Here is a 72,089-nt window from a genome sequence, read left to right as displayed (position 1 = left end):
TTGCTGCAAAGCTACAACGATGAAAAAACATTGGATAATATGCTCGTTATAATTTTTATAATAACCGTGTGCTTTATCGGATGTGTTAGTAACGCCGCTAGTTTCCGGTTTTATTGGCAGTCGAAAGTGTCATCAACGTCAAATTTCTTAATGACGCCAATTTCATTAATTGACTGTATCACGTGTGTGTGTTTTTCATTGAATACAGTGATACTAATTAAATCAGCAACATTTACAAACATGACATTTTGTCAATTCATAGTCTATTCAAGAGTAACACTTGCCACTTGCTCATTCTGTATAGTTCTTCTTATTGGCATCGACCGATTCCTTACAATGTATGCAAGTTCGTCGTCGCCGAAGCTTTCGATGAAAGAGGCCAAAATATTCACTGTAGGATTTATCGTATTTTCCTTTGGTTTCGCCGTTCCTGACCTTTATGTAACCGGTATTGTTGAATACAAAGTTGAGATTGCAACGAACGTCATCCTCAAAGGACATTATTGCACGGATTTGGATGATTACAAAAATGTCAGACAGAACCATAGTATCGTTAAGGCAGCAACCATCCTGATCATATCAGCTGCCCTTGTCGTCATGTATGCTTTGATTGCCAGGAAGATAGGAACATCTGTCCAAGGGAAAGACCGAACAAATGTAGCGTCCCCTATAAGAAAAGAATGTCAAACGGAGGTAACAGATAGCGAAACCGTCAACCAGCAAAATCCCTTTATCGACAATACTGTAGAAACTTATACTACCGATACTTCTAACTCGCAAAAGGACACGTATGATTGTTCGAACCGCCGAAACATAACACGTGTATACAAATTAAACAGGCAGACTTTGGTGCAAAGAATAACTGTACAGGCGTTTCTAATGACACTTGTTTCAATTGGAAGCGTGATTCCGCTTAGTGTGATCAAGCTTGCATCGCCTTTGAAGAAATATGAGTATCCTCTATGGATGAGCTTCTTGTACCATACTTATTTGTTGAGAAGCTGTGCGAATCCATTTATTATCGGCTTTTGTAACAGGAAATTTCGACAATACTGTAAAGAAATTCTATGTCATTTTTGTTTCAAACTGCGGTTACATAATTAATGCGTGTGTGAATGAAACAGACCTAGAAACATTTTTACATTTCTCAAATTATGACGAATATATTCGTAAATATTTTTTAACAGTAAAAATCGATTAAATCTCAATAAGTATTAATGAAGAATATCTTCAGAAAATCTGAGAAATATCAATAACATGTATGTCAAACCAAGAATGTCTTTATTATTCGGCGCAAAAAATGCACATTACAAAGTAATGCATCTGATATGACTGTAATGAGCACGTACTTCTTTTTGTGATACCAGTTTTTTTTATATATCTAAGCATTTTTTTTCTGACCATTCCCCTGCAAGCGTGGTCAGATGATTCTTCGTTGAATTGAATTAATGCCAGCTTATATGGCAATTAAATAATAATATGTTGAAACTCAGTTGAAACACCTGAAACTCTTCATGCATATCAAAATCAGTCAAGCGAAATATTACCTTACCTTAGGTTACCTTTGGTGGTTTACCACCGCAGGTCTTTGGAACCTATGTAGTGGCCTCTTCTTCGTCCTCACTATTTAGTAGTCTCAGTTTTTTGCTTCCGGTTATTATTGTATTATAGTCACATTTATAGTCGTACATCATCGGGTGGTTGATCCAATGTTTATCCAGGCGCCTTTTTAATGTATCCTTTTTTTTGACTGTGTTGTCCTATATTATATTATAACTTACATTTGAAATGCAACAACATATATTGTTAATATGTGCCATATTTTATATTCCCTTTACAAAAACGGGAAGTATTATGGAAACAAATGTCGCGGGCGGCTGGCGGCGTATGAGTATAATGTTCGCTAAATAACTCAAATATTTCAAATCGGATCATCATGAAACTCGATGATCATGTTTATGTGCATAATATATCGACCAATTTCGATAACAAGCACTTCTGAGTTTAAAAAAGGTAAAATTTACAGTGTCTTCCATCTTACTTAAGCAGTTTTAAGCGAATCATCATGGAATGTGCTATTGCTCCGTTTATAAGGCCGCTTTTTAAATGAAATGATGTTTATCTTTTTAATCCTTAAACTTGATCAGTGTAACCCCAAACTGTTATGGGCGCATTTTGGCAAGTTTAAATGCTTGTTCTGAAAGACATTACTCTACTTGGAAAGGGACGGACCAGCATTGTTTGTAGAGTGTCCCGTCTTCTACGCTACACAAGTTGTGGGCTGAGAATTAGTTATCAAATCGGACTTGCAATTCATTTAAGAAAACAGTATTTGGCACTATTATTTGTTAAAATCACGTGTTTATTGTCTAAAACTAGGTACGTTGAGAAGATTATTTTGTGTTCTTTATCAGAATAAAAAATATAAAGCAGAATAAACTTTGCATATAAAAGACACAGGCTTACCTAGATGCGTGGAAACATTATTGTCTATTTTGGTATAACGTTGGAATAGCAGAGAACATGGATTTCTTGTGAGGTCATTGTTTTCATTTATTTGTTCACAGTTGTATACTTATTTTAATGTTAACTTAATTACTTGATAATAATTTGTTTACTGTGTTACAGCTCTGCATTTACCGTTTTTATGTTACACATATAATTACCTTTGTATTAAATTATTTTATATTGTGTTTGTAATAACATTTATAGCAAATATTTTGCATTAATAATATTCTACAAAGAATAACTGTTCTGCTGCTTTTTACGGACAAGGACTAAAAAAGCAGAACATCTTGAAATCTTATAGCAATGACTCAGTTGCTGCTCGGGAAAATATTAGCACTTAGTGTATTATTGAAATTTCATTATATGCGTATTTTTACCATCTGCCAATAGATGCATTTTGGTAAATGCATTTTTCAGTCAGACTGTAAAAGTTTCGGTAACTAGTGCATGTCTTGTGTGCATATATAATGTGCAAACTGTTGTATAGCTAATATTCATCCTGTATGTAACTGTTTCTGTGCCATATGCAGTTATTAGTCAGCCACAAACATTCATTTATTATTATATATTACTAATTATAAAGCAGTTACACACGCATGATGTAAGGATTTCTTACTAAAACGTTGTTTAAATGGAAACGCGTTGTTGTAAGTTCCAAGATTATCATGGAATTATATTATAAATGTTCACATGTTCTTCATAACGACAGTAAAAGTGAGCATGTGAAATAAATTATGCAACTTAAAAAAGTAATCAGTAATTCAAGCAAAATCGCGTTACGCATCATCCTTAACCGTGTGCACGTTAAACCGAGGCACTGCTGGTGGAAAAGGAGGCTGAATTCAGAGCTATGCGGAGCACAATGGAACTGTGGATGTTCAATTGCAGAGTCACCATTGAGAAACGCCTGGAACACACATGCTCTTATACAACTTCATCGACTTTAAAAAGATTTTAACCGCATGTGGCATGATGGCCAAATGCAGGTTCTGAGAGGATTCTACATTGAGGAAGGGCTTCTGGAAGTCATCCAATAACTCTACAGGAACTCTAGCACCGCAGTTCTTCACAATGGCCAGAAGGCTGACTTCTTCAGAACATTATTGGGAGTCCGTCTGTTGCCCCCGTCCTGTTTAACCTTTCCATTAAGAAGATAATTCAGGAGACTCTCCAAGACCACATCTCCGTCTTCATCGATGGCAGACCAATCTCAAACTTGAGATTCACTGATGACGTTGGCCACCTTATTGGTGGCAAGAGAACTTCGCGACATCACCAAAAGTCTACGAAAGGGCAAGAGCCTACTGGATGGAGTTCATCAAGAAGTCGAAGATCATGTTGAGCAACATGCACAGCACCAGTGCAGACATCACCATGAACAGCGAGAAGCTGGATGAAATAACCAGCGTCAAGTACTTTGGAGCAATTCTGTGAAAGGGCGGTAGCAGTACTGCTGCAGTCAGAAAAGGAATTACCATGGTGACCGCAGCGATTGCCAGGCGGAGCAAGATGTGGATGCACAGTTCAATCAGTTTCCCCATCAAGTACAGGCTCTACAAGTCCCTCGTAGTCTCAGTCCTTCTGTACGGCTGCGAGACTTTCACGCTTCACACAGACACAGGACGCAGAATATCAACGAGTACGTACGGAACAGAAGAGCATCACATATCGGCCCACACGAGCCCTCCTTGCGACCTTCAAACGACACGACTCTTTGTGCACGACTTTGCTCCTGGAAAAGCTAGGGAGAGAGCTGGCCGTCAGAAGAAAAGCTGCGTCGAATGATTTGAAAGAATGGACGTCGTTCCCCATGGATGAGTCTAAGCAACCCACAACATACCTGACTGGCGGAAAATCTATGTGTCGTCGTTCGAAACTTCCACACATTTGCCAGACCGGTCAAGGGAATGATGATGGATTGATTTTTTTTCAGAAGCCCCTAAAAGTGGTATTTTCTCCAAGAAATGCACATGTACATGTAACTACGTAACCATCGTAATATTAAGCCCAATGCATGGATGACAAACAACTCGAATTGAACGATGCAGCTATCCTATGGGTAATGCCAATTTAGCTATTGCAGAGACTTACAAAAAGCATGTTGGGCCAATCTATTGCAGGTGCAGATTGCCTTATAGCAAAGAAAAACTTATGTAATGGGTAAGTGTAAGGAACCATCCTAAGGGTAATGTCCACTGTTAAGGCAAAAACAAGAACAAATTGAGGAATCCCTTATTATTTGTCTAATATGTTAGGGGTAAACACTGTTTTCAACTGTATTTCAGTTATATCAAGGCGGTCAGTGAACAAGCTCACACTTTTCCTAGGTGAGCTGATTCGTTGTCCGGTTCTATATCAACTAAGCTAGCCGACCCGAACCGGCATTTTCTGAATTAGTTACCTGTCGCGCTGCTTATCGCATGACAATTAACCCTATTATCAGTCTCTGTTTATTGAATCCGAGTAAAAAAATTCAGTTCGCGAATCTTTGAGACCTTTTTCATCTTTTAAATACGATAACGTAAGATCACGTATGAGGCTATGGTTTCTACCTGCTACTAAGGAGGTTTATTCTGACTTCTCACCCGTTAATCACAACCTTCTTTTTCCATAAGTATGCTCGTACTAGCGCATTGCGGTGCAAGATTTGTCTATGTACAGTTAAAGTGATGAAAATAAAATAAAAAAGAATAACACTCCTATGTATAGTGCAGGAAAAAGCGCCAATTACTGTCTATCGGAGGGTCACTGATTGCACTTCATTCTTGAAGTTGTCGATGGTTGCGCAGCTGACTACTGACTGGGAAAGGATGTTGCAGAGGCGAATGGTGACTGGGAAGAATGATCTGTGTTAGCACTGAGTTCTAGCAAATGGTACCAGAAAGTGGTGTCCATGACCTCTTGCGGAGCTGATTCCAGTGAGGTTGGATGTAGGGACTTCAACAATGCCGTTGGCGAAGCGGTATATCATGGTAATCTCGCATAGGTTCTGCGCTCTTGGAATGATGGCCACCCTAGTTGCTGGATCATAGCAGTTACACTGCTGGTCCTTCTTTGGTCTGAGAAAATCATCCTTGCGTCTCGACGTTGCACCATCACACGCTTCAAGATGTTTGCACTTGTGAATGGACCCCAGATGATGCAGGAGTATTCATCAAGTGGCCTCACCAGGGTTACAGTGTATATAACGTAGCTCTTTGGTCTTTTGGGGGCATTGCTTGATGTTTCTCTGTAGGAATGATCTGGCAATTTTGAATTTATTTTCTGTACATTTGTAAAACAAGAAAACCTGTGTAGGTTAACAAAAAAAAAACAAGTACGGGGGGGGGGGGGTCTGAGGGGTTAAATATAAATGTAGTGAAATTAAATGTCTATATTATTTGACACACGAAACATCTTGAGTTATGATTTTCATTCATTATTCTCTTCAGCTATGGTATAAACGTAAAATTCGTAAATTTACTATGACCATGTTGCAATTTACACAAACAGGACTTCTAGTATATGTTCTCAAAGTAAGCATACATAACATCTTTAATTCTTTAACATTCAGGTATTGTGGTGGACAGACCTTGAACAAGTGCAGTCACTAAAACAAAATAATTCATACGATCGCACCTACAATGTAAATAACCTACCGCGGGCCATTATAGGATCTTATTACATCAGTTATTATTAAACGTATGAACAAGAAAAACGTTACAACGAAACAGTAAACATTTCCTTGTTTCGCTATTTAAATTCCTCTTAGTATTCGGTGTTTATTTGTACACGTTCCTCGTGCATATTTAACTCCTCCTGCAATATATGCATTATTGTTTAAATAAAACAACAGACGCGCTAATGAAGTAAAATAGGAACAGTTGCGCGAGCGGATGTGCGGGCTGTAATGCTTGCGGGCGTCTGATAGTTTTTCAGGAATATAATCGTCTCATGATCCACTAACTTGGCAGAGGTGATAAGCATCCAGTTTTTTAACGAGAGCATTACATCATGTGATTGAGGATATCCTTCCTGTTTCAGTATCGGTAATTATTTACTTAGATTCGTCTGAATATTTCTCGGCTTATTTACACTAAACATTGACGATGGACTTCAATGGAATAACGTTCGTTTAAAGTAAACATTTATGAGTTGTATGTGAACTATTGGTATATTCAAAGTACAAACAAACAGCGGGTGAAGTGAAATATAATAGTGGATAGTATACAGGCAGGGTTCACACTTTCCAGTCAAGATTTAAAATGTGAAACTTTAAAATATTACTATAATTAGCAAACAGTGCTGAAAGTGTGAAAGGCAATATGGAAAATTATACCAACTACATGTATACTATATTGCTGCAAAGCTACAACGATGAAAAAACAATAGATAATATGCTCGTTATAATTTTTATAATCACCGTGTGCTTTATCGGTTGTGTTAGTAACGCCGCTAGTTTTTGGTTCTATTGGCAGTCGAAAGTGTCATCAACGTCAAATTTCTTAATGACGTCAATTACATTAATTGACTGTATCGCATGTGTGTGTTTTTCCTTGAATGCGGTTTTACTAATTAAATCAGCAACATTTACAAACATGATATTTTGTCAATTCATAGGCTTTTCAGGAAATACACTTGCCACTTGCTCATTCTGTACAGTTCTTCTTATTGGCATCGACCGATTCCTTACAATGTATGCAAGTACGTCGTCTCCGAAGCTTTCGATGAAAGAGGCCAAAATATTCACCGTATGATTTATCGTATTTTCCTTTGGTTTCGCCGTTCCTGACGTTTATGCGACTGGTATTGTTGAATACAAAGTTGAGATTGCAACGAATGTTACCCTCAAAGGACATTATTGCACGGATTCGGATGATTACAAAAATGTCAGACAGAACCATAGTATCGTAAAGGCAGCAGCCATCCTGATCATATCAGCTGCGCTTGTCGTCATGTATGCTTTGATTGCCAGGAAGATACGAACATCTGTCCATGGGAAAGGCCAACTAAACGGAGCGTCCCATATACGACAAGAATGTCGAACAAAGGCAGCAGATAATGATATCGTTAACACGAAGAATCCTTCTATCGAAGATACTATGGAAACGAATACTACCGATACTTCCGACTCTCAAAATGACGTTTCTGATTCTAAAGACCGCCGTTACATACCGCGTATACAAAAAGGAAACAGGCAGATTTTGGTGCAAAGAATAACTTTACTGGCGTTTCTCATGACAGTTGTTTCAATTGGCAGCTTGATTCCGTTTTGTGTAATCAAGTTTGCATCGCCTTTGAAGAAATACGAGCATCCTCTATGGATGAGCTTCTTGAACCATACTTATGTGTTGAGCAGCTGTGTGAATCCATTTATTATCGGCTTTTGTAACAGGAAATTTCGACAATATTGTAAATCAATTATATGTTATATTTGTTTGAAAGTGCAGTTACATTATCGCTGAGTGCTTTCAATAAAAAAATGTATTGGCCAACCATGCAGTCACAGCTTTACGTGATATTTTTCCATGTCTATTATGTCTAACATTTTAACGTAAATCTAACATTTTAAATTGGTTAAATCTCAAAGCAAGTAGTCATGCAGAACAGCTCAGAAACATATATATTAATTACAATTTCATGATTTAAGACTCGCTTTTTATATCGCATTATATTCTCTGAACAGTTCATTTTGCAGTTTTCTTCGAACCTGGTCAAATGACTCCTCGTTGAATTGTACGATTGCCAGCAGGTGTGGTCATTAAGTCAGAAAATGGTAATATCTGTGTGTATAACAAGAAACATCTCTTGCAAATCAAAATCAGTAAGGAATAAAAGTGTCCTATATGATAATTTTAATATCATAACTTAAAACAACAACGGGCTGTATTATTGGAGCACATGTAGGGGGCGGCGGGTTGTGTTAATTAAAACGATGTCCGCTCAATAGCATTTTTACTTCATCAAACATCATGAAACTCGGTATTCCTGTTTACGTGCATCTGATATCGGTAACATTCTATAACTAGCCAGATCGCTTGAAGCACTTCTAAAGTTTAGCATTTTAATTTAATAATGTACTGATTCTATGGGACGCAGATATATACCGCAAACAAAGTAAACAGGCAGATTCGGGTGCAAATAATAACAATTGGTGGCTTTTCTGATGACCATTGTTTTCTAATTTGCAGCTTAATTCAGTTTTGTGTGATCAAGTTTGCATCACCTTTGAAGAAATACTTGTATCCCCTATGGGTGAGCTTTTTGTACCATACTTATATATTTAGCTGCTAATAGTATGTGAATCCCTTAAGTATCGGCTATTGCAACAGAAAATTTCGAAAATGTTGTAAAACAATTATATGCCATATTTCTGTTAACGTGCGGTAATATAATCGATGAGTGTTTCTTATAAAAGAAACAAAAACCCCGCTGATGACACTATATATGTATTAGAAAACCATGCAGCCACACATCCAAGTGTCCTTTTTCATTTATATTATGACTTACATTTTCATGTAAATATTTTTATAACAGTTCATATGGGTTAAATCTCAAAGCCACTACTCGTGCAGAACATAATATTTAGAAAATCTCATAAATATACAATTGAATTGTGTGTCCAACCAATAATTGCTCTTTGATGTTGCGCAATAGATTAAAATACACCATTGGTTAAATATTGTTTCGTTGGATTGTATGAGCGCAAGCAGGTGTAGTCATTTAGTCAGATAATGGTCATATTTATGTGTAAAACTTAAAACTTGGCGTGCATATCAAAATCAGAAATGCAATGTATTGTCCTATATTATACCTAAACTTACATTTGAATTACAGTAACTTATAAGATATATTCACTTTATGAGCGTCCCATATTTTAAACGACCGTTCAAAAAACGAGCGTATTATGGGAGCATTATACGAGCGGCGGGCGTCGTCGATGAGAACGATGTCCGCTCAATAATTCAATAGCACTTTAAAACGGATCATGATTAAAATCAGTGTTCGTGTTTATGAAACTTGTGAATGATATTTGTGGGCTTAATTTCTCGATCAAGTTTTATAATAAGCCATATTTCGTAAAGCACTTCTACGGCCCTGGAACAAAATCATATCAACTTTGTCCGATACACTACCGGTACTCTTTTTAAATGAGATCATCATGATACTAAGAACTGATGTTAACTGATGAGTATACTATTTCGGCCAAGTGCGTTTACCAGCCAATGTGTTTGAAGATTGTTTAAAGAAAAGCTACTGCATTACAAAAAGGCAAAACAAATTTAGTCCGTATTTTAACTCAAACAGTAAAAATCGGGTCATCATGAAACTAAATTGGATAAGCATGAAACTTGTAATAATGTTTGTGGGTATCATATCGCGACCGAGGTTGATAACCAGGCGTTTCGTTTGAAGCACTTTTAAATTATTGCCCTTGAATTATGAAAAATACATTCTGTCAGCTCTAAAACTGAAACAGCTTTAATATGAAACTTGGTGATAATGTGTGTGGGCATATAATCTGGCCAAGGTCGATAATCAGCTAGGTTACACATATTAATATTGGCCCTTCAATAAAAAAAAAATGCTTCATTAGTATTATCCGCCTTTTAACATACCTTGTTTTAATCACATCCTCATCAAACATGTTCACAATGTTTGTGTGTTCAATATCTTGGCAAATTATGAGCAGCCAGCAGCCAGATCGCCTGAAGAACTTCCGAGTTATTTACTATTGCTAAATGAATATTTTCCGCCCTCTAACTTAAATAGATATATTGTTATGCTCATCAAACCGAATCATTGGTACACATGTGGCGTATTTTATGTTTGCGTTCTCGTTCTTACAAACATTACTCATTTTGGGCAGGTGCAGATCAGCTGAGTTTGTTGAATGCCCGAGTGGTTCTTGATGTTGAAATCTAGGCCAAACAAGTTGTAAGCTTGGGATAAGTTATTGAAATATACTACATGTAACGTTTTATTAGTTTCAGGGAAATTTGCCGAAAAAAAACGCACGCATACACAGCCTTGTGTATTTCATTTTTTATCTAATGGTTGCCCTCTTTTGTTATAGTGCTCGCATATGGCTGTGACACACGTTCAGTTGACAATTTAAAAGGATGATGTATTTATGGCTGGCTTGAAGTTCATAAACAAAACACCTGAAACATCATGTGCATTCTAAAGTTTATCTTTAGGTCACTTACCTTTATTTCTGTTTGTGGTGCATCTTGAAATTTCCCCTGCGTTTGTGCTGGTATGCGTGGTTGTTTCTTCTGAATTGATTTGCTCCCGGGTTCCACCTGTGCTGATTTGGGCGCTGGCCTCAAAAAGGCTTTCGTTGAGTCGGAGCGTAGCGCATGTTGACGATTTGTTTGGCTCCTTCGGTGGTTTTAATAGACTCTGGAATCTTTTCGAACAGCTTTTCTGCTGAGGAGTCCAAATTACCTAGATGTCTTTAGCGGGGTTGTAATTCCTGTTTTAGTTTTTCTCTTCTGTAATTGGTCGTCTTCTGTATCCCATTGGTTGCCAATTTGAATGCGTCCGATAACAGCTGTTTCAGTACTTTATCTTTGGATGTTTGAATCCTCTCAAGTGCCTTTATGATTGGTACCGCTACTTGTGCAAGCGTGCTGTGAGACTTTTGCAGGATAAAATCTGAATGTCTTGGAGACTGTTTTAATTGTCTCAACAAAAAATCATCAACCTTGGGGACTTGAAGGAACTCGATGTTGACTTGCCGTTAATGTCTGTTCAGAATCTCTTCTGACTGCCTCAGTTTCCGTTGTTTCAGTACAGAATTGCGTTAACTCTGTTATAAGATCGCAATCCTCCTCATCCGAGCAGCTTTCCTCATCCAAATAACCCTGCAGTTCGTCTATTTCTGCACCCATTGGGTCCGATTCCGAATCGGAACTTTCGGCAACTGTAACCGCAGATTCTTGTAACTGTTTGGACGGCCCCGACTGGCACATATCCGAGTCCGAAATTCGTGACTTTTTTGACGGCCCCGCCTCTTCTTGGATTTTGCGTTTAATTTCTGTCAAATCTTTTTGAAGATTTGCAATGGTCGATTTCATTTCACCCACTGATCGTTCAATGTCCGCAAATTGACTCATGTTTTTGTTCAGTTCTTGTAAAATTTCTTCCCCTCTTTTCTCAGGGGACCCTGGAGGGTTATGTCCTGGCTGATCGGACATTGTATGTTCTACAAAATAAATTTAAACCCCGGTATAAATGTTTGCTGCATTTCCATTTAGGTTGAACATTTGAGTATTATTACCAGCAGTTTGTGGCCAGAATAAAATAATATCCGTTCATACAATCCCTATGGTTATCCCGGATTGTTTAATGGCCATGTTTACAACCGGCCGTTGAACTATCAGTAATTGTAGAACAACCCTCAATGAGTATTCTGCGCAGCGCGTTTCAACGCCACAAAACAGGATACGTAAAACATGCGACATGCGACAATTGCAGCGATGTTCGCTGTATCTACTATGCAAGGAAGCGCATACGTAAAATCAAGCTCTATCAATAGCGTGTAACAGCGTAGTTTATATTTACCTACTTTTGCGGACAATATTGTTCGCCTAATGGCGGTAAAGCAGATATTTGTCTGCGTATATTAATATGTTCATACACAAATTTTTATATGCGCAATGTATGTCCGATTATATGAATATGTTTACGGATGAGAATGTAGGGTTCTCATTGATCTGGATTTTCCAGTATGTATTCGTCCCAGCGTCCGTTACAAATTAATTCGCCATTTTTGGACATGGAGCCGTTCAGGCATACGCAGTGTTACTGCGAGTTAATGAGAATACACATCCGTATTTTATTTATATAGCGTTTGCATTTTAACTTTGCAATGTGATTTTCACTTGCGTTGCAAATTTTTTGCACTCGCAGTATTGCAAAAATGGTAAACTAGGGACACTTATCCCTCCTGTACATCATTTCTGACTTATAGAAACTACATGATTATTGTCGACACTATTGCTGGCAAAAACCCGTATGTTTTCCGTCTTAAACATGAAAATTGGCTTGAAAGAACAACGATGAATATAATAAATATTATTATTTCAACTTACCCGTGTGTGTGCTATTTATTGTACGTGAATATTCCGAATTTACACTAATTGAAAATTGTGTCGCCTGCTCCGCTTCTGATAAGCCTCGTCTCTGATTGTCTCTGCTGCGAAAGCTGCGTCATCTCTCGTGTGGGGCTCATTAAGGGGTTATACAGTAGATGAAATGTATTGTCAACTAATGCAAGCTGTTTAAACAGATATATTTTGCATTATAGGTGCGGTTGAATTGCGTTTACAAATGTCCTTCTAATAAACAAAGTTTGGATTTTGTTTACGTTTAATTTTAAAGCCAAATGATATTTGATCCTTGAGTATAATGTTTCCCTTGTATGCGCAAGCTCATTTCTGATAATGTAAACAAAGACTAGAAGTACGTTTCTAAATTAAAAGGCATGTTATTAATAATACGCCAGCGAGTTATTGTCCATTTATAGCATGTGATTGAATTGCAATTCTAAAGTTTAACGACTACGGGAGTAACCTGTATCTGAATAGGTTCTGTTTACCTGTTCCGAAGCATGTAAGATTTGGACACTTGCCAATAAGGAGCAGCCTACTGCCAAACATACAAGTAAATTCGCAAGCATTGTATGGCTTTGCATTGTGAATTGCATTTAAAGTTTTAACTCTAAAACATATATCTTATATCGATTAAGCGTGGTAAACAGAAAAACTTCGCCGTGTTTAGCGATACGATTTAACACTATATACTTTTTACTCGATGAGATAGTTAAGAAATACATATCCTTGATCCAAGTACATTATTTAATTTAATTTAACGCCCGCAAACACATTAACAGTGTGAAAACATCGCCAAAATATTGCAATGTAACGCAACGGCTAATACAAGTAATACAAAGTACATGTTTGGAAAGCATAAAAATCGCTTCGTATAATATAATTAAAGGTCTGTGTGTAGTTTAAATTTTATTTGTTTATCACAAACATTTATAATTATATCACTAGAAGAAAATAAAACCTTGTTCCTCAAAACATTTCCAAAATACGTTTCAAGTAGGGACAACACTATAAGCCAGATTAACCCATTTATGGCTAGTGGACTCTCCCATCCTTCTAAATTGGATCAATTTATTTCCAAAATTAGGGATGTCGATTATATTTATTTTTATATTTAAAATATTTCTTACACTAATCCCTTTAAGCAAACAGCGCAGACCCTAATGAGACGCGGCATCATGCGTCGTCTTATCTGGGTCTACGCTGTTTGCCAAGGCCTTTGTTCTAGGCGCTAGGCATAAATGGATTAAAGAGAGCGAGCAGCCTAATACATCTGAATACATATGCTGTGTTTATCGCACACATATTTCATAATATTTCAACGGCACATTGTTCTTCCAGTTTTATTTGCAATTCGTAAGTACGTCAAAGGATGCAACAAGTCCGCCTTTATTTACAATAAAAACACAACATTATGTTCAGCAATTGGTCAATGTTTAAGTATGGCACAAACACATATCATTTTAGACATATAAACATGATTGCAATCGAATATGGTTTAGTCTATATGCATCCACAATCAAAATCCGTATTTAAATACAGCTATTATATCCCTAAATTGCTAATAGCAAAACAATATATCTATATCGTGTCATATGATTTGTAGAAAGCTGAGAGATCCGGGAAAGGCCGCACGTTAATATAAGGATTCGTATTGAAGTTTATCGAAAGGTAAAATCTAAATTATTATTAAGTGGCATGTAAACATAGTTTCGGTTTTCGAGACATGTTCTGTGTTTGTGCACGTACCGTAATGCTTGATTTACAGGTCTTTACAAGGTATGGATAGTAAACAGAGCACACATGAAGAGGCGTGCAATACCGGCAATACGTAGCAGGTAAACTGTTTACGAGGACGTTACCAAATTCATCAATACACTCCATACAATTTGTATGGCAGTTTGTATGGCGGCTTAACCGTGATTGCAAGGTAAAAAGAAATACAACCAAACACAACTTAAAGAAAATTACTTTAATCGTTGACAAAGCAACTGTTTTGTTGAGTTTAAGTTTCTTTGTAGAAAATATCGCCGACAGTGGCCTACACAGTTTCCGTTTGATGAGACGATCAACCCTTATCTCTCCTTCGTCTTATGCATTATAATTTAACCGACGTTACGATAGTGAATATAGGTAAACAATTATGTAATTTATTATCCCAAAGTATGCATCGGTTATTGTTGGACATTACATTGCTGTACGATAGCATTCCCTAACACTGTAATCTTATTTTATAAGGGCGACACGAATTACCTAAATCTACCCAAATCTTCCCAGATCTACCTATTATTAGGAAATTACACGTTGTCTCGTGTAAAGATGAAGCATAAAACAAAACAATAGTACCCATCACACAAACATGATGCAAGATAATTCTTTTTACAAAGACTTATGTAGATTTTGGTAGATTTGGGACGGTTTTTGTATATTTGGGTAGATTTGGGTAATTCGTGTCGCCGGCCGTAAGTGTTATTATAATTTGAGCATTATCTGCAAGTTAACAAATAAAATTATCACTTTGTTTTTGATACCATTGAGCAATTAAAAAACATATCATTCCCAATTGGAAGATTTCATGACGCGATATTTCCCAATTTCAGGATTTTTCGCACTAATTTCTCCAAATTGGTAAGGTACTTTTCCTAATTGGGGAAGACAAATCGCTGTATTGACATTTATGTATTAACTTTTAAGCCATTGTTTTTATTCAATTTATAAAGTTCATTGAGATTATCAATGTCTAATTGCATTTGATACAATTGTTTTAATATCATTTAGTGCACAGTAACTAACAATTAGAATGTTTGCTTACAATGCGTTTCACAAAATAAAGTATATTACCCTGTATCTAATTTGATTTTTATACCCCCGGATTGAATGATCGGGGGTATATTTTTTTTGCCTGTCTGTCTGTCATTCTGTCTGTCTGTCTCTCTGTCCCAAAACTTTAACCTTGGTCATAACTTTTGCGATATTGACGATAGCAACTTGATATTTTTGCATGCATGTATATCTCGAGAAGCTGCACATTTTGAGTGGTGAAAGGTCAATGTCATCCTCCGATGTCAAAGGTCAAATATATGGCTTCAAAGCGGCGCAGTAGGGGGCATTGTGTTTCACAACAACAACAATTGTTTTTTATTGTGTTGACACAATATGTTGTTATGTATCCCATATTAAAGGCAATACTTAAATTAAATTTAAATAATTTTTTGATAATATTATTGATTAGGATAAGCATCTAATCCAAGTGGATATAATACTGAAAAAAAAACGATGAACTATATCCTCAAATTAAACATAAAAAAACACAGTATAGAGTGAACATTAACATGACATTGAAATCAGAGAAAGCCCACTACTATGTATATATTTTAAGTTCTGTGTTGTCTTTTATTCAGAAATTTCTAGCTCTGTAAAAAAGGAAATGTGGTCAAATGTGGAGACTACATTTAACGCCAATAGAACAGGTCCCCACAGAAAAGGGAGTGACCTCGAGAAAAAATGGGAGAACCTCACATCTACACAAAGAGGGATCTACCAGGATCATCAGCGTATGCTGACATTGACTGGTATGAAACTTTAACTTGGGCTGTTTTCTTTTACCAAGTATAAAAGGAACAACTTTATTTATTGTAATGGAAGTTGATGTATTTGTTAAATAATTTATATAAAATTTTACTTCCGGTAGACTGTTTAAAAACCGGACTTTGAAAGTCAATGGAATACATATCGGTCTCTGTTTAGAAAGGTGATAAATTTCAAAGAAAAAACATCCTTTTGGATGGTGTTTGGTCGAAAAATGATGAAAACCACTGAAACTCGTCTGCTACGACGCCATTTTAAGGTGATTTCGTTGGACTTAAGGGAGGTGTATGTGTCCCTTAACTTTGAGGGAAAAAACGGTCAACCTAAGGCGTACGTCTAAGGTTAGGAGTTTTGTGAATATGACTTAAGGAATTTCCTCAAATTTAAGGGGAAAACATAAAACACTTAGGACAAATGAAAACCTTATGTTATTTTTCTCCCTTAGGTGGTTGGTGAATACGGGCCCAGATGATTAACCCATTTATGCCTGGCGTATAGAAAAAAGGCATTGGCAAACAGCGTAGACCCAGATGAGACGCCGCAAATTGATCCAATTAAGAAGGATAGGAGAGTCCACTAGGCACAAATGGGTTAAAAAAAGATGTGGATCCAGATATAACAGGTCTGAAGTGAGACGATACAGGCTCGACATTCACTTCGTTCAACTGCCGTTTCGGTAAATAACAAACCTACCACGTCATAGCAATATATATATATATATATATATATATATATTACGCGCTCCATTGAATTTCAAGTAAACCGTGCTTTTATGAACGTGAGATCTTCATGCATATGGCGTAAACAAAAAATGTGGCGTAAACAAAAAATGTTTGTTTCCAGTAACCCGACCGACCGTATTTGTTGTACTAATCCTTATGTTCATTTTGGTATTATAGACTGTGTTTTTGATAATTTCTGCGAGCTTCACAAAATAATAATTACATATGCGGTCATTTTTGCTTCATTTGTTTACATTCATTAAATTGACTTTAATGTTAAACTAACATTTGATAAAGAAATAATGTTTAAAGAGGTTTGGATTTTTTTCTGCATGTTATCGCGTATTCTCAATCAAATGAAAAACGTACATATTAATAAGATAAACGATATTTATCAGACCTATGTATCCTGAATTTTTGGCGGTGTTGACAGGTGGAAACAAATTACTATTATTAGGCCTAAGGTTAGATAGACTGTTACAAAATACGAAAACTTATGGTTGGTTGGCTCTATAAAGTGTGCGTATAACTGCAGTTTAATAACGATAAGACTCGGATATATATACGTAAGTTGATACTTTTTGTTTTACTGTCATGACTGTTAGGCGTTGAATGGTAGCCTTTATCAGTACTGAGTTAAAATCATACATTTTATTATTTTATGGTATGACAGGGGCGTAGCTAGCATTTTTTAGCTGTAGGCCCGGATGTGATACTTAAAAACGGGGTGCGAGGGGTCCTCCTCCTGGACAATTTTTAATCCTAGAACGCCTTTGGTGAGATTTAAAGCATATCTAGACAAATAATAAAATAAGAAAATATAAGACAGAGAAACATTTAAAAGTGTCACACCCCACATATTCACAAGTCAAACCATGGGAATTCATTCCTATTATACTGTCTGCATGTCTATAACGGCACATTTATGTTCGGCATCAAGGGACCGAACCGACCCGGATTCAGTCAATGGATCGGGATACGGGGGCAAGTGCTCCATTTTAATTTTCCGCGGTCATAAACATCATTCGAAATGTTTCTTAAAAATCCAACGATAATCGATTACAACTTACTGTAGTGTTGAAAGGGAGTCAAGTAGATCTACATGGAGAGTTATGTAAACTTGTAACAGCAAGTCACGTGAAAAGAAGCTAGCTACAATCTACGCGCAAAGAAAGAAGAAGAGTTGATAGTTGGGAGATATGTCCGTTGAACACGACCAGAATCCATTGTCTGAGGATTATGTCAATATGAAATGCAGATTTCTAACACCTCACCCCCCTAAGGATCAACATTTTAATGTGATTTTCGAAGTTGAAGCATTTTTATTTTTTCAGGTTTCAAAAAAAATTGTAGGCCCGGGCCTGCTGTGCCTAAAAGAAGCTACGTCCCTGTATGAACATAAATACGGTTCCTTTCAATGTTTTGATGACAGAAATTTGAAATTAAATCTAATTTTTGCGACAATTTCGTTTGGTAAATTGACACAATTTAATTCTATGACAATCGCTTTGTTTAATCTACATTACATGGCGATACTGTTATGAACTTACTTTCCCGTTTAAACCAAAGAAAGCAGAATTTAACTTTAAACTTGAGTTGTAAACATGTGTATAGGGGCTTCAAAATGTGTTACACGTGTTTTCGCTTTAAAACAACTAAATTAATAATACCTGCCATCAGGTATTGGTCGTTAAAGTATAATGATAATTATGAAAGAGTGAACATTTTATTTAAATTTCTGTTTCATTAGTGAAGCGAATTGTAAACACCATGTAAATTTGATTCCGGTGTTATTGAAATTATTTAACCGTCCAATACACACCATAACTTACTTATGTTTACACCACAAGTGTCACGTACAGTTCGTAATTTAACAAGTTATGTAAAAATGTACTATTGTTTGTGTAAAAATGTACTTTTATTTTATGCACCTTAATTTGAACGGGGTGTATTTTGCAGCCTGAGCGCTGTCAATCTTATAATTTTTGGCCACAGTCGTAAATGTGATGTAAAATGAAGATGTAAAAAATCTGGACCCAGCTGGATATAGTTATTAAAGTCGGATTACAATAACGGATCGCCATCTATCAAATATGCAGTTTTAGAGAAATGCAAATTTAATTCGATTTCAACGTGGGGATTTTTCTTATCAATATTTAAAATGTTTTTGTGATTTTAAAGAAGAAGCATTTGACCTTAATGATCAACACGACACACGAAGCGATACTCGATATGTTGAGCGATACACAAAGCGACGCGCGATATTTGTTCTGTTCAAATATCGCTGTAATAATATCACCTGTCGACTCTCGCGTTTAAAAAAAAATCAGGGTCTACAAAAAGGGGGATATTTTCAGGAAACAAAATCGAGAATGAAAATAATCTTTTATTAGTGTGTCGAGGGACGCCATATTGATAATAAATTGTTAAAAATTAATGTAGCACCGTGTAAAAAACGCGAGAGTCGACAGGCGATATTATTGCAGCGATATTTGAGCAGTACAATACGGAATACCGTTATGGCCATCGTGGTTACACATTAAAATCCAGAGGGCAAGAATGGAGAACGCGAGAGTACGATGACGAGAATGCGACAATACGTTGACGACAGTGCGACAATACGATGGCGATAATGCGAGAACGCGATAGTACGATGACGACAATGTGACAGTGCGACAATACGATGGGGACAGTGCGATAGTAAGATCGCGACAGTGCGATAGTCATATCGTACTGTCGCCATCGTATCATAACATTCTCGCCATCGCGTTCTCGCATTCTCGCCATCGTATTGTCGCACTGTCGCCATCGTATTGTCGCATTCTCGTCATCGTACTCTCGCGTTCTCGCATTCTCGCAATGTCGCCATCGTACTATCGCACTGTCGCCATCGTTTTGTCGCACTTTCGTCATCGCACTGTTGCATTGTCGTCATCGTACTATCGCGTTCTTGCATTCTCGCTATCGCGTTATCGCATTCTCGCCATCGTTTTGTCGCACTGTCGTCATCGTATTGACGAATTCTTGTCATCGTACTCTCGCGTTCTCGTATTCTTGCCCTCTGGATTTTAATGAGTAACCACGATGGCCCTACCGGTATTCCGTGGTACAAATATCGCGTGTCGCTTCGTGTATCGCGCAAAATATCGTGTATCGCATCGGTTGTCGTTAGTCGCGGTCTGAAATTAGACCGCGATACACGAGATTCGGATAATACGGGCGATATTTTGCCCTTTACTCAGAGCGACACACGATATTTTGCGCGACACAGGAAGCGACACACGGTGTTTTGCACAATACTTGAAGCGACACGTGATATTTACCACGATATATCCTCTTTTGGACTACCTACACCAGGGCGATGTTTCGTTGTACATTTTCGCGCGTCGCTTCGTGTATCGCGCAACAAATCGTGTGTGGATTTGAGTAACGCGCAAAATATCGTGTATCCTTTCGTGTGTCGTGTGTCGCCCTTGGTGAAAGAAGGGCGAGATTATAGATGGCACTATCCGGATGCCGTAGAGAATATATAGTTTCAGCATAAGCTATCGTTAACGCGTTTAAGCAATAACAAGCAGTCGACGGTTTACATACTAAGCGTTAAGTAAGTGCAACAAGGTGACTATATTAAGGTAAACAGTTTAAAACATAATTCTTTGGTTTTGTTTTCAACGGGTTCTGGTTATATTGAGATATTATCAACAAGTAAATAAAGGTAATTTAGTGTTGTTTTAACATTAACAGACATGTACAATAACATGTACCTAACTAGATTTACTTATTGGTTTTTAGATGTGTTCAATAGCGGATTTTGTTTGTCAACGCTTGTTTATTAAAATTATTCACACTTTAAAAACGAAATGCATACTGGTCCTGTCCATTCCGGGTTCTAAAATCGGATTAATGAAATTCGAAATAAAATAACATTTTGCGTTGTTTAGTATGGATGATTTATATAATGTGCTAGTACAGTCCACTCTCGTTATCTCGAAGTCGGCGGGAATAAGAACAAATATCGAGATAACGAGAGTTCGAGATATCCGATTAGGCGTTTTCAAAGAAAACATGAGACGAAAATTTACCTTGTTTTTAACACCGAAATACCTGCTAAGTGGTATTTATAAATTGCAATTACGGTATTTCAATCGATATGACACATATCAAACGTTATATTGATTATTATAGCTGTTCACATGCTTTGGATAAGAGCACTGCAGTAGTAGTACTTTCATTTATACATTTGTTCATAACCAATAATGCTAAATAATACCATTGAAAGTTTTTTTTTTCACCGATTGAGAAAGAGAACGTGTAAACATCCTTTACCGGTATTTACAAAGTGTATTCAGCCATTAAGACATGCAATGTTAGAACCAGCTGTAAATAAAAATTATTTATTTGTACTTATTCATCATTCCCTTATACATCAAATATATATTTAGCGCAAGTATGACAAAACTTCTTCCTTATTAGCTTACCTGAGGTGCGTCGGTTGTCGTGTGTCTTCAATTGTTAACTCGTTATCGCACTATAGGCCACATTTTTCATGTTCAATGTTAACGAATCTTGCTCAGGTCGCTTATCATGAAATATCTAGGATGAATCTGAATGTGAGTCAAATGCGTCCAAAATCTAGATCACCAGGTCAAATGTTAGACAATTTATAACTCTTGAGGCCAATTGTATGGCTCAATCTTGTTGAAACTTGGTCAGAATGAAAATCTTGACAAAATACAAACAAAGTTCGATTCTGGATCAAATCTAACACCCCCCCCCCGAATACTCATCTCGACGATGATCAGACTGAGTTCGAATAAATATCACGTGCATTCTAAAACTCTATGAAGAGATTAAGTCTAAAGTAAACCTTGTTATCACTGTAAAGGCCACATGTATGACACAATATTGATTAAACTTGGTAAGAATGTTTACATTGAAGGTAAATCGACCGGTAGAGAATCTTGGTCACGTGCGTCAAAACACAAGGTCACCAAATCAATCTACGAAACAAACGTAGCCACTTAGGAGGCCACATGTACGAATCAATCTCGATAAAGCTTGGTCAGATTTTTTTTTATGCTGACACTATTTAAGGTGAGATGATTTATTTAGGGTCACATGCTGCCAAAAACTAGATCACCTGGTCAAATCTTAAAACAAACTTCGTATTGCACTAAAAGGCGTTAATAACACAACCTTTACAAGACTTGGTCAGAATGTTAAGGTGTACACCATCTACGCCGAGTTGGAATTTCGAACACTTGCTTTCTAAAACTATGCATCAAATTAAATCGCAGAAAAACATCAGTTCTATTAAGGAGACCACATTTATGACTCAAATTTGAGTTAGATTGGTCAGAAATTTATTTTTGACATAAATAAAGTCAATTGCGTTCAAAAACTGTGTCACCATACCAAGTTTCGACCAATTTTTAACCTTGACCTTTGGTGAGCGTTTCAGGGCCATCGTGGCACTCTTATTTAACATTTAAAATTTCTAATACAGTCCTATTATACTATACGAAATGGATTTATCGTAAAGTCGTTACTCCACAGTAACATGACGATAACATGACAGTATAATTATGATTACGTGACAACATGACTCCAAGATCATGATAACGAGACAACATACAAATAACGATGACGATAGCGCGACAGTACGATGACGATGACGGTAACGTTACGATGACGAAGACACAATATGACGACAACACGAAGATGATTATGCATCATTATTTCTTATTAACACCATCGAACGTTCTCATTTTCGTCATTTTACCGTCGTGTTTTCGGGTGATCGTCATCAGGCTGTCGCATAATCGTCATCGTACTTTATCGTCTTCTCATCTTCGGAATATCGCCTTGTATGATTTTTCTCACCACGGAGGTATGTTTAGTATATATTAATGATGAGGACTGTGTCAATATATAGTGCAACGTTTAAGAATTTTTCTACTGCTTGAATTTAAGGCAGCGTAATCTCGTGAATGTCTAAACACACACCCACGAAATATTCTTGAGAAAAAGTAGATTACACGATACATTTTCTCTCAGCCGCGCCACAATTTAAAACATTTTTTTTTAAATTCCCATTTCTCAATAGAGAACTTTGTGTTTTTTTGCTCCAGATATAAAGTGTCGCTTCTGTGACCACTACAACTACTCAACAAAAATATGCCGGAAGCGAAGGCTGGTGCCCGACGGGGTGTGCTGATCTCCGCTGTGGCTGCGGTGCTCCTTTTGGGACTCCTGATAGCGCTCATAGTGGTGGTGGCGAAAAAGGAGGAAGGTATGTATAGCACGGTGTTCCGTTATGGTGTGTGTGTGTGTTTTGAAGCACCACAGTGCTAGCCGCCAGCCATTCCGAAAGGGTCACATATTTCGCATGTTTTACCTCAGAATCACAACTTTATATACACGTTGTGACGAAACGGGTGAATTATGAGCTATTCTATGCATGGAGATGTATTCCAAACTTTTTTTATTGAATAAGATTACAAGTGAAAGAACTTGAATGCACGATATGACCTGTAGAAGGACATCAAAATGCAATATCGTGAGATTACGATGCGAGATTGCGAAATGATCATCGCGATATCGAATCGTAAATATTTTTCTTCCGCATAGGGGTTTCATTCATGTAATTCCAACGTTGGAAAATGCAAGAACACGAGGCTTCAAAACAATTGCAATTCTGATAATACGTTGAGACATGACAAAGCACACTTGGAGTTCTCAATTAAGTATTCATCGTCAACAACGGCAGCAATGCTCTCGTGAATTCGATGCAGTACACTCCAGATGAAAACACGTCGAACCATCAAATTTGAGCCAAACGATTCCTTGTTTTTTCCGTCGTCTGCAACAGGTTCTAATCCCCATACGGAGAGTACTCATTCGGTCTAAACACATCGCACTTAATATAAAACACAATCCCGTGCATATATTCTTTTCGTGTTTTTATGTAAAATATTTCAAAACCTTTTCTACACAGTCACATCATTAAAATTGTAAATAGATCCTCGTTCTGGGAAAACTGGACATACTGCAAGTGCGTACAGTGTCGTCCAAGATTAGCCCGTGGAGTCCGCACAGTCTAATCAGGGACGACATTTTCCGCCTCGATTGGATGATCGTTTAGAAGAGACTTCCTTCAACGAAAAATTCCATAAAAGCGGAAAGTGGCGTCCCTGATTAGCCTATGCGGATTACACACGCTAATGTGGGACGACATTTTACGCGCATGAAATAAACTCCGTTTTCCCAGTATGCCATGTATACTGAAACTGTCCATCAAAAGATGACGTGGTCTCATTTTCAGATCCTACACCCCCGTTGCCACCCACACCTGTCGTCAAAACGGACACGGAGACGTTTATTGACGTGTCGGATGGACTGACCTTGCAATGGTACAGTGGAGATATCGCGGTCAAGGGCGACTTGACGAACATAGCTGGAAGTGAGTTACTGCGGATTAAAGTACTGAGTTACCGTCAACGTCTTATTCGATTATTTTGGTAAAGTCAATTGATCATGATATCAATGAATAGTACTAACAGATAAACGTTGATACCGTCTGCTTGTCTTTTATATCAAGCAATTGATTGGTTACCTGTGCAGTACATCACATGACAAGCAATTAAACATAAATGTTCATATTTCCTATTTCCAGACGTGTATTCTAATACGATAATGAGCGATGTTTAAGTTTAAAATTCAAAATAACTGAAGTAAATTACCTTCTTAAAACAACGCAAAAATTAGAATAAGGAAAGTAAATTTGGGTAATAATTACGATTGTAAACACATTTGACATATTTTGCTAGATTTTAACATAAATTCCCCATTATCTTTGTTATTATGCCGATAAACGACTCTTTGTCGTTCAAATGCGTGCATATTAACCGCGCTGTTTGATTAACGAAGTCCTCATGATTTGATACCGAAGTATCAAAGAACACCAAATTTATGAAACAAATAGACCAATCAACAATGAAATAAACTTAACTAATTCGTGTTCATTATGTTACTATATAGACAAATACAATGTCGCGAATCTTCCGGTCCGGAAGTCGCCCACAGGGGTCTTTCTCATCGGAAGCACATCAATTACCGTCGCTGAAGCCATGGAAACGACAAAAATGTCGAAACTCGTATTGAAGCTTAATTTGATGCCACCATCGAGCGATGACGTCACGACTGCACTGAATGCGTTCGTGAGAAGCGGTAATCCGAATGTGATCATCGTATCCGTATCGCAGCGCCGGCGACAGGATAGAGTTCCTTAAGTGAGTTTTAAACTTTATCAATATAATTTAACGGGAACAGGGTGATTGCGCAGCTCCGCGCATAGATTTCACTCGTTCCGAGTATTGTTCTTATCAAATGTTTGCCGTCATTGTAGATTACTTTAGGATAGTTAATCCATATATACGTGCTGTTTTATTAGTTAAAGATGTTTTTTTAATTTTAGATAATATTTTCTTGGTATTATATAATCAAAATAAATAGCCAAATATTTAAGAAAAATAACATTTGTTTGCACGAACAAAGAAACACTTTACAGATTAGAAATCCCTTCAGATCTGGAGGTATTGTACTTGTGAATGCTACTGCTGACCCGCAAGGGGTAAATGTTTATAAGATTTTGGTCGATGGTGGCTCGGCGCAAAATTATGCATTGCATATTGATTTAACAAAACCTTGATATAGTTTTTCTTTGGCAATTGTTATGCAATCAGCATATGTTGAGTTAGAGAGTCAACTATAAAACTTGAAAAAGGATAGAATCGGGTCTTTTCTTGTTTTTCCGTTCTTGATCAACTGTGCCCTCACAAGGATGTGTATGACACTTGCTCCAAATGTTGCAGATAGCACATGGGTGTCAAGGCAACATTGAAATGTCAAAGGCATGACGGCGGGGGGAATTAGTTTTCTTTTACTTCTCACTGCTGTCAAACTGGCATAGGACCCGGGACCCTTGACGTTGTATCTGAGCTCCATGGGCTGTTCGATGCGCCGGTAATGATCGAAATCGACGAACGCAACCTTGCTGCGTCTTGGGACACATTGCGACCTTTTGTACGACAAAACGAGATGATGACGATGATAATAACATTTGTGAGCGGAAGCGGAAATGACCAAGCAGTTTTGAACGGAGTCCTTACCGCCAGAAACGATATCGAGGCTGGTAAGTTGATGTACGACCTCGGTGCTCATGACGCAGCGTTCAGGAGGCTTGTGGTAACAGCCGGAAGTCCATTGATCTACTTTAACGCATCGCGACGAGATTCCGGGAACGTCGTTTGGAGTCACAATACAGACACATGGGAGCTGCTAAATGCGGCTACTTCAGGTAATTCTTTAACGTAAATTCGGTTATTTTATTTCCCTAACTACGTTTTGTACCCCATTACGTAGAATCTGTAAAGCGTTCGTTCGTTGAAGCATTTGTTAAGGGTCCCATAATCTTCTTAAGTGGCATAAGGTTTCTCCTACTCAACGCTTGTTTGTCGTACCTCGCCTTCATGTTCTTACCAGCCTATGCCGTGAGCAGCAGCGAACATTTACTTTGCTAGGAGATTGTCTCCTCGCTGCGGTTACTTCCCTTATAAATAACCGCTGTGAAGAGTGCAGTAGTTATCTAGCAGTTACTCGATTGCCTATCGTTTGATCTGCGTGTCTGCTTTTGTAGATCAAAACGCATGTCATATATCTTTTTTGGATTTGGATTTTTGCCGACAAAAGTGAGATGAGTACGTGTAATGTAACTTAAAGGTAAAAAGTTTGTCGTATTATAGAACGAAGCGATCTCGATACTATTCTAGGCAGAATATACTGATAACAACGATGATCATGTCTCTTGCAAGTTTGATGGGCAAAAACCATAACCAAAAGTGGATCTTCCAAACACAGCACATTGCATTTTTTACGCTTCAGGAAATGTGATGATGATTGAAGGCGACATTCGTTTCGACAACAACACCAAGGTTCCCATCATGGCTCATGGCAAGGGTGAAAACAACAACCTCACGTTCGCACAGTGGCTCGACGAGATTATCAAGGTAGACGATGCTATACATGTCAAGTTAAACCCTTTAAAGCTCAGAAAATCACGTTGACGCGTTTGCAGTCCGCTAGGAAATCAAATTAAATGTAAAACCGTTCTTACTATATTTAAATTTATAAGGATCCATTTTCATCCGTATGGTACTGATGACCAGCAAACAACAACTCTTTTCATACTGCGAGATACTCGCAGGCTGTTCTGGTTTTATGCTGATTGCATACAGCAATTTACACTGTGCTTCTTACCGGGAAAGGGTTACAAGTTTTGTCTATTATAATCTCCACTGAGAGCCGCATGGAAAAATACTCTAATAGAATATGATTGCACAACTTAGTCACACGTGCTGTTCAATAAATATCACCAACAAGTGTTGTGTTTTTCAAGTTCATTCGTTTCATAGTTAATATCGACAATGCGTTATTAAACAACAACCGTTAAACACATATGCTATTATCGCAATTACACCTCTTACACTAAAAAAACTGCATCATTCGCTAGCTCTTTCACATAGAAATAGCGTCCGTTATTACATCCGGGCATCATTCGCTAGCTCTTTCATATAGAAATAGCGTCGTTATTATATCCGGGTTTGATGTTCACATTGAAGGTGCTGGATCAGTATCATTTTCGAAACGTGTTGATAAAAAAACTATCAACGAAAAATCGACAACAACAGAATGCATCCCCACTGGCATAATTGACAAGTGTTCTTAACAATAAAAAAGGCAACGCGATATACCATTGAAGCAAATGTATTGCCAGAATGTCTGACTTTCTGCATATTTAAAATGCACGCTTTGACAATTATAATATAATATAAACTATAAATGTAACGTTCTACAACAAAACATTATGTGAATTTGTACCAACGTCCATTTATACAAGACATACCAATAGAAAATATTATTATACTCTATAGAGGTGTTCAATAATAAACGTTAGCAAAAGTGGTATTATTAACATAAAAAACGGTAGATTAAACAGCCTAGTATAACTGGTGTCTATACTTCTTTGATGTTTTGGATTATATAGAATTTAAATTGTTTCGTTTTATTTTATATTGTATCATAAGCCTTATGTTGATGTTTATGTATTTAATACCTGTGTTTTTATTTGAAATGCGTTCTGAGAAAACTAGGCTTAATGCTTGTGCGTAAAATGTCATCCCAGATTAGCCTGTGCAGTCCGCAAAGGCAAGTCAGGGACGACGCTTTCCGCCTAAACTTGATTTTCGGTATGGAGGGACTTCCTTGAAACTTAAAATAATCAGGGACGACACTTTCCGCTTTTATGGTATTTTTATTTTCAAGGAGGTCCCTCCTTACCAAAAATCAAGTTTAGGCGGAAAGTGTCGTCCCTGATTAGCCTGTGCGGACTGCACAGGCTAATCTGGAACGAAACTTTACGCACATGTATTAAGCCCAGTTTTCTCAGAACGCGGCTCATTTATCTTTGAAGGTCAACAAGGGCATGAAATTCGACTTCAAAGAAATCGAGGCGGTTGTTCCTGCGCTGCTTATCGCTTCCAGTAAAAGAAACCTCATTAAGGGTCCGGTCTGGCTGAACGCTGACCTCTTACAGGTCACAATTTACTGATAGTGTTTTTGTATAATTCAATTTAAATGCGACAACTTTATGCAAAAACAAATGCAATATTTTGCACATGGATACCCCAATAACCAAACCTTTTCTTAAAAGGCATTCTGGGCTGAATGGATTTAAGCAATAACAAATGTAATGTACAAAACAACAAATTATTCCATTTAAAGAAAAATTAACTGTTTTGGCATCTTGTATTTTTTGCGGTTGTCTGGTAGAGTATACTTTAGTAATTGAGTAGTGAACGCCTATGCTTACCCTATTAAAATATATTAAAGATAAAGCCATAACCTTTGTCTAAAGTGTAAAAACATGCATTCGAGTAACATGATGATTTATTTATACATTACAGCACTGTATGATTCGATTACTTAGTATAATTTTCATTACAGGACCCCAATGCCCCCGATCCTCCGGCGGTCGTGCGATACATGTTCCTGAACGTCACTGAACTATTTCCGGACGCCACGTTCTCTATCGGCTGGACCACTGTCGCTAAAGCTAAAAACACGACGCTGAAATACACGCAGGCAATGGTTCAGGAAATGCACGAGTTTTGCAAGAACATCGATCGACCAATCACATTCCCCGTACGAGCGGAGCAGTTCAGAGATTCTTTGGACGAATTTGATTGGCTGTTGTCGCAGTCACGTGCCTACTCGCTCACCGTCTGGACGGCAGCTAATGATGACGTCACGAAGGCCGATATGGAGTTCATGAAGGGGCAATTTGAGATATCACGTGCAGGGCCGTACCCAGGAAATGTTGACTGGGGGGGCCCAAATAGGAAGGGTGCGGGAAGGGATGCCCCTCCCGAATAGATATTTTTTATTAGGCACTGTTCAAGGTGAATTTTAATGCATATAGAAATATATGTTGTGTTATAAATGTATGGATATATAACAAGTAAATCAGCACCTTTCTGAAGTCTAAAGCTTTAACCATTACTGGCCGTCCATAAAGTATGTCACGCTCCAGGTGGGGGGGAGGGTGAGTAAGAAAGTGACAGTTTGTGCCATGGGGGAGGGGAGTCAGGCCATGTGTGATGTCACACATTTGTTTAAAAAATGTATAATTTATTTATTATTTCTTAAGTAGAATTTAAAAATAATTTTCAAAATTTTGTGAAACATTTGAATTAGTTTTATGTCAAAATAAGACGAATTGCGTATCTCCTGATTCTGTTGTTCGAATGTTTAATAGGCAACTTGGCTGGGCCGGCTTATTCAATTGACACAACCTCCACACAGATTTCAATGACGAAATAATTGGACTGTTCCATTTTTAGTTAGTAAAGGGTTGAAAGAAAATCTAAATTATAATTTCGTTTTTATTAGAGGTTAACACGTGGATAAATATTCCTACTGCTCACCGTAACAACCCTACAGTTATAAAAGCCTGTAATGTGAAAGTTCTTTTACCGGTAAGTGAAATTTTAATACGGTTTTATAATGAATTGAGTTTTAGATTAAATTTAAATTAAGTATTGATTTAAAAAGAATGTTCGAAAGTGTGAGTTTTTGACGTACTTTAATGGAGGGGGGGGGGGGGGGGTCCAAGATTTTGTAACAGTTTGTGACATGCCGGGGTAAAAATGGTAAAAAAAAAGCGTGACATGCATTATCAACGACCCCTTGGTGTGAAATTCATACACAAGTTTAAAGCTTTAGATTTCAGAAATGTATTACACTTTATAAAGAATATAAAAACACCTTTGAAACTAAAAAATCTTTATTATGAAATGTAACATAAAGTATGACTGTAGAGGAGGTTTGATTTCAAAGAGAAAATACTACTATGGTTATATGTCAGTAACTGACATATAACCTACTAGTATTTTCTCTTTGAAATCAAACCTCCTCTATTTAAATTTCAAAGTAAATTCATTATAAAATGTTTATCATCTACAACACCGTTTTCACAGAAATGTTTAATAAGCTATGACTCTAGAGGAGGTTTGAATTCAAAAGAGAAATCACTATTATCGTTCAGACATACGACCTTCTGTATCAGTTCCATCCATTCGCGGTTTCTCTTTCCTTGTCCAATCAAAATACGTGTTACACCCACCATCAAAAGATGAAGCATTGAGCACAATGGGTAATTGACAGATCAGGGATGTGTGTACAAGGTGATAAGAAAACATTGCCTTGGGGCTTATCTCCACTGGCGAGTAAAAGAGCGCTAATCCCCTTGTGTATCAGGGGCAATAAAACACATCTGCACATTTGTATTGCAGGGAAGTGTACGGTAGGCCCTTTCATGTGAGAAAATTTGCAGTAAACCCATTATTAAAAAATCATAACTCGACAGCCAGCTGGGGGGGGGGGGGCCCGGGCCCCTGGGCCCAGTGCCTGGGTACGGGCCTGACGTGTCTACTTCGACCTTCCCGAGTATCTCCGACCGTTATGATTTTGTGTTCAATAGACGTTTATCCGCGAAGATGTGTATAACTTGTATATTACAACGTAGATCAAGTTTATGATCTAAAGTAAGTTATTCGGCGTAATTGGCTAAACCAGATTTTGACCTTTGTTTACCTTTGTGAATGTCTAATAACATATCGAGGAAATTCCCACCAAATAGGCCGAATAAATACATGGAGTTTTGCATTTTTTAAAAATACGTAAATTTAGCTGAAAAGAAAAACTTTTTTAGAGCAGGTAATAAATGATCCAGTTAAAGTCTGCTTGACGATCTATTTTGTGTAGTATAGCGTAAAGGATTTCACTGTTTGAAAATATCTACTATATTGCAGGTTGCAGACATTTTAGATTAAAAACTATTTATTTTATTTAAATTGAATTGAATGTTTACTACTTATTTGAAACGCTCTCAAGTGCGTTTCCTGGGCCTAGCACTAGCACTTGGTGTCTTTGAGAAGAGATCTACAGAACGCTCCCAACATTGACGATCGAACTCGTGACCACCCGGTCGCCAGGTGTACACCATGTTCATTACGCCACGGCGACCTTTTGATGCAGACATTTTGATACAACACGTAGACAACTGTTTGGTTCTGAGACATACAGTAGTTTGTCGGTATTTGCGTTTGTTAATCATTTTATTAATCATGTATTTGTGTTGTTCCTATAAATACTTAGTATACAAACACAATTCACTCTCTATAATATAATTTAAATATAAAAACATTATACAAGTGTTCATTAATCAATGGTAATTGCACTGTATGCAATGGTGTGATATGTGCACAGTTACATAAAACGCAGAAGATTCCATTGCACTGCGTTTTATTACAGTGTCACGTTAAAAAAAAATATGTCTTTCAAGTTAATGGACACTTTGGAGCCAGACTAGGATTTCTTTTATACCCAATGATACAATATGACATGTCTGCAGTAAAATAACAGCAGTGAAAATAAACAAAATGTTATTTTAAACGCTGAAAATAACAAATTTTCGAAAATATTTTTTTCTATTTTTTAGATTATCATATCGAGATTATCATATTTTCTTATGATCACGAGTGAATTGAAATAGGTATTCCACCGAATCCAACAAATTTTCTTTTTATTTTATGTTTTTTTCACCGTTAATATATTGGCTGCGCCTCTCGTGAAAATTTATTTTCTATGATATCTCGTAAAATAACACACGATCTTACACTGACATGAACACATATCCTCTATATCTGAAGGATAAAGAGGATAGTGGTGTTTACAAAATATTAATTACTGCGACGAAATTACCGTTATTTAAAAAATGCAATGATATTGCGCGAATTATAAAGAAAAATAACATACCGATAAATGCCTGACAAAAGACCGTGAAAAAACGGAATAATTTATGTGGCATGTTTCTATGTATGGAATAAAATTTTATAATAGAAGAGCTACCTGAGCAGATGCGTGTGCCATTCACATGTCTAAATGGATGAGACAAATATTTTCTACATTTTTATTATATTTCCCATCTTTATGCAAACAACGAGGATCTACATAAAATATATAAATGTAAGCAGATATAAGTGAGATAACACGATTAAGACTATACTTCATAGAAGAACTATCTGTATAAATATGCTTATACATTGCAATCTGTGTCTGGCTGACATGACAAGACAAACGAAAGCTGTCATGTTTTGTTACCTTAAACAAATCTGATAACCCAAAGCGTTATAACAGTCTATGTCGTAAAATACGTAGACTAGATTAAACTAAATCATTCAATAAATAGGTGCGCAGCTTACGAAAACACACTTATCGGACAACGGGTCATCATGAAGACGACCCATTGTCCGATAAGTGTGCTTCCGTAAATTAAAAAGACTAATTTAACTTCTTGAAAATTATAAAGACCATGCATGGGATAATATTTTGGACAGTTGGGTCCAGGTCAAGGGCAATGAAAAAAGATAAATCGTTGGCTGCCATTTACTTCATTAAAGATAAATATATTGTGCTGAAGTTATGTTTTAGTAAGGTCACATGATAATCGAAGGAGGGATTGCAGTTTAAGTGAGTGAGGTCAAGGTCCGATAACTAAACAATACATTTATTAGGTATTTCATACTACAGCCTTATCTCTAGGCATGTAAGAACACCCGACACTTCATCCAGTTTTTTTCCGGATTTTCAGTTCAAGTAGTATACAGCGCAATAACTGTTTCTACAATGCCGTATCTAAAAGCACGGACACTACCACTTATCTGATCGCAGCGAGAATAATAATAAGAATGTGTCCTAATTCAAATTACACTGTTATACGCAATACAATTTCAACTGCTACCATAATACCAGATCGTCAGATACTACGGTGAAACAATTTGTGAAGTGTAACCTTTTCTTTCGCTTTGCACTCATCGACAATTCACAACTTCCGCCATAAACGATTTGTTATCAAGTTTATGTTTTGCGCATTTATCAACAAAATACACGCAAACGGGTGTCGATGGTAACATTTATTGTGTTTGTTACGATGTATTATGTTGATTGAACTCGATTTTATGGACATATGTGAGACATTATTTTTTTTACATTGTTTTTGCCTTTGCCATGAAAACTATGAGCTGTACGTTTGTACTCATAAAAGCTCAGAGCATTCAAGAAGAACTACCATTTAAATATGTGATTTATAAGAAAATTCCCCACATGGTGCCCCATTTAGAACGCGGTCAAGAAAGAGCACGAATCCAATGAGAAAATTCTTCTGCATGATACAGATCATTGACCTTCACCTTAACAAGGTAAATATTTAGCAAATATGTAAACAAATACGGTTTTCTTTGTTAATCGTTTTTATTTAGTATTTTAATGACGAAATAAAATTTAAACAATGCTAAAAATACCAGCCAGTGTATGCGCATGCGCGGTAAAAATAATTAAGAGGCTCGAAAGGACGAGAAGATAGCATATTTAGATTTTTCACAATTTACCTTCAAAATTCTGTTCTGTTTTTGCAGAGTAAAATATTGACTTCCGCCAATAGTTAGGTGGTCTTAAATATTTTATTTGTAAAATCTACTGTTTCAATCGACAATTAATTACGACACATTTCTTCGTTATCAAACACCGGAATAGATTCGGACAATACAACTGTGAGCGTGTTTTACATCGATCTCCTCATCATAATTGAATTATGTTTATTCCACAAACAGTATCATAGAGATATTTTTCAGTAATTTTGTAAGGCTTTGCAAAAGGAGATGATTTCTTTAGATAACATATATAGTATATATATATATTGGATACACAATAAAAGTAAAAAATAATTAATATTAACGTTCAATCTGAAAAAGAAAATCGGATAATCAAGGATCTATAAATAAATATTAAGGACACACCTACCTCTGTTAGGCTCCGCCCATTCAGCGCTTTTTCAGCGGTTTGGACAAATGCGCATGCGTAGCGATTAATCGCGTAAAATCGCATAAAGAAGTTGTTGCGCAATTCAACGGATTAAAACGCTTAAATACCGATGAAATCCGTTTAAAATGCTTATTAACCGCTTAAAATCTATTAAGCGGTTAATCGGTTAAAAACGCTTACTTTTAAGCGTTTTTTTACCGCTTAATCGCGGAGCACAATCGCTAACGCTACTGTAGCACAGGCGTAACGCTATCGGTGCGTTGACGACCTGACGTCTACTATGCCATACGATTCACCACGTTGAAACGGCTAAAATATATAACATTAGTAAATACATTGTCATTAACGACTGACTTGCATCCATACAATATAAAATATATGGTACAATGTCCCATAAAACATCATAATATTTTTTACTTCCATACGTTCACAACGTTAATGCACTGTGTGCCACAGTTGTACATATGATACTCAGTTCGCCAACTAACATCTGCATTTTAAATGTAACACTCAATCGTTATGTTTATTATTCAATTAAATCAAACTCTGATTGTTTGATAATAAACTGATACGTATAGCGTCTATACAATGATAATGACATTTACAAAGTCATTATTACACATGCCTAGTATACCTAGGATTATGTACACAAGCAAACAATGGCACATGTTTATTTAAGTTTCCTCCTTGACAATATTTTAATAATGAAACACGACTTCGACGTTCACTTGTAAAAATGCAAATGTTCATGTTTAAGTTCTGACAAACAAAACTTAACTTTATTCCTACAAGAATTGATTGCAATATTCTAATAAAACAACAATTTATTTCATGCCTAGCAAAAAGGGTAAAACAAATGAAATAGAAGATCAAATCGCTTACCCAAATGCCATATGTTGCGGATACTTACTTTCCAGCTAGTGCTCTAGTCTGTAACAGTCCGCGTATGTCGAATCGTCTGACGATTTATACTTGTAATCGTCCGGCAGCGTTTACAGCCAAAGCGATAAACATGCTTTTAATGAACTAAAAATGAACAGCTTTTCAAACTGACCAATCAAATAGACATGAATCGATCATGTACAAATCACCTGAGTAAGTGTGAATTACTGAGGCCCGTAAGTCTTACTTTACAGAATCAAAGCGCTGAAGGCACTGAAATTGTTCGCTTTAAATAATCTTAGACGCAACTCAGTTTTGAAAATTATATTATAACTTTTTATATTGCAAGTTCGAAATGAACAATCCATTCAAATTTATAAAGAGTGTGTCTTTAAGAACAGGTCGAGATGTGTGTGCACTGTTTATCATTAAATTTATGTTATAGAGATAACTTAAACAAAATAACAACAAAATGCCTTTTTTTTTTATCGCAATTGGTTGCTGCACTGGCAACCATCTTTAGAATTTTGGTTACCTTGCTAAAGAATAACAAGCCTAGAATCATGTACATGTTGTGTTATGTAAATATAATTCTTTAAATTATTGAGCAACAATTTTGTCGACATGACAAACTTGTAATGTATAAAGTCTTGTTGTACGCTGGAATTGAATCATTTCCTAGGCCTTATTGATCCACAGTCGTCAATGTGTATTCTATAGTAAACTGGATTGAGTTGTTCAAGCTTTGAAAAAAGCTAGTTGCCCTGCTTTTAGCTCAACTGTAACCAACTTTTGATATTGAGTTACCTGGGCTAAAATCTACTGTGCCCAGGCTAACAGACAACCACTAAACCTGTAAGTTATTCATGATGTAAGATCTGACAGTGTATTGATCTCATTCAATGTGCAAGTCTAAAGACATTAAACGGACCTGTTCACGTTGAAGGTAAATCATTCTTATATAAATTAAGTATTTGTATAGGCGAGTTCTTGCATAAGAGAATCATTTCATGCTTATAATTGCATAGCTGAGTTGCTGCATACGCGTTGTACTGCATAGGCGAGTTACAGCATATACGTGTCGAGGCATCGACTTTTCACTGCATAAGCGTGTCACTGTATAGACGTGTCACTGCATAGGCGGGATTATTGCAAAGGTGTGTCATTGCATAGACGTGCACTTTTATAGACGTGTTACTGCATAGGCAAGTCGCCCAAAGACGTTCCATTTAATAGATGACTCACTTCAAATGGGAGTCATTGCTTAAAGGTATCGCATCATACATGTGTCGCGGCATAGACGTGCCAATGCATAACCGTATCACCGCATAAACTTGTCGTTGCATAGACGTGCAACTGCATGGACGTGTCGTTGCATAGACTTGTACCTGCATAGACGTGTCGTTGCATAGACTTGTACCTTCATATACGTGTCGGTGCATAGACTAGTACATGCATAGACGTGCCGTTGCAAAGACTTGTACCTGCATGGACGTGTCGATGTATTAAGGTGATTTTCAAGGCATTTAGAGGTTTTTTTCTTTGTGTCGCATGTATACAGACGAATACAATAAAAATAAAGTTTACCAAAAAAATTTAAAAGATGAACAGGAAGAAAATTTGCGATTCTAAAAACAGTCTTAATTAAAAATTGAAAAACAGTTTATATTTCCTTCGTGTATGTTTTTTTTTTCACAATTTGAGGAAAACAATTGTCCAATGTATCTACCTTTACTCGAGTTCAAAAGGTATATAAGATCGTATTATTTTGTGAAATCATAAAAGATCCTTATTTAGTATGGACATTTATGTATGAATTAATTATTATTATTATAATAACACATTAATCAAGTGTTAACAATTAAAGCAAATTTGAAATTTAACGCAGTGACCAAGTTAATATATTTAAGATACTACTATATACACTAAACACAAATAAGCAAATCAATCAAATACTTAAATTTTATAAAGCTGAGTAACATAATTAATCAAGTGTTTAAAATTACAGCATTTTGAAACTTAACTCTTTGACTAAGTAAATATATTTTAGATACTACTATATACACTAAACACAAATAAGCACACAAATCAAATAATACAATTTTATTAAGCTGAGTAATAAAATACTTTCAAGAAGTAAAAATGTCTGCTTCAAAGTATTTGTCAAAATACTTTGGTAATGTCTTCAACGTAATATATACTAATTTATTTATTAACTTGTTCATAATTTATTGATATGTTGTCCGACCTTAACTTCTAAGATGGGTAAGGTTGCAGTACTATTTAACGATATGCTATTAATGTAACTTATGTTTAGTTAGGGATGCAATTTGTAAGATTATTAAGGATACATATAGTTCATGTTTTTTCTAGTTATTTATGGTTTATCTAAGCAATTTAGATATATATGTTCGCCGGTCAAATAACTATACTGTGAACTATTTAGTTTCATTATTACACACTATATAACAACGACTAAAATAGGAACAATGCTTTTTAAAGCTGTCATTTAGTACTTTTATTAAGTACCTAATTAATCTCGCTGGGTTTTTGTATATTTTCAACAAGCAGCTCAAGACACATCTGTACTATTAACGACACCAGGCGTCACAAGCAAGGGGGCACCGCAAAACACATCTGATCTTGTAACGAAACAATATGTACTATTAACGACACCAGGCGTCACAAGCAAGGGGGCACCGCAAAACACATCTGATCTTGTAACGGAACCATCTCTTCTATTAACGACACCAGGCGTCACAGGCGATGGGGCACCGGAAGACAAATCTGATACGACGTTACTAGCTGTTAAAATAGCTGTTCCGTTGGTCGTCGTCGGCCTGCTTAGTGGAGCTCTAACGGCGGTTGTCTGTATTTACTTGAAGCGAAAGAAACGCCAGTAAGTAGAATAGATATAACAATGCTATTGTTATAGTCATCGGTTCGTTTAGATATAAACACAATCGATACATATTGTTGTTGTCCCGTTTTTTCGTGATTATTTGCTAATGACATTGTGTTGCTTTCTGCCTGAATACATATTATACAGATTTTCTACCTATTATGATGCTTAAACAGCCGCGAACCCAGCGGCACATGATAATACTGTTTACCTTGTACTAATTTCAAAACGTCAGTAAGTTGAATAAAATATCATTTTGTTGTGTTTTGATAGTCATCGGTTAGTTAAGATATGGAAAATCGATAAGTATGACTCTTGACTTGTTCTTTCTTGATAAGTTAATAATCATATTTGTTGCTTACTGCCTTTATACATTTTTACAGAACGTCTTCCGATGGTGATCATACAACAGCCGCCAACTCAGCAGCATCTGAACATGCTTATTACCTTTCACCTATTGACAACGAATGCCACGAGTATGAGACTATCAAATGAGTACATAAAGCTCTTAAATCATAGCTTGACATTTTCATTTAGTTTTATGCACAACATAGCGTTGTCATTAAAACCATATTTACTATTTTATATTAGTATTCATACCATAGTTGTTACCTGGCTCTCACTAAATTTTGCCCATAATTCGAATTCCCTCGTAAGACACAAGATAAACACGAGGATATGCATGTCACACATTTGACTAGTTAAAACAATAAAAACAGCAGCTATCCAATTACAGTGATATTGTGTTCAATAAATTAATTTTAGTCTTCTAAACCGAATATCGGGGCATTAAGCAATAATGTTTTCAATGTTTATTTAATGATACTGATACTACTCCAGATGAAAGCTGTTTAACATATTGTATTTAAAACAAAATACATTTAAGAGTCTGAAACTAGATAATGACGAAGCGGCTTTTCTCAACATAAGGCTATCGGTTAATGTTGGACATATTCTTAGGTCTGTTCAAACATCCGTACCAAACATATACGATATCCTTTATATACATTAAGAATTGGCGACAATAAATTGTAAATTTCATCGCAATATTTATGAAAGCCATGTTAACAATACCGTAGAATACCAATAGTATTTTTTCACAATATAATCCCAGTAATATATCGTTCATATATTACAAGGAACTTAATTCTACAATACCTGGAGCTACGTGCGAACAATCCGAACAATTTTAGTTCAGGCTATGATTTAAACTTCGTTTTTTTATTTGTATAAGATTTAATACGAATAAAAACGTAGATGTTAAAATAATTTTAAAACACTTGATATCGTAGAATGAACAGAAATAGACAATATGGCGCACACGAATTGCTGTCGCATAGAACACAATCTTGAAACTGTATTTGTGTCATGCATACATACATTTTCTGGTAGATTTGTTATAGTAAGAGTGGCTTTAATGTGCTTATGTTTTTGGTGTCTTTTCCGCAATCTCAGCATTTTTGAAACGTATTTGCAAAATATTGAATGTCATTAAATTGTAGTACAACCTTTATACATATCGCGTATTATTTAAATTTAAACTAATCATGCTTATAGGCCAGAACAATATTTCCTGCTGTACTGAAAACAATTTTAAAAAACGATACAAAGGAATGATATAATATCTATATAATATACTACTTTGATTGTTATTAATTGAAACCATATTCATTCAGGTAATCCATTAATGTATATGGTGCTGCATACGGTGCATGTCTCTGCTTTTATGTAGATCCACATTAGTTTTACGATGAATGAGCATGGGCTTTGACCAATGTTTTTTGTAAGCCTTAAGTTAAGTCTTTTCAGAGCTTTACCTCTTTATATAGATTATATAACATTTATTGCGAAAATTTGAAAATAATAACCCTGATGTATGATATCAAAGCATCTTGATTATATAATTAAATGATCTTTTGCAAGTGTTGAGTTCCTGACATACAAGCCTATGGCTATCCACTAAAGTATTATTATGCTGATGTATGTTTGATGTTGTAATTGTTTGTATACCGATTTTATTATGTAAAACATTGAATTTTGTTTGGATTCAAACAAAATGATCATATTTATATCCAATGTTCCTTTAGCATGCGCGACATAGATCTGCCATTTACATGTGGATGTATATATACAAATGTCCATATTAATAAGACTTCCCGACATATTATAATTTTGTTGAAGAGGTTAAAAATACAGTCGAGATGCAGACAGGCCGTCAATCTTGACTATCACTGGGCAATGCATGTCGTCAATTTTGGCTATCACTGGGCAATGCATGTCGTCGATCTTGACTATCACTGGGCAATGCATGTCGTCAATCTTGATCATTGCCAATTTGCATTTCTATAAATACAAGAAAATCCTTTATATCCCATGTTTGATTAAAATCATGCTACATTTGAATTAAAAAAAATAATTATGACACGTTTAGTGAAACCAAATATATGTTTTACTTAAAGTTCAAACACTTTTATTGAATGTGCCTCCTGTGATTTTGTATGGTTTGGTTTAAATATGTTATTTAACTTGTGTTTTAGTATACATTCATATAGTGCATATACCTTATTATTGTATGTATTTTAGACTGGACTTCCGTCGTCTGTGTATAGTCTTTTGATGTTGTTGATTCATTGTCTCTGTGTACTTATACTCTTACTTTTTTCTATGTTAACGTTATTCTAGTTCCGGCTTCACTGCTACGGAAAATGCTGATCATACGATAGCCTACACAGGATGCAAAAACAACATCATCAGCCTAGATTTGTCTAGGCCTCAGAAATATTATTGTTTAACATAATTATGTTATTTTATTAATTAAGAGATTATGCTGAGGTTTGGTATACTTTTAAACTGTTTTAAAAGAAGTTCGAAAAGCTTAAGTCATAATGTGGTGTATGTATTGTCATAGATGGTTGGTCACATGCCTTTAATAAAAAATAACTTGCGGATGGTCAGAATCTGGATAATATTTTCATGATTCATATTAAGTTGCAAATGATTTTAATTTTATTAAAAAAACGAATTAAATCGCATTTTGCATTATTGCTGAACATGACAAAATGATTATCAATAATTAAAATGTATAATATATACACCAAAATGTGAAGTTACCATATAACTATTTTATTTTTATGCTTCCTTGTTTAGTAAGCAGTGTATTTTTGGTGTGCATATGGCTTATCATATTGGTTTGTTAATTGACTTCACATTCATTAAGCTCGTTTTTGAAATTGCTTTACGTCGGAAAACATATTAAATACTTTCGGTTACACGTTTATAATTGAACCACATCTTGAATTGTAAATAATATAAACGCTTATTGTTGTACAAATAAAAATACAAACATTTTTGTATTGCATGGATAACGTTGTTTTAAGATCATGTTTTCTATAGTTCCATGTAAGTGCCAAGTAAATATCGCCTTCATTCAATCAATAATAAAGGAGTTTTCGAACGAACGTTGTTTCTGACGACAGTTTGAACAGTGTGGTCTGTGTGTGTTTTTCATCGGTGAGGTTTGATTTATTAACTGCATACATTTAATTTCCTAACAGTATTTGAATAAACATATATTCGTATAATTGTGTTTGTATGTTGTTTGGTGTTGATTGTGACATAATTTGATAGGGGGCTTGAAGTGAGGTACTGTTTAACCCAATATTTGTTCGATTAACATTTATTAAAAAGAAACACCAAGTCATGAGTGTAGTTCAGGGTAACCTGACATAGAAGAGTACCCGAGAACTACATTTTGTGGTTAAATCACATATCTATGTAGGCCCTTTTTCATCCTTTTGTTGGTATATAAAAGGCACTCGTGTGTATTTCAATCGGAAACACTTTTCAAATAATAGTGGGGTCGATCCCATTTGTAGGAGCCTTCATTAGATTTCGAGAGCATTTTAGATATTCTTTAGCTATCGATGTTCTAAGACAAGAATACCGTCATTAGTGCATGTCTGATATATGATAAACTTGGCCGTCCAATACAACAGTAAAATTTTCATTAACAAACTTTGATGTTCATAGGGAAATTACTCCTATAAAATGGTTGTTGATACCAATTAAGAGTTTCAGCATTATTACAAATTAACAAAGTCACATAATGCGAACTAATTCGAGTGTTTAAAACGAGTAAAACATATGTAACACAGATTGTTTTGAGTCATATACAAATACAACTACATTAAACCATTAATTAAACATTTAAGCACTGAAAGTATTACCGAGTTTTATTATTCTTTGTAGAAAATATCAAATAATGTATAATTGCTTATATCAATATTGTGCAATTAAGGCTTGTCGCTTTTTGTTACAGAGCCATCCTTTAAAATCCACAGTTGATCAATTACAAGCAGTTAGTTATCGCTTTGCCCTTTGAAAATACTCAAAATGTATATTGTTCCATGACATTTTGTCAGCTTTATTAGCATGTTGGTTGTTTCTTGCAACATGTGCGTTAATGTAATTGGCATACGAGCGCTTATTCATGTTGGAGTCTGCTCCGGTATTGAGTGATATGGTTCAATATGTTTTTGAACATTTTGACTGTTTGTGACAGAATAGTTAAAACTCTTCGAGAAACGGTTATACTCTTTCTTGGGAAAACGGCCGGTCCTCGGACTCAAAATCGTGACTCATTTATTTCGTCTGAAAATACTGTAAGTTGTACGTCGATCATATAATGTGTATGCTACTGTGGAAATTATCTGCAATAAATGGTTTAACCATCTGGCACTCAGCTTGTTTGCATAAGAGACAATTCCCTCTTTAGGATTCGCTCTTAGGGTGTGGAGTTGTGTATAACGTAACGTTTTAGAGTCATTTGTTGGCGCAATTTCATTCAACAAACTTTCGAATGCCTAAAACATTTCTTGTTTAATTTAGGTCAGTCTTTGTCATCGCAGATCAGTCCCATATCGTTGCTTAACTAAAGATGGAGTTGTTTTTATACACCAAGCTAAGTCATGCTAATGCCACTATATTATCTAAGTTCAGATTGAATTTCATGTTTTCGTCAGATGCAGAGACTTCTTCCAGAAAATGGATACATTCTGTAGATGTGGGCAAATTGTCATATACAAAGCTAACATTGGCCTCAAGGACTTTCTCTTGATTCCAATCGTATTCCATCTTAGTCCAAAGAACACCACAGCTTAGATTTAGAATGCCTGTTTATATTGACATTTATATGCTGATAAAATGGGGCATGTGGACTAATCACCCACAAACACAGTATGTCGCTAGTACACACATATGATCGGTATGTTTAAATGTGAACATGGATTATCCAAAATCTCAATCGTTTAAGTGAATAAGGAATGGTTGTAAGTTGATTGTTTTTTATTCAAAGAAAAGGTTAGCTTTTGAACGTATAGAAGAAAAATGTTCAATGAACATGTTAAACGAAATTAAATTTGTGTTAGTTTAAGTTTTAACAAGTTATTGGGAGATTGTAGGACAACCGGACAACGATGAAATCCTGTAAGACAAAACCAGAAATCTTGCATGCTTATTTCTAACCTAAATTTTACTATTTTGTATATCCTGATTTCACCAAAGAAGATTCGTTGTTCGACATCCAATCGACCTAAAAAGCACATAAAACATTATACCATTGCAAACACATTTATTCACTGAATATTTTACATTTAATTTCGACTAGACAGTCCGCGGTTTGACTTGTGGCCATGTTTCCCGTACTCATCGTGCTGATCACAACTTCGATTGAACTGGCCGTCTAGCAAATTGTGTCTTTCAGGACAATTTCCAGCAAATAGTTTAAGCCACAAAGGTTTACTTTAAATTATATGCCCAACTGAGGCTTACTTCAAATGAAAAACTGTCACAAAAGGCTAACTTCAAAATCTACGGCAACTGAATTTCAGTTAATTCCACAAAGGCTTACTTGAAAACTATATGCAATACTGAGACTAACTTCAAATATAAACATGTTAAAAAATTATAACTTCAAATATACGGCAACTGAATTTTAGTTGTTCAAATTAGACCAAAATGAATGATTATTGCAGAATGACAGTTTGATCCGTGGCTGACTCTGGAGATCAGGCATCAATGCCAATTTAAACTATTACATGTATCCTTCAACTTAAATTTTTGAGCTCAATGCAGTAGCTAAAGAGCAACCAGACAAGTGCAATGCCTGCCACTCAGTGGAGGCATAAAAAGCTTCCTATTTACTGACACTCATACCCTTCTGTATGTCAAAGAACACTACACAGTCTCGTGATGCCATTGTTATCAAGAAGAGCCCTCTTCACAGAGTTCTCAAGGTCGTTGAGCAGGTGAACGACCTTGTCCTGTATGATCTCCTTGAATAGTCTGCAGCTTCTGGTCATACGTTACCTGCATACATTTAGTTTAGTTAAAACCTATTAATTTAAGCTGGATTGCAGCGAAAAATATGTTTTCTAGGTAAAGCCAGTGTCTTGGGGGAGATGTAAAGAACACTGCCACAGTGAAGAAGAGCATAAAAAGAGGCCATTTGCTGATGATTGATGGGGAGATGTAAAGAACACTCCAACAGTGAAGACCAGCATAATATAACGGCCATTTGCTGATGATTGATGGGGAGATGTAAAGAACACTGCCACAGTGAAGACCAGCATAATAAAGAGGCCATTTGCTGATGATTGATGGGGAGATGTAAAGAACACTGCCACAGTGAAGACCAGCATAATAAAGAGGCCATTTGCTGATGATTGAGGGGGAGATGTAAAGAACACTCCCACAGTGAAGACCAGCATAATATAGAGGCCATTTGCTGATGATTGAGGGGGAGATGTAAAGAACACTCCCACAGTGAAGACCAGCATTATATAGAGGCCATTTGCTGATGATTGAGGGGGAGATGTAAAGAACACTCCCACAGTGAAGACCAGCATAATATAGATGATTGATGGGGAGATGAAAGAACACTCCCACAGTGAAGACCAGCATAATATAGAGGCCATTTCTTTGCTGATGATTGAGGGGGAGATGTAAAGAACACCCCCACAGTGAAAACCAGCATAATAATTATAGAGGCCATTTGCTGATGATTGAGGGGGAGATGTAAAGAACACTCCCACAGTGAAGACCAGCATAATATAGAGGCCATTTGCTGATGATTGATGCTCTACTTCTTTTATACAATTAATACTGAAACCAAACAAAACAACAGTGATGCTATGATTTTTAATTCCACTTCAAAGCAAACTATAGGGTAGTAAAGAGAGATAACTTGTCCCTTAACATGTAGACGATTGTACACTTAAAGAATTGTGAAATTTTGTATCACCAGGGTTCTTGTTGCTAAGAGCAACCTGTCATGTCAGAGACCTCCATCAATGAATAGAGCACAGACTTTCACCTCCATCAATACATAGAGCACAGACTTACACCTCCCTCAATACATGGAGCACAGACTCACAAAGTAGGCTGTTTAGAGCATCCTGCCATGAGAGAGACCTCCATCAATACATGGAGCACAGACTTACACCTCTATCAATACATGGAGCACAGACTAATATCTCATCAATACATGGAGCACAGACTTACACCTCCACCAATACATGAAGCACACACTTACACCTCCATCAATACATGGAGCTCAGACTTACACCTCCATCAATACATGGAGCACAGACTTACACCTCCATCAATACATGGAACACAGACTTACACCTCCACCAATACATGGAGCACAGACTTACACCTCCATCAATACATGGAACACAGACTTACACCTCATCAATACACGGAGCACAGACTGACACCTCATCAATAAATGGGGCACAGACTTACACCTCCATCAATACATGGAGCACAGACTTACACCGCCATCAATACATGGAGCACAGACTTACACCTCCATCAATACATGGAGCACAGACTTACACCTCCATCAATACTTGGAGCACAAACTTACACCTCCATCAATACATGGAGCACAGACTTACACCTCATCAATACACGGAGCACAGACTTACAGCTCATCAATACATGAAGCACTGACTTACACCTCAATCAATACATGGATCACAGACTCACAAAGTAGGCTGTTTAGGGCATCCTGTCATGTCAGAGACATCCATCAATACATGGAGCACAGACTTACACCTCCATCAATACATGGGACACAGACTCACAAAGTAGGCCGTTTACGGCATCCTGCCATGTCAGAGATCTCCATCAATACATTGAGCACAGACTTACACCTCCATCAATACATGGAGCACATACTTACACCTCCATCAATACATGGAGCACAGACTTACACCTAAATCAATACATGGAGAACAGACTAACACCTCATCGAAACATGGAGCAAAGACCTAAATCTCAATCAATACATGGATCACAGACTTACACCTCCATCAATACATGGAGCACAGACTTACACCTCCATCAATACATGGAGCACAGACTTACACCTCCATCAATACATGGAGCACAGACTAACACCTCCATCAATACATGGAGCATAGACTTACACCTCCATTAATACATGGAGCACAGACCTCCATCAATACATGGAGCACAGAATTACAAATTAGGCCGTTTAGTTCATTCTGCCATGCCAGTGACTTCCATCAATACATAGAGCACAGACTTACAAAGTAGGCTATTTAGGGCAACCTGCCATGCCAGTGACTCCCATCAAATCATGGAGCACAGATCTCCATCAAAACATGGAGCACAGACCTCCATCAATACATGGAGTACAGCCCTCTATCAATACATGGAGCACAGACCTCCATCAATACATGAAGTACAGCCCTCCATCAATACATGGAGCACAACCCTCAATCAGTTCATGGAACACAGCCCTCCATCAATGATGAACCATAGCCCTCCGTCAATTCATGGAGCACAGCCCTCCATTAATACATGGAGCACAGACCTCCATCAATTCATGGAGCAAAGTCCTCCATCAATACATGGAGCACAGCCCTACATCAATACATGGAGCACAGCCCTCCATCAATACATGGAGCACAGCCCTCCATCAATTCATGGAGCACAGCCCTACATCAATACATGGAGCAAAGCCCTCCATCAATTCACGGAGCACAGCCCTCCATCAATTAATGGAGTACAGCCCTCCATCAATTCATGAAGCACAGCCCTCCATCAATTCATGGAGCACAGCCCTCAATCAATACATGTAGCACAGACCCCCATCAATACAAGGAGTACAGCCCTCCATCAATTCATGGAGCACAGCCCTCCATCAATTCATGGAACACAGTCTTCCATCAATTCATGGAGCACAGCCCTCCATCAATACATGGAGCACAGCCCTCCATCAATTAATGGAGCATAGCCCTCAATCAATACATGGAGCACAGTCATCCATCAATACATGGAGTACAGTCCTCCATCAATTCATGGAGCACAGCCCACCATCAATTCATGGAACACAGCGCTCCATCAATTCATGGAACACAGCGCTCCATCAATTCATGGAGCACAGCCCTCCATTAATTCATGGAGAACATCCCTCTATCAATACATGGAGCTCAGACCTCCATCAATACATGGAGCACAGCCCTCCATCAATTCATGGAACACAGACCTCCATCAATACATTGAGCACAGGCCCCATCAATACATGGAGCACAGACCCCCATCAATGCATGGAGCACAGACCTCCATCAATAGATGGAGCACAGACTTACAAAGTAGGCTGTGTCCTCCTTATCCTCCTGGTCCTCTGCCTCACCCAACTGCATCATCTCCAGGACCCTGCAATAAAGAGAGGTTATTTGTTGGATTCGGTGGTATATCGATTTTATTTCACAAGTGATCATAGAAAATAATATTTTCATAAGTGGCGCATTTATTTAAAAAAAAATACAATTACAGCAGAAAATGTCGTTCATGATATGCTCACACAATAACTGCTCAGGCTAATCTGGGATGACACTTTACCCAAATTCATTAAGCCTGGTTTTGCAAGAACAGGGATCATATGATCTGAATAACAGTATGCACAACAACATACCTGAGTGGACACTCTGCTAGGAGGGCAATGTTTTCTGCAAAGGCTGCTCGTACTACAGCCGATCCATCCTGGACCAGAGGGGACTGAAATACAGCGGAATTGCGCTTTAAGAAAACATACTTAAAAGCATGCGCGTAAAGTGTCATCCCTGATTAGCCTGAGGAGTCCATACAGGATTATCATGGACGGCAATTTCCGCCATATCTGTTTTTTGTCAAGAAGAGTCTTCCTTTAAACAAAAAAAAAATACAATTAAAGCAGTGTCGGCTGCACAGGCTTATCTTGGACAACACTTAACACAAATGCATCAAATCCCCTTTCAACAGAGCGATGCTCATTTCAGATTATATCGCCGAAGTATAAGACGCACTAGTAGCCTTTTATACCACGAACAAAATAGCGTGTCGACAAAGGTTTCAGGACTCATATTGTCTTAACTCCCCCTTTTTTTATTAAAATACAATTTGCTACACATCTCCAAAAAAATTATAGAATTTAGCATGACATACTTTCATTTCCTTTCCCTCAGAAAGCATTGACAGTACAGATTAGTCATTTTGCCACCCTTGTATATCTTGTATATGCTGATTAAAGAACATGAAAACATGCGTCTGAAGGGTCTTGTCTCAAAACTATACCTTTCTCATAAACAAGCTATTTAAAATCCATCAACATATGGCAAAGTTATGACTGACTGGAAGCTCAGAGAGTTTTGCTATATGCCGCTTTTTTCGAAAAGAGGCATAGAAACATTTTCTATATAATGACTTTCAGTCTTTATGATTTTAAAAATAAACTAATGATTATGAAATTAAACAAGCCATCCAATTTCAAAAAGATGTATCTCACATTTATTAATCTGATAGTTAAGGAACCTATTATCATAGTATCATGCACTTAAATGCCTCCTGTAACCATTCTTTTTTTTGTTTATGAAGGCGTCATTTGTCAAATGTATGTGTTCAAATAGGCTTAATTAAGCGTATCTTAGAGCCCTGAGTGGGATATTCCTTTTTTATTAATTTCCAATATATCATGTTAACATTATGGGTACTTTAGGGGTAAAAATATATATTGAACCCTATGAAGACTGATTTCTACCAAGGGCAGAGGAAAACCTGTGTTACTATTTTTAGAACCATGTGCCCCATAAAGCAAACAATTATAGCAAGATCATGATGTATTGATTTCCAATATAATTAATTGCATGTTAAAATAATGTATTACATTCAATTGAAGCACTATTAAAACTTATATACTCTTTAATACTCATGCATTATAGAGGTAATGTTCGCTTGATATATACCTGTCAACAATCAACAAAAGATAAAGGCGTACAACTGCTCTGCTTAAAATAAAGTGTATTTTTACCAGTTTAGGAAAAATGTATTCTTTGAAGACATTGACATCACTGAAATGTTAATGAATAAAACTATGAGAAGAGGATTTTCAGATCAAACCAAAAACACAAATGTTCATTTCAATATCATAATATAATAAAATACAAAATAAAATAGCATATTCCTTGTGAAGAAACTAAAAAAAATCAATATTTAGAAGAATATGTCCTCAACATCTCAAATAAGCAGGAAAATTTATAACCACCAAATCATAGCCTGAAATAATCGATCAGTAAACACATGTCAATAAAGGAATAAGTTAAACAGTCATTCATTGAATGTTGATTGCTCCGTCAATGGCCCAAACATTATCAGCCTTGTATTGTTGGCAGATTTTACATTTAAGACAAACTTCGTCCTTATCGTCCACCACCGTGAGCCACGGAAAACTTATTTGCCAACTTTCAACAGTTGTTTTATTAGCGTTAAAGTGTGTCCCTTTTGATTTTAAAGCAGAGGAAATTAAATCATTCAGTATTGGCAGTGCAATGTTTTACTGGATACAACTTTTGCCATATAAAAATAATCAATTTTTCTTTGATAGGTTATTTTTTTGGCTTCAAAGAAGCTATGCTTACTTGTTTGTGTAATTTAATAAACACATAAGCGCTTGAGTGTCTGTTAAAAATCAATACTAAATTTATCACACGTCAAGATGATACAGACCATAAACGGCAAGCCTCGCCGTTATATTATTCTAAGCCTCGCCTGATATATTACAAAACGATGGTACAGTAACCTGCTATTCTCTATATAAGGAAAAATGCCCCGCCCCCTGGTGGCCATGATTTAAAAGCAACCAAAACCATTTTCGAACTCATCCAAGATATCATTGAACAAATCTTCTGACCAAGTTTCATGATGATCGGAAAATAAATGTGACCTCTAGTCAGAGTGTTAACAAGATTTTACTATAGCCATATAAGAAAAAAATGCCCCGCCCCTGTGGTGGCCATGTTTTTCAACCAACCGGCATCATTTTTGAACTCGTCCAAGATATTATTGGGATGAATCTTCCAACCGAGTTTCGTGAAGATCGGATTATATATGTGGCCTCTAGAGTGTTAACAAGAATTTACTATAGCCATAAATAGCCATATAAGGAAAAATGCCCCGCCCCTTGGCAGCCATGTTTTTCAAGCAAACAAAACCATTTTCGAACTCATCCAAGATATCAATAAGACAAATCTTCTGACCAAATTTCATGAAGATTGGACAAAAATGTGGCCTCTAGAGTGTTAACAAGGTTTTACTATAGCCGTATACGGAAAAATGCCCCGCCCCTAGGCAACCCATGTTTTTCAACCAACCGGCATCATTTTCCAACTCGTCCAAGATATTATTGGAATGAACCTTCTGACCAAGTTTCATGAAGAACAGACAATAAATGTGGCCTCTAGAGTGTTAACAAGATCTATTATAGCCATATAAGGAAAAATGCCACGCGCCATGGCAGCCATGTTTTTAAAGCAAACGTAACCATTTTCAAACTTATCCAAGATATCATTGAGACCAATCTTCTGACAAAATTTCATGAATATTGGACAATAAATGTGGCCTCTAGAGAGTTAACAAGGCAAATGTTGACACCGCACAACGCACGAAGCACAACGCACGACGGACACAAGGCGATCACAAAAGCTCACCATGAGCACGTTGTGCTCAGGTGAGCTAACAAGAGCTTTCCGATACATTTTTCTTTGGTTAAACAGAGTATTAGCTTTGATTTTAGTGTTAGAGTTTTCTTTTTGATACAAACTTTACATGCTTTTATCACATGCTATACCCTGTTTCCTATGTACTACAACCATTACATATTTTTTATATTACACATGTGTAATACAAACTTTTTAAGCGTTTTCATTGGCTTAGTTTTCGTTTATTGACCAATCGCATTTTGTAATTTTGCTGAAATGACCTTGCAACGTCAAATGACGTCACGAAATGTAAACAACATTCGGGATTTAGCATTATGTTTGCGTAAATATTTATTTAATTTGCTCATTTAAAAGCATGTGATAAAAAAGATCTGACACTCATTGTCATATCATACCATCTTTTATTAAACTCGTCCAGGAAATTTGTTAGTAAGCTCGCCACAGGCTCGCTTACTAACAAAATTCCTGAACTCATTTAATATAATATGGTATGATATGACAACTCGTGCCAGATCCTATATTTATCCACAATAATAAAGTATGTTCAAACATTATATGTCGGAATGTGTGTCTCTCACAATATGGCCTTACAAAACAAATTTACATACTTCAAAAGGTATTTCCAAAGATAAAAGACCTCAGGAAAACACTGCTTATGTCAAAGTGGTAGTAGTTCACATACCTTGGCCTGTCTTGAGCTGGATCCAACTAAAGAGATTATAAGGACCAGTACACTGTTGTCGGGGTTGGCATGGTCTATCTTCAGATTCTCAATGATCATCTCAAGGTCTTTTGTCACCCTGCGAGAGAGAAGTGGAATAGTTCATATATTCTTGGAAGGAAATGGGGCAGTACAGAACAGTATAGAACTAGAAACTGTGAAAAAGGTTATGGTCCAAATTGTATTAGAGGGATAATGGTTTGGTCCAGAATAATAACGAAAAAGGTTTGAAAAAATAAATGGGAATTCATAAGGGTAATTGAAGATAAAAAGATATACAAAATTAAACCTTTAAACAAAGTGTAAGAAAATAATTAACTGCATCATTAAAAACCAATCAAACTTTGTCCAACATTAACCCTTTAGAGCTTGTTTTGTGAATGAAATAAAACTTGGAAACTAAACTAACTAAAATCTAAACAAACCTGAATATCCGTTCATCCGGTGACAATATAGGCTGGTAGCAAACCGCTGGATGTAAAGCTTCAAGAACGTGTAGAAGTAGTCCGGGAAAGTCTTCACACGATGCTAAATGAGGTATTCCTGCGCCGAAAGGCGGGACTTGGCTCTTTCTGCATCATGTGCCGAACTAGGTCCTGTAGAGTATAAACAATAGTTCCCTTAGTACAGGCTTTTAAACAAAATTATCGGAAAAGTACGTATTTTTGTCATTTATTACAATATGCAGGAGTGGGGATTAAAAATCATATCGCTTGCTTGTAGGCATGCTGAAAGTTTTCCTCAGTTTAATAAATTTAAAGATTTTAATTTCACTGCAATATTATTTGTACAATAATATAATATATTATTAGGCTTAGGTTAAGATGCAATTGTTGTGAATTCAATAATTATATACTTTAATGTATGTTTGGTGCAAATGAAGAATACATGTTCCTACTAAATTTTCTTTCAGATACACCACAGCCGATACAAACTTGAACTTAACAATTAAAAATCTGTAGCAAATAACAAATTGTTTGTACTTCACTGATTGCATTGTGGTTTTTTGTCTTTCAGTTGGTAAAATTTAATTGATTTTTTGAAGTCAATGTGCAATGGTAATTGAGTTTATTCCATCACAACTATACAGATTAACAAAGTTTAACCCTTTCCCACTTAGAATCAAAGTGAAAATGAGTAACTTGCAGTCTGTTCCGGTTTTATGCTGTTTGCTGCTCATCAGTATCTTAGGGTTGGAAATGAAGCCTTTAAAACTTGAATCAAGAAAGAAAGGTCTTCAATTAAATATATCTTCAAGGGACTACAAATGTGTGAAAATACAATTTAAGTGGTAAAAAGTTATTGTAGAAAGCAGTCAAAGGCCTACTGATCATTAGACAAACACCCTATCCAGCCACCCTATCAACTACAACACTGCAGCCTAATTCCATGAGTGGCAATCGAAGCCTGGACCTATAATTAGATGGGCAGGCACCCTATCCGGTATAATGTATGTTTTTATTTTGAATAGATCCCTTTGTTCTTTTACCTGCTCAGTGTATAGCACCGATACCCGCGAGAATTACCTAGGATTCATACCAGTACATCTCTAGTTGGGTGGGAAACACTTGAAGCATTTCTGAAATTTCCAGTGCCTCATCCAGGCATTGAATCGGACACCTCTGGAATGGTAGTCCAGAGTGTTAACCAATCGACCACCACACCACCCATAAAACCGCAGCCTAATTCCATGAGTGGCAATCAAACCCCTGACCTATAATTAGATGAGCAGACACCCTATCCACTACAACACCACACCCTAATTCCAAGAATAATCAAACCCTGGATCTATAATCAGATTGGCAGACACACTATACACAACAAAATAAACAAAAGTTGTTTGCAGCATACCATAACATTTGGGTTCTCAATTCTCTCAATATACTTCAGAGATATCACAGCCAGTACACACTTAGACTTAACAAACTATAATCATAATCAAATACAAAATTGTTCATATTAAACATATTTCAAAGGGTTTTTGGCATTTGGTAGGTAGTTTTAAAGTTACAAATTTGAAGTAGAGCATATGCACAACAATTGCAACCATACTTGCTTGTACTGTACCCTGACATTTGGGTCCTCAATTCTCTCCAGCACTTTCCAGGGGCTGTACTATCTGTTACGGTAGACCAGAAGCTCGGAGAGGTCAAAAGGTGGAACACCATCCGTGAACAATTCTGCTATCACACATCTGCAACAGAAAATGAGCCTTGTTCTGGGAAAACTGGACTTAATGCATGTGCGTAAAACTTTGTCCGAGTTTTGACAGTGCAGTCTGCACAGGCTTATCATGAAGGACACTTTTTGCTTTTATAGTATTTAACATTTCTTTGAAGTCTCTTCTTTGCACAAATCAAGTTTAGGCATACTGCACAGGCTAATATGAGAGGACACTTTGAGCAAATGCATTTAGCCCAATTTTCCAAAACTAAAGCTCAAATAAAGTATGGTAAATTTAGTTTTTAAGATTAAATATAGTGGAACTAACACTGAAGATGATATTTTGGAATCTATAAATAAGAATTATTTTTTCAGAGTAAACCCTCACAACTATAGATTTTAAACAAATTTTATGAATCCCTAACAAGTTATGGATTGGGTTATAGATGTTCTGATATATATAATTATGTAATTATAATTATATGAAAGAATGATTTGAGAGAATGAAACTAAAGATGAGTTTATTCTTTGAATGTACTAAAAAGTAAATCATATATCAAAGAAGGCCATTGATAGTGACTTATTTTTCAGAGTTGGCTTTGACTAATGAATCATTTGTCAAAGTAAGCATTAAATAGTAAATCATTTGCCACCAAAAGTCTTGAGTAGTAAAGCATATGTTAGAGTAAGAACTGAACATTAAATCATTTGTCAAAAAGATTCCTGAAAATTATCAAATTATTTAACTTGAAAAAAAAACAAGTTCCAAGCAATGAGTGAAGATAACATAATTTTTTTAATTACACTTCCCAGCAGAAAAGATATCCATTGCAGGCGTAAGGTCCCCTGTCTTGACCTCTCCAGAGGAGGTAAGGTCAACATTGTTGACCTGGTTGCCCCCAGTTTCCGTGTTCCAGAACCCAATGTCGACGAAGCGCTCCGGTGCGATGTAGCATGTCCGTCGTCGAGAGGTGTCAAAGAAATATGAGAAATCTGATGGGTTGTCCAGCAAAAAGATGAGATAATTGCATAAGAAAAAAATCGTTTTCTGAAAATTTAAATAACCATACTTCCATAAGAAAAAGGAGATTGCTAAGTAAAGCTCATTTTTTTTGGGGGGGGGGGGGGGGAACAAATTACATTTAGCATTTGTGCCATATATTTTAAGAAGAATTAAAAACTCATAAGGTTAGATCATATACACAGACAAAATAGCCAACTATCATGCAGTAGTGTTCAAAGTACTTACGTCAGGGAAGTATGTAGATTTAAAGCTGGCAAAGTCAGTGAGAAGCAGCCAGTTCCAGCCTGTGATCATCACATTCTCTGACTTGATGTCCCCATGATAAACCTGGGCAGAAAAAATATAAGAGACTGGTTCTGGGAAAACTTGGCTTAATGGAGTCGTGTTCTGAGAAAACTGGGCATAATGCATGTGCGTAAAGTGTCGTCCCAGATTAGCCTGTGCTGTCCACATAGGCTAATCAGGGACGACACTTTCCGTCTTAATTGGATTTTTGCAAAGAAGAGACTTCATTAATATGAAAAATGTCATAAAAGCTGAAAGTGTCGTCCCTGATTAGCCTGTGGGGACTGCACAGGCTAATCTGGGACGAAACTTTACGCACATGCATTATGCCCAGCTTTCTCAGAACACGACTCAGAGTCATTCCAGAGTTTTCATTTAAAAGAACTCTCTTATAAATAAAATCCAGTATATGAATGAGCAATGAAACTCCATAAACATTATCATGATAGAAAAATATGAACTACACAAGACTACTTAATTCTTGAACAAAAGAAGGTAATTTAATGCTTGACCTACAAACTACTACTTAATGCTGAAACTACAAGAGACTGCTGAATGCTTGAACAATTACAGACTACCTTATGCTTGAACTATTAAAAGATTACTTAATACCTGAACTCGTTACTGCAGGACTACTGAATGGTTGAAATACTAAAGACTACTTAATACTAATGGCTACTGAATAGTTGAAATATTATTGAGACCAATCTTCTGACCAAATTTCATGAAGATTGGACAATAAATGTGGTTTCTAGAGTGTTAACATGGTTTTACTATAGCCATACATGTATATAGCCATATAAGGAAAAATGCCCTGCCCCTGGTGGCCATGTTTTTAATGCAACCAAAACCATTTTCGATCTTATCCAAAATATCATCACGACAAATCTTCTGACCATATTTCATCAAGATTAGACAATAAATGTGGCCTCTATAGTGTTAACAAGGTTTTTTTTATAGCCATATAAGGAAAAATGCCCCGCCCCGTGGTGGCCATGTTTTTCAACCAACCGGCATCATTTTCAAACTCGTTGAAGATAATATTGAGATGAATCCTCTTACTAAGTTTCATGAAGATTGGACAATAAATGTTGCCTCTAGAGTGTTAACAAGATTTTACTATAGCCATATATAGCCATAAAAGGAAATATGCCCCGCCCATTGGCAGGCATGTTTTTTAAGCAAACGTAACCATTTTCGAACTCATCCAAGATATCATTACGACCAATCTTCTGACGAATTTCATGAAGATTGGACAATAAATGTGGCCTCTAAAGAGTACACAAGGCAAATGTTGACGCCGCACAACGCAAGACGCACAATGCACGACGCACAATGCACGACGGACGACGGACAAAAAGCGATCACAAAAGTTCACAATGAGCACGTTGTGGTAGTAAACAAGGCAAATGTTGACGCCGCACAACGCAAGACGCACAATGCACGACGGACGACGTACAAAAAGCAATCACAAAAGTTCACAATGAGCACGTTGTGCTCAGGTGAGCTAAAAATGCGTATCTAAGCAGTTAAGGGCTTATTATTGAACTACATGTACTATGGACTTCTAAATACTAAATACCTTTAATTTATGGCACTGGTTAAGAGCACAAAGGAGCTGACATGCAATCCATTTCTTCTCTATCAAGTTGAGGAGAGGTCGGGTGCTGATGCGGTCATGCAGACTGTCCTTCACGTATTGATGGAACAACAGCGCTGCCTTGTCTTGTTGCTTTGTAATGAAATTTAATGTTTAACATTTAAAGTGGAAGTTGTACTGAACCTTTTTTTTGGAAAAAGTAGTCTATTGTCTTATGAAGTCATGTCAATTTACTATGTATATTACAATAATAGGGTTAATATCCTGTTATGTAATTAATATAATATAATAATTCTGGAGTAAACTATACAGGGCTTTTTGGAAAATTACTGAAACTGCTGTCCTGGAGTTTTATGTTTGTTGTTTAGTTGTTCATGTTTTCCACTTTTTCAACAGTATTAAAGTCATATCATGGCAGTCAGTTGTCCATTCACACTTTTCCTAGGACAGCTAGTTTACCAGTACTAGTACTTAGTGTGCATACTTATTCCAGTAACTGATAACTGCCATACTTGAATCAGATTTAAAGGTAGGGGGGGAAATGGCCATAGAAAAAGATTGTGTTACCAATCACAACACAAGTTTAAAGCCTTTTGTATAGGGAAGGGCTAAATTTACTGGTACATTTAAGTGTACTGTTAAGTGCATATATATGTAAAATAAACCTTAAGGTGCATCAGCAGGAGAGAAAGTTCTAACACAATGCAGTCCTTCATTTATTTTATGGCAAGGAAAAAAAATTGCCAAAAAAATAACAAAACAAAAATAGTAGACAAGATACACAGTAACACAACAAACAAAAAAGAGGAAAACTGGTGTCACCCCTATTAATGGTCATTGCAAATCATTTTATTGTTTAAAAAAGTTATGAGGAGCCCCAAACCTCACACCAGGCCCAGAATTATTCATTAAACAATTTCATAAATGATAATACGTTTTAATTGTATTATGATTTAACTACTCAATCATTACATGTATATACAGACCAGAACTTATCTTTCTGAGACATGGTGAAACTAGAGCTTTGTCACAGACGTGACGTATACCCCTACGTGCCGCATTGACACAGACTATGTTGCATGCTGTCTTCATAACCAAGAGAATCTAATTTATGGCGATTTTTAAGAATTATTATGCCATATCATTTATAGCCATTTTGACCTTTGAACTCTTTAATTCTTTCACATGACACGCCGTCCAATGACTGTGAACAAAATTAATGTACAGAGTCATTTTAAAATCTCACAATGAATGACACAGTTATGGCCCAGACAAGATCATTTATAGCAATTTTTGACCTTTGAACTAAAAGTGTGACCTTGACCTTGGAGATATCGATGTAATTCTTTTGCGCGACACACCGTCCTATGATGGTGAACAAAAGAGCCAAATGATTTAAAATCTCACAATAAATGACATAGTTATGGCCCCGACAAGCTCATTTATGACCTTTTTTGACCTTTGAACTCAAAGTGTGACCTTGACCTTGGAGATATCGATGTAATTCTTTCGTGCGACACACCGTCCAATAATGGTGAACAAATGTGGCAAATGATTCTAAAATCTCACAATGAACGACATAGTAATGGCCAGAACAAGCTCATTTATGGCCATTTTTGACCTTTGAACTCAATGTGTGACCTTGTTCTTGAAGATACGACGTCATTCTTTTCCGTGACTCACCGTTCAATGATGGTGAACATATGTGCCAAATGATTTTTAAATCTCACAATGAACAACAAAGTATTGGCCCGGACAAGCTCATTTATGGCCATTTTTTACCTTTCAACTCAAAGTGTGACCTTGACCTTGGAGATATAGACGTAATTCTTTTGTGCAACACACCATCCAATCATGGTGAACAAATGTGCCAAATGATTTTAAATTCTCACAATAAATTGGCATAGTTATGGTCCGGACGAACTTTCAATTTAAAACACACTAAGTGACCCTGTGACCTAGTTTTTGACCTGGCATGACCCATATTCAAACCTGACCTAGACATCATCTAGCTACAACTTCTGACCAAGTTTGATGAAGATCGGATAGTATGATAAATCCAACAAAAACACATATTTTTCTTTCCTTTTTTACCAACGTTTCGGCTTACGCCTTCATCAGGATAATACAAATAATAACAGAAAGCGGATGTTACGTCATTGACTTAACGTACTTTAAAATGCGGGAAAATGTACGTCAATAAAATGAACGTTAATTACATTAAGCTTAACTTTCGGATTCAAGAATACACAATTTCCTATAAAATTATATATAAAAATACTAATAGGAAAAAACAAAAGTAAGCTTAATTAAATTGAAGAGCTAGTCTTTTATGTGAAGATCGGATGAAATTTCGTGACAGACAGACAAACTGACAAACAGACCGACAGACCGAAAAAGTGACTCCTATAACAAAACCAAAGCATTTATTAGCTATATTGTGTCTTTATTGGAAAGCTTTCCAGACAATGAATCATATAGTTTAATATTCAGATAATAGTCAGGCAATTTAGGAGAAATAAGGATGTATAAGGCAAAATTCCAAGGCTTCGTTGTGTACATCTACCTCTAGCCCCATATAATAATTAAATTTTAAATTATCAAATAAATAAAGAATTTAAAGCCAATGTACAATTTAAATATTACATACTACAAATTTCTGGAAAGGCAGGCAATTAGAAGTCTCATGAAGCGTCACACATATTTCTGAAAATATACATCATATGCCCACATTTCAAGATTGCTTCAACAATATTTAGCCAGAGAATCACTAAATTATACTGGAAAACAACTCCCGCTAGCTCTAAAGTAAATTATAATTGTCGTTGAGTCGACGTTTCTAGTACTTCTTGCATGAGACTGCATTAGGTGACAACTTAAATGTGTAGCTTGTACGATGGTAAATTAAGAAGTTGAAGGATAAAGGAGCCATGTAGAGAAGCAAATTTTATCGTACCATCGAGTCTACTTTTGTAGCTGGACAGTGGCAGGGATGGGTCATGGATGACAAACACCTTCACCACAACGTAACCTTCCTTGGAGTTTGCCTTTGCCACCTTAAAGAACCTGGTACTGCCCAAACTGAAAATGGCGAGAAATGTAAAGGCATGTAAATCTCGCATTTTCCCAGAGATGCAAAGTTATGACCAACAAGACTATTGCCAAGCAAAAAAAGTCCCCTACCTCTCCATATTGCCATCTGTCCATGTTTCAAGTTTCATGAAAAAATATGAAGAACTTGTACAGTTATCGCAGGATCCACCATTTTCAGCAATATTTCTAGTTTATTTGTTGCCATAGCAACCAGACGTAGGAATAAATGAAATGACGTGCATAGTGTCCATATTACCATCTGTCCATGATTCAAGTTTCATCAAAAAAATATTAAGAACTTTTAAAGTTATCGCAGGATCCTGAAAAGTGTGAGAGAATGACAGACTGACGCGTAGAGGGCAAACCATATAGTCCCTGGTAGGGGATTAACAAGCAAATTTGATGAATTGATATCCTGGATGGACAAACTGATGGAAAACACCAATTCTATATTCCATCGCCATTGGCTGGGGAGAATATGGATAGTATGGGGAGAATATGGATAGTAACTCAGCTTAACAAAAGGAATCCAATTAAATATCTTTGCTGAGTGCTATATAATATAAGTTTTACCTAATAACTATTACCATGGGTAGTTTTGTACATCACCGGTTACCTTATTTCTGAGTGGATCTAATTTGTGAATGTTCAAGAATAATTGTTCAAGACGACTGCTGTTTAATAAAATGCAACCTAAGTAACAAGCATCTGACAACCTGATTACATTAGTAGTTTTATGCATACAGTATATTTTTAAGTGATTTTCTTTGTTTCTGTAAAGTTTATTTTTTGTCATTATGTTCATAATTTTCACATACAAAAATGAAATTAATATTTTCAAAGCAGCAGCTACAAGAAACCTTTAAGATTCTTTTAATCAATAACTTCATAATGAATAATCACGTGTCTCCTATCCAAAAAAAAATCAGCAATTACTTTCCTATTCACACGGTCTATTTAAAATTTTGTTCTCTAAATAAATTTTCCATTGTAGAAATGAAAAAAATATCAAAATCTGAAAAGAACAAGACCTTTGTTTGTGAAACTCAATGCTCCCTACTGAGCTTCGAAGCCACATGGAAGTTATTTAAAAGAAAATGGTTAAGTCCGAGGCCCACAGCTTCGCCAAAACTCAATGGACCATAACAAAACTCACACTTCATCTGCTTATAGTCATTAAAGAAGACTCAATTACCAATAATCAAGATCAGCTCAATATCTGAAAGTGTTGCATCAAAAAAATGCAGAAAGCGGTTATTATAGAGAAAATGTATAATTTCGAATGCTGGACACAGGGCATAACTGAATGATGGATTCACAGTGCGACTGCTATCTACCACCCTAACGGGAGCATAAAACCTCTTAATACACAATGTAATGTTAATATTTGTTGTTCTTAATAAAATAAAAAGATCAACCATAAATGATTAGCACACAGAAAAAAACTTCTGTCAAGTCAAACAGTAGTTTTTTTAATACGTAATTCATAACATGAATTGCAACATTTTATGTTAAATATCTGATGTGTGTATCAGATCAGTTATACATGATATTGCTTTTGCTTCATAATTCTTGAAAATAACTTAATGCAACACAGTTTCCTACCTTCCTTCATACTGCATGTCAGGCAGTTTAGAGGTCAGGTTATGCTCCACGGGTAGGATCTGAGATGGGGCTATCCCAGTAAGCTGATTCCCCATAGTGCTTCAACCTTCTTTTTAGCACAACGGAAATAAAAGTTCATGTTCAAAATTTTCATTCCAATTTAACAAGGAATGCCATAATCACCCAAGTTTAATCGTTAAAACAATTGTAAAAAATTTAACCTAATTTGCATGTATTAACTTCCATTTGACAGTAAATATTAAAAAATTCTTAAAATTGAAAAACATAAACTGTCCAGCACTTCCTGCGTTGTTTTTTTTAAAGTAACGATACAATGAGGAGGGCCAATACTACGAGTATGAAAATAAGAAATACTAATCAAAGCCCAAAGCATTTAAGAATGGGCTGTACACAAACCAGTTATGTTTATTTTCAGATTCCTTTTTACAGCAAAGCTTTAAGCCTCATATCAGTGTACTGCATTACTGAACTGGAAGTAGTATGGGTATGCTTGGCCATATTAAAAAAAAGAATAAACTCAACATTTTTGCTGACCAAATGTTTCAAGCATATGAGACCTAGATGTACTCATTGAACTACCTGTATTTCAGTGTTTGTGTCAAATGATGTTTAATATGGAATGAATGTGTTTTGATGTATGTCATAGTACATATAAGAAGTGCTGCAACAATATACCTGTATATTGGTATATATCGCAATACGCAATCCGAATATTGTATTGCGATATGATTTTTTCACAATACCGGTACGAAAATTCTACAAAAATTCATCCACATTTCGTCCAGAAAAGCTATCCGAAATAATGATATCAAGGTAAACAAAACAAATCGGTGATTGGTAAAAATAATTGTTTACGTAAAAATAGCATTCTAAAGTCTATTATACAGAGTAGTGTTGTTACATGGGAGTCCGCAAGATCTGCTTTTGCATGTCAAACTGTTCAATTTAAGATGAAGCTTATGGGAATAGGAAAAAAAAACACAATAAATTACATAATACAAATGTAAATTTATGTTATTATATTAAACAGAAGTAATAATGATCAAAAAAAATTACGTAACAGCATTCTGATAAGTTACACGACCGGCTTTTAAACATCCACATTTCTCTTTTGGGTAATTATTCTTCTTGTCGGCTTTCATAATAGTTCTCAAAATGGCAGACGAAACAAACGCCGAGTTTGACTTTATAGACAATTCCAAGGAAAAAGTGTTGTTTGGACATATTTTAGTCTTAAAAGGCATTGAGAAATTTTTAATGTTTAATGGGAATATCCAATGGACAAAATGACAATACTTATCTTTCATAACAAAATGCTAAGTTAAGCCAAACTAGAGCCTTGTCACAGACGTGACGATTATCATCACATGCCGCATTGACACAGAATATTTTGCATGTTGATTTCACAAAAAACAGCTGACACCATGCTCAATGTTTTACATGCACTAAGTGACCCGTGACCTAGTTTTTGACCCGGCATGGCCCATGTTCGAACTTGACCTACACATCATCTAGATTCAACTTCTGACCAAGTGTGGTGAAGATCTGATGTAAACTACTTGAATTAGAGAGCTTGCACCATGCTGAATGTGTTAAACGTACTTAGTGACTCCATTACCTAGTTTCTGATCTGGCATGGCCAATGTTTGAACATGGCCTTAAAATCATCTAGATACAACTTCTGACCAAGTTTGGTGAAGATCAGATGAAAACTACTTGAATTAGAGAGCGGACAACATGCTGATTGTTTAAAACGCACCAAGTGACCCCGTGACCTAGTTTTTGATCCGGCATTACCCATATTCACACTTGACCTAGACATCATATTGATACAACTTCTGAGAAAGTTTGGTGAAGATCAGATGAAAACTGCTTCAATAAAAAAGCGGACACCATGCTCAATGTTTTAAATGCACCAAGTGACCCCGTGACCTAGTTTTTTACCAGCCATGACCCATGTTCGAACGCTGCCAAGACATCATCTAGATACAACTTCTGACAAAGTTTGGTGAGGCTCGAATGAAAACTACTTGAATTAGAGAGCGGACACCATGATCAATGTTTGAATCGCACTAAGTGACCCTGTGACCTAGCTTTTGACCCGGCATGACCCATATTCTAACTTGACCTAGACATTATCTAGATACAACATCTGACCAAGTTTGGTGAAGATCGGACAAAAACAACTTGAATTAAAGAGCGGACACTTAATACAGACCGACCAACTGACAGACTGACCGACCGACAGACAATCTCACTCCCATATACCCCCCTAAACTTCGTTTGTGTGGGTACAAAAAAGAGTTAATTGTGTTTACAAAGCATTTTGTAAAAAAAGCTAGAATTGCCAATAGGGTACAGGGCTTTCCTTTGACCTGAGCTCCCGGGTTTTGAGAAAGTTACGTCAGGCGTCACATTTGACCCGGGGGAATGTACCGACTTGCGTCAAAGAGATCAAAAGTTCTTAAGAGCAATTGACATGACGCCTTATCAGTGATCGCTCCTCCCACTTAATCACGTGGCTCAGCGGGAAGAAAACCTAGACAAGCTAACACCAAAATGGCTTCTTTGCCTATAGACTGCATATAGATTTATGCGATATTCCGGATGATTTTATGGACTTCTTTAACACCATATTACACTTGTAAAGGGGTTGATGCCATTTAGTTATTCTGCAAATGCAAAAAATATACGATTAAAGAGAACATCAGCTATTTATAACGGGTAAATCGGTATATTAAACACGCTCTCAAACGCTTGCGCGCTTACCGTAATCGAACCCGTTATTACGTGTAATGGTGGTATTTGCAATAAATTAACACTTCACCGGTATTTACCCGTGTTATTAACAAAATAATTACCGAAACATTCCCCCCTACCCGTGTATTTGACACAAAATAGCGCTTTATAACTGGGAATTCGGTGAAGTTTTACGCGCTTTCTGACGCTGGGTGGATACCTCAATCCCACATGTTATTGCGTATAAAAGTGATATTAATCATATTAAACATTGCTTATGGGACATTTATCAATCACTATAATTTAAAGCGCAAAAACAACACAGTAGGTTTGGACATTTTCATATATAAAATTAGCGTTGTACGAAATGGAATACGGTCAGGCTATTATAAATTAATAAGGCTACCAATATCAGACGCTCGCGCAGGTACCGACTTCCCCGAAGTTACCGCGTTTATTGGTTAACTAATATCAGTAATAATAACTCTTTTACAATAGCATTTATCGATACGTCTTTATTAAAATAATAACAAAATGGTTTTCACTTGTTTCTGACACACACAGATACGCGATTTTTAACGGGGATTACGTAAAGTTACACGAATTGGGTACCAAAATTCTCAATTATTTTACATGCACATGTGACATAATACATACTTTATAATGCTTAGTTATTGCTTATATGACATTTCAAGTTTGTGAAATAAATTAATGTTCTATAAAGGGGATCTCGGTAATTCTTGAAGCTTCCACTCGCTCTTGTCAAGACCGCATTGCCGCGTTGGAAATGTTATAAGTTTAATTCATCTAACTTATCTTTCTGGATACCAAATGTCAGAGTTGCATTAACCCTTTTTACACCGTTTTTGCCATAATTCATTTCCGTTTTTTTTAATATTAACAAAATAAACGAAACTCGTTTAAAAATGAGATCTGCCTTTATCCATCTCTTACACTTCTCAAGATCTTTTTTCGGCTTTGGAAACGAAATAAATTCAATGTCACCAACTAATCTGTCAGGATATTGATTGTCCGAGTTACATAATCACCATTGACACTGTTTAACCATTTTTAATCGTTTTTTTTAAAGAGGAAAACAAAAGAAACTCGTTGGAATAAAAGTGAACCTAAACATGTAGCTTGTCTAGAAAATGGCGGACAGGTCGTTACTAACGAGTGCGCCCGATTAATCGAGCGCTGATTGGTGGATCAACCATTCATAGATAAGGCATCATGTCAATTGATAATTGGCTTGGGGCGGAGTATCTTTTGGTAGACGCTAACCGTTATCGCCCGTTTCCAATAATTGAAGCACAAGTCCGCCCAGTAGGCGGAGTTTTGCCCATTGAGAAATCTAGTAATAACCAATCAAAACACTGCTGGTTCGATGACGCGTGTATCAACGTTCCATTATTTATCTGAGCGTTTGTTATCAGCTGTTTGCAGAAACGACATGTATTAAACCCACTTAAACAGAATGGACTCACCCACGTCAGTTTTAATAATATCCAACATATAATTATAACATCCATATCCACAATATTTTGAGAAATACTTCCACAATATGAATATGTCAGAATGTATTTTCAATGCTGAATACAGTGTACCCAACCCTGTTTATTCCATGTTTGCTCCGTTCAAAGACACGCCTAAAGTTATGCTGGCATATGTACTGTCTACAACGTCAATTTACACGCTTTGCATCAGAGTTGCTTAAAATAACCATACAACTGGTATAACTGACCGTATGGCAAAGTGACAAATTTGGATGCTGCATCTGCTAATTGATTACAACATAGGTGTAATAATAGACCATTTGAGACGGCATAGAAAATCGGCTTGTTTGTCGCACGTCTTCGGTAAAGATGGCACATGAAATAATTAAATCCGGATTTGAGCCGTCCAGGGTTGATTTTGAGATAAATGTAAATCCGATTAGTTAGTTTAAAGAGGTATTTTGATGGTAAACGGCTGGCACTGTCATGAGCAGTAACTGACGAAACATATTCGCTACTTTCCAAAAACCGTACCATTCTACGAACGTTGCTAATGTCTGCCAACTATAAATTATCTATTAGCAAAGTAAAGCACTGCAATATCATACTTAAAACAATATGTCAACCGAATTATATATTAATTGCGTATTTGCTAGGTTACTTATTACTGGCTTTCAATTTCTGCAGACAAACAAAACACATTTTATTTCATTCGCAAACGACGTATCTCTACCTGTTTTCGGACAGTCGTTTTCGGGTACGGTATGGTTCGTCGATTTTAATTTATTTCTAACGATCTTGATAATATTTTTTATAGAATGACAAATACACATGCGGTGTTACGGATGGTCTGATTGATAAAATTTCGCATTTTACTCACAAGAAATTGCACATAGAAAGAAAATAAAGAATAACAATAAGCAAGGGCTAGAGGGGCTCTGTCCTCTATTCCCTTTATCCTACGGTCTCTGAATCTCTGCTTAGTTTTCCGTATTTCGAATTTTGGACAATTGACACCCCCGATATATATTATGTCACTACAAGTGCGAGTGTTTCTTTCGTATTGATTTCACTTAGTTCTGGCTACCATAACTTTAAATGTCACTTTTTATGATTTTTGACTGGCGCGACTTTATAGTTATGGACCAACCCCATAAGGAAAGTCAACCAGAAATTCCCGAAAAGTTGACAGTTAACAAAGACCGGTCCAAAACAGCTTTTAAATGCAGTTATTGGTCCAAATCAACCACTTGATCGGAAAGATTGACATTTTTCACATTTAAATGGTATATTCTTTCCCAAAATACTATCTTAAACATTTAAAATTCATCTATTTTGCTCTTACATATCGAGAAAAACAGCGATGTAACAGACTTTCTTGAAATGCGAATCTCCCGAGATTTCACGGTCATATGACGTTATTTCTATTTTTAGTAACATACCATGTGCTCAGGTGTTTTCAAATTCAGAATGACATTTTTTGGTATTTAAGATTATTCTTGGTTGTTTTGTAAACAAATTGTAGTTTAAATACAAACTAAACGTGAATATTATTTTAAAGTACCTGATTCACACTGAAATCAGTCTTATAATCCACCAGACGTATGTTGTTAATCACAAATAATAGATTTCACAAAACGAAAGTAATGTTTACCATTTCAGCATAAAATGTCAAGGTCGATCCGAAAGTATCCAAATGAAAACTCGTCACGTGACAAAGTGACAATGGCGTCAAAATTGTGAATTTCCGACTGATGAGAGTTATTTTCATCTATTGTAAGATGCATTCTTAACATTTGAACCTTAAGATATTCCTCGATGCAGTAATTTATATTCATTCACCAATATATCTAGAAATGTATCCAAGAAAATGAGCATTCTTTGATTTATAGCGTGACATAAATATGTTACGACTCTGGTTGACTTTCGATACGGGGTTAGCATCAGCGTACAGGTATGTCAATACTATATAAACTGTACGCTGAAGTTTCTTTAGCTAGATTTCTCTATGCTCACAATGTTGGTCACAATGTATGTTTGCATTATCTCTTTTATTGACTGGAATATAAGAAATAAATGTTTAGATATTTGTAAATTTGTTGCTTTTTATATATTATATCTCAGTAATTTGCTTAAAGTACAAATGATCATTGACTCTCCTGCGTTAAAATGATGACTCATACAAATTTGATTTTGACTCTTGAAAATTTGGTCCCAAGAGTCATTTGAGGTCTAAGGAAAGCCCTGGGGTATTACTAGAACCTAAACAAAGGTTATATTCATGTAATTAAGTTGGTTTTGGTGATTAGCTGGCGAGTTATAATTCTGGTACAAGTGAGCAATATATTTAAGTACGGGTTTTTGAACTGACAATATATTTCAATACGATTTTGGCGCATTGTTGCAGCACTTCATGTAAGTAAGAGACTAATTCAAAGTGATCCGAACTTCAAAGTGCCCGAATATATAGCTAGTTTAACATTTATACGCAATCGGAGAATTTCTTAACTTACCTATCTTATAATAGTTGGTAAAACAAAAATGTAAAGGACTTCCTATCCTATTTCAATAATATATAACAAGTTTGACATTAACTGTTCACATTTTATCTCAAAAATGATATGACAAAATTCGTCGTAAAAAGTAGAAGTTGTCTGTCATGAATAAAGGTTATATTACACTAATTCCGATTCCCATAGGGTCCCATTATAAAACTGACAACTTTCACAGCATTTTTATTGCCTTTCCGACGTATCAATTTTTCCGAACCTGGTATAATTTTAAAGATGGATCTGTCATCTTCCAATAATTGCAATCAAAAACATACCGTCTCGCAACTTCTAAGAAAGTAAATCGCTGTCGAATGAACCCACCGTAGAAAAACGCGTTTCGGAATCCTAATTTCGACAAAAGCCCCACACAATAGAAAACACACTCTCAAAAGTTCATCTTTTAAGTTAGCTTCCAATCCAAGGCATCAAAGTACTCCAGACACATACAGGGTATTACAAATAACCACAAAAGACATGTCTCACATTGTTAAATGGCTTATATTCAAGAAGAGAAAAGGAACTCTTTAGAAATAGGCACTACTTTCGAATGGACCACGGAGGGATACACAATGATTTAGTGTAATGTAACCTTTAAGGGAACTCAACTTTGTCCCATCTTTTTCAAACTTTCTCCACATGAGATTTCAACTATTTCCACAATGAATATGCAATTTCAGTGCATTCGGATGGGGGTAAAGGCCTTAAAATGGCCATTTAAAGCGGTGACTAAATTGGCCGCAGTCAAGTCGGAATGCATGATTTTTAGTCTAAGTGACGACAGCTGATTTTGTGTCTCCAATTATTGTTACGCGTAACTTTTATGGCAAAAACTGGTATCATTGCATGCGAAATTCACCAATATATCAGCAAAAGGCCCAAATAAATGTATTGATTGTGAATCAGTGTACTTTTCTTGATGAAATAGGAGACTTTTTTTTAATTTTAAGCATTTTTTTCAATAAAAAACTCACTGACAGCATATAAAATCATGTTTTTTAAGAAAATTATTATTAAAAGCTTCACTTACAATCTAAACATACACATTGCAATTACAAAAATTAATGCTATTATGATGAGAGGCATAATTTGCAGCTTTCAAGCCGATACAAGCCGGCTACCCAAAATTAACACTTAAAAAGGCGCAAAGCGCTCCTTCAACAGCTTACGACACAAAGTGACACTTAATGCGCATCCAGATAGTCTCTCTCATATAAATAAGTCCTGTTAGCGACATTTTATTAAGTATTCTCTTTAAAATCCAGTGTTGAAAGCGTAAGTTTTGCAAAAATGCCCACAGTCACCATGCAAAAGAGCACGTTTGCTAAGGAATTCCTACGCGAGTGGCCACACTAATGTCGTGGCAGGAAAGTCATTTGGGTGTGATTCCTCTGTAGTTCAGTGTACATTCATTCCACTACCTGGGGATGACTATCAGGATCAATTTTCCCAGCTTGGTGTAGTGTTGACCTTTCAGGATGTTGATGGATCGTCCACAAGCGCTGCACCACTGCGGCCTCTGTTCAGGACAAAGAGTCGGATTGAGGTGTACACAAACCCACAGTCAGGCAAGGATCATCCAGACCTTTAATAAAATAAAATGTTTAGGCCCCTGAAACTGGCAATTATGTTCAACACTGAGATAAGGAAACACATAGAGGAGACATCATGCCATGGCTTCTCATTATCGACACGGCAAACTCGAGCAGCTGGGGACTTGGCTCTAAACAAAAACAGGTATGCTCCATCAATGTGAGCAAGATGGCATGTCAGAGTTAAAAAGGGCAAACAAACAGACAAAAGAGATATAAAGGAAATTAAAAATTAAATGCCAGAAGTTATTGTAAGTATTGTTTTTCTGTCTGCAAGGGTTGCTGTGGAAAATAGTGCTTAACGCATAGTTTGGCCTGTAGGGGTTCTGCTAGCAAGAACAAATCGAAGTCATATCTGCCCGCGAACTGTAAGCTTGAGATAACCATATCTGATGAAGTACTGCTTTGAAAATGCATTCTGATTGTACTTGAACCAGATCGCATTGACAGCACAAGGCTTCAGACCCCCCAAAAGTGTGAGGCTTTCAATAGTGCTTACCTGATACCAGACCGCATTGCCCAAGACAGTGACTTTCTCCCGGAACTGCACAGGCTGCATCCGCAGCACAATCCTTAAGCTCAATCATGGTCTGGCTAACTCTGAAATAGTGAAATCTGAATTTACAGATGCTCATTTGTCTAAAGGTTATGAGTTTAGTGACTATCTTATTAAAAGCAAACACAATGACATGCTTAAGAAGACATGTGCATTTCTGAAAAGACATACAGCTGCCCGATACTTGACTAGGAAAAGGCGCTATGGTCTTCACTCTGAAATTCATTACTCTAAGGGCTTAACAGAACAAAAGCCAGATCTTACAGCTAAATGGCCCCACCTACAGCTAAATATGCTTTATAGGTTGAAAATAAAGTTATTTGTCTGAAGAACTAGTGCTATTAACTCATCAGCTATGTTGCTCCACTGGCCGCAATTCTGTAAACATAGTGTATTTATGGAAATACCTAGTCTACCACCTGCTGCGCACCATTACGTCCACTGTAAAGACACAGCTAAGTTAGTACTTTAACGAACAAACTGAAATTCATGTGTTAATTAAACAATCAGTATGATGACTCACATTGAAATCATGTCCAGTGCACCAGTCAGAGCAAGACAGCTAGCGGATTGTTGACCATCTACGGCTCAAGGACAAACGGTCAGGCCTACAAACAAAGAGAAAAATGGCATAAATGGGCTGCATGCATGTAATTTGGCATATTTTTCTTGCTCTCCACCTGAAACTTCAATCTAGGGACATAATATATTTACATTTAAGATTTGTTGGAAATGTTACCCTTACTTGTCCATACCAGATCCCCCACCCATCCGGAACAGTCCAAAACCACCTAAAACATCCATTTGGACCAAAATATTGACATCTCTCATCTATTTTAGCACCTAAATCATCAAAACATTCATTAAAATTCATTTTCTACTTGTCTCGCTTGCAGACGAATCCATGTGACCTTGACATTGCAGTTAATGTGCTTTTTAAAGGTTATATTACACTAATTCCGATTCCCATAGGGTCCCATTATAAAACTGACAACTTTCACAGCATTTTTATTGCCTTTCCGACGTATCAATTTTTCCGAACCTGGTATAATTTTAAAGATGGATCTGTCATCTTCCAATAATTGCAATCAAAAACATACCGTCTCGCAACTTCTAAGAAAGTAAATCGCTGTCGAATGAACCCACCGTAGAAAAACGCGTTTCGGAATCCTAATTTCGACAAAAGCCCCACACAATAGAAAACACACCCTCAAAAGTTCATCTTTTAAGTTAGCTTCCAATCCAAGGCATCAAAGTACTCCAGACACATACAGGATATTACAAATAACCACAAAAGACATGTCTCACATTGTTAAATGGCTTATATTCAAGAAGAGAAAAGGAACTCTTTAGAAATAGGCACTACTTTCGAATGGACCA

The 72,089-nt window shown here is 36.4% G+C and overlaps 2 protein-coding genes and 1 pseudogene across 2 annotated transcripts; 2 read left to right on the top strand and 1 right to left on the bottom strand.

The window, feature by feature from the left end:
- Window positions 1-20,293: 20,293 nt before the first annotated feature.
- On the top strand, window positions 20,294-25,206 carry LOC127842239 (uncharacterized). The gene is made up of 4 exons (XM_052371652.1): window positions 20,294-20,630; window positions 23,047-23,207; window positions 24,240-24,377; window positions 24,956-25,206. The coding sequence occupies exons 2-4, from the start codon at window positions 23,093-23,095 to the stop codon at window positions 25,204-25,206; spliced, it is 504 nt and encodes a 167-aa protein (XP_052227612.1). The 5' UTR covers window positions 20,294-20,630; window positions 23,047-23,092.
- Window positions 25,207-25,772: 566 nt separating this feature from the next.
- On the top strand, window positions 25,773-31,825 carry LOC127843198 (protein FAM151B-like). The gene is made up of 4 exons (XM_052373062.1): window positions 25,773-26,273; window positions 26,858-26,982; window positions 28,446-28,568; window positions 28,979-31,825. Exons 1-4 carry the CDS (start codon window positions 25,943-25,945, stop codon window positions 29,405-29,407), a joined length of 1,008 nt encoding a protein of 335 aa, XP_052229022.1. The 5' UTR covers window positions 25,773-25,942; the 3' UTR covers window positions 29,408-31,825.
- A 12,597-nt stretch (window positions 31,826-44,422) lies between these two features.
- On the bottom strand, window positions 44,423-61,851 carry LOC127842213 (phosphoinositide 3-kinase regulatory subunit 4-like; annotated as a pseudogene).
- Window positions 61,852-72,089: the final 10,238 nt, after the last annotated feature.

Source organism: Dreissena polymorpha, chromosome 8 (assembly GCF_020536995.1).
Source record: "Dreissena polymorpha isolate Duluth1 chromosome 8, UMN_Dpol_1.0, whole genome shotgun sequence".
Lineage (NCBI taxonomy): Eukaryota > Metazoa > Mollusca > Bivalvia > Myida > Dreissenidae > Dreissena > Dreissena polymorpha.
Note: the sequence above shows the minus strand (reverse complement) of the source record. Positions and strands in the feature narration are given on the sequence as shown.

Coding starts and splice junctions, on each gene's coding strand:
- LOC127842239 (XM_052371652.1), top strand. CDS start 23,093: ATGCCGGAAGCGAAGGCTGGTGCCCGACGGGGTGTGCTGATCTCCGCT. Junction 23,208..24,239: donor GGTGGCGAAAAAGGAGGAAG/GTATGTATAGCA, acceptor TCTCATTTTCAG/ATCCTACACCCCCGTTGCCA. Junction 24,378..24,955: donor CTTGACGAACATAGCTGGAA/GTGAGTTACTGC, acceptor GTTACTATATAG/ACAAATACAATGTCGCGAAT.
- LOC127843198 (XM_052373062.1), top strand. CDS start 25,943: ATGATCGAAATCGACGAACGCAACCTTGCTGCGTCTTGGGACACATTG. Junction 26,274..26,857: donor GCTAAATGCGGCTACTTCAG/GTAATTCTTTAA, acceptor TTTACGCTTCAG/GAAATGTGATGATGATTGAA. Junction 26,983..28,445: donor GGCTCGACGAGATTATCAAG/GTAGACGATGCT, acceptor TTATCTTTGAAG/GTCAACAAGGGCATGAAATT.